Source organism: Oncorhynchus mykiss, chromosome 13 (genome assembly GCF_057628025.1).
Source record: "Oncorhynchus mykiss isolate SJ-2025 chromosome 13, ASM5762802v1, whole genome shotgun sequence".
Classification (NCBI taxonomy): Eukaryota; Metazoa; Chordata; class Actinopteri; order Salmoniformes; family Salmonidae; genus Oncorhynchus; species Oncorhynchus mykiss.
Window position 1 is genome coordinate 36,315,324 of NC_143034.1, and position 72,089 is coordinate 36,387,412.

At 41.1% G+C, this 72,089-nt stretch overlaps 3 protein-coding genes and 1 long non-coding RNA gene across 6 annotated transcripts; 2 read left to right on the forward strand and 2 right to left on the reverse strand.

Annotated features, from left to right (window-relative positions):
* Positions 1 to 6,413: 6,413 nt before the first annotated feature.
* LOC149978860 (uncharacterized) lies at positions 6,414 to 7,174 on the reverse strand. Its single transcript, XR_016485869.1, has 2 exons — positions 6,842 to 7,174; positions 6,414 to 6,728 (listed from the first exon to the last, which is right to left on the reverse strand). It is a non-coding gene; the product is annotated as an uncharacterized LOC149978860 (long non-coding RNA).
* Positions 7,175 to 9,275: 2,101 nt separating this feature from the next.
* On the forward strand, positions 9,276 to 18,346 carry LOC110487359 (uncharacterized). Its single transcript, XM_021559287.3, has 2 exons — positions 9,276 to 9,846; positions 15,243 to 18,346. Exons 1-2 carry the CDS (start codon positions 9,519 to 9,521, stop codon positions 16,451 to 16,453), a joined length of 1,539 nt encoding a protein of 512 aa, XP_021414962.3. The 5' UTR covers positions 9,276 to 9,518; the 3' UTR covers positions 16,454 to 18,346.
* A 6,854-nt stretch (positions 18,347 to 25,200) lies between these two features.
* Positions 25,201 to 38,949, reverse strand: LOC118947147 (uncharacterized). Of its 3 annotated transcripts, XR_016485857.1 has the most exons (5): positions 38,770 to 38,949; positions 36,809 to 38,677; positions 36,017 to 36,088; positions 27,729 to 28,007; positions 25,201 to 26,446 (listed from the first exon to the last, which is right to left on the reverse strand). XR_016485857.1 is itself a non-coding variant. In XM_090196123.1 (4 exons), exons 1-3 carry the CDS (start codon positions 37,460 to 37,462, stop codon positions 27,787 to 27,789), a joined length of 456 nt encoding a protein of 151 aa, XP_090052249.1. In that variant the 5' UTR covers positions 37,463 to 37,632; the 3' UTR covers positions 25,201 to 26,446; positions 27,729 to 27,786. The 3 variants fall into 3 exon arrangements, 1 of the variants encoding a protein (XP_090052249.1); XM_090196123.1 differs by lacking the exon at positions 38,770 to 38,949 and having other exon boundaries at positions 37,300 to 37,632; XR_016485858.1 differs by lacking the exons at positions 36,017 to 36,088; positions 36,809 to 38,677; positions 38,770 to 38,949 and adding an exon at positions 30,135 to 35,586.
* A 24,659-nt stretch (positions 38,950 to 63,608) lies between these two features.
* LOC110487388 (uncharacterized) lies at positions 63,609 to 68,733 on the forward strand. Its single transcript, XM_036942390.2, has 2 exons — positions 63,609 to 65,319; positions 66,609 to 68,733. The coding sequence occupies exons 1-2, from the start codon at positions 64,989 to 64,991 to the stop codon at positions 67,643 to 67,645; spliced, it is 1,368 nt and encodes a 455-aa protein (XP_036798285.2). The 5' UTR covers positions 63,609 to 64,988; the 3' UTR covers positions 67,646 to 68,733.
* Positions 68,734 to 72,089: the final 3,356 nt, after the last annotated feature.

The following is a 72,089-nucleotide window of genomic DNA, read 5'->3' on the forward strand; positions in this document are numbered from 1 at the left end:
AGGAAATACCAGCTAGTTATACTGTCTCTATTATATTATGACAAACATGCTAGATCTACTGTCTCTACTATATATTATGACAGACCAGCTACATCTACTGTATTTATTATATTACGACATACCAGCTATATCTATTGTCTATATTATATTATGACACATCAGCTATGTCTACTGTCTCAATTATATTATGACACATCAGCTATATCTACTGTCTTAATTATATTATGACAGACCAGAAATATATACTGTCTCAATTATATTATTACAGACCAGCTACATCTACAGTCTCTAATATATTATGACAGACCAGCTAGATCTACAGTCTCAATTATATTATGGCAGATCAGCTACATCTACTCTCTCAATTAAACTACGAAAGACCGGCTAGAGACAGTAGTCTCTACTGGCTTTATTATATTACAACAGACCAGCTATATCTACTGTCTCTATTATGTTATGACTGACCAGCTATATCTACTGTCTCTTTTATATTATGGCAGACCAGCTAGAATTAATGTCTCTATTATATTATGACAGACCAGCTAGAATTACCGTCTCTGCTATTTTTTGACAGAACAGCTAGATCTACTGTCTAATCTATATTATGACAGACCAGTTAGATATTATCTCTATTATATTATGACAGTCCAGCTACATCTACTGTCTTTAATATTTTACAACAGAGCAGTTAGATCTACTGTCTCTTCTATATTATGACAGACCAGCTAGATCTACTGTCTCAATTATATTATGACATACCAGCTAGATGTACTGTCTCAGTTATATTATGACAGTAGATTTAGCTGGTCTGTCATAATGTAATAGAGATAATAGATCTAGCTGGTCTGTCATAATATAGTAGAAACATTAGATCTAGCTGGTCTGCCATAATATAATAGAGACAGCAGATCTAGCTGGTCTGTCATAATGTAAAAGAGGCAGTAGATATAGCTGGTCTGTTGTAATACAATAAAGACAGATGTAGCTGGTCTGGCATAATATAAGAGAGACATTAGATCCAGCTTGTATGTCATAATATAAAATAGACAGTAGATCTAGCTGGTCTGTTATAATATAATTAAGACAGTAGATCTAGCTTTTCTGTCGTAATATAATAGAGATAATAGATATAGCTGGTCTGTTGTAAAATAAAAGACAGTAGATGTAGCTGGTCTGTCATAATATAGAAGAGATAATAGATCTAGCTGGCCTGTCATAATATAGAAGAGGCATTAGATCTAGCAGGTCTGTCATAATATAATTAAGACAGTAGATCTAGCAGGTCTGTCATAATATAATAGAGACAGTAGATCTAGCTGGTCTTTCGTAATATAACTGAGATAGACCAGCTAAATCTACTGTCTTTATTACATTTACAACAGACCAGCTAAAACTATTGTCTCAATTATATTACGAAAGACCAGCTAGATTTACTCTCTAGTATATTATGACAGACCTGCTAGATCTACTGTCTCATTTATATTATGACAGACCAGCTAGATCTACTGTCTCTATTATAGTTTGACAGACCAGCTAGATCAACTGTCTCTACTATATTATGACAGAGCAGCTAGATCTACTGTCTCTATTATATTATGACAGACCAGCTAGATCTTGTGTCTTTATTATATTATGACAGACCAGCTCGATCTACTGTTTCTATTATATTTTGACAGACCAGATTGATCTATTGTCTCTATTATATTATGACAGACCAGCTAGATCTACCTTCTCTACTATATTATGACAGACCAGCTAGATCAACTATCTCTATTACATTATGACACACCAGCTACATCTACTGTCTCTATTATGTTATTACAGAGCAGGTAGTTCTGTCTCTACTATATTATGACAGACAATCTGGATCTATTATCTCTATTAAATTACGACAGACCAGCTATATCTACTGTCTTTATTATATTTACAACTGACCAGCTAAAACTATTGTCTCAATTATATTACGAAAGACCAGCTAGATTTACTCTCTCTAGTATATTATGAAAGACCAAATAGATCTACTGTCTCATTTATATTATGACAGACCAGCTATATCTACTGTCTCAATAATATTATGACAGACCCGCTACATCTACTGTCGCTATTATATTATGACAGACCAGCTAAATCTACTGTCGCTATTATATTATGACAGACCAGCTAGATCTACTGTCTCTATTATATTATGACAGACCAGCTAGATCTAGTGTCTCTATTATATTACGACAGACCAGCTAGATCTTGTGTCTTTATTATATTATGACAGACCAGCTCGATCTACTGTTTCTATTATATTTTGACAGACGAGATTGATCTATTGTCTCTATTATATTATGACAGACCAGCTAGATCTACCTTCTCTACTATATTATGACAGACCAGCTAAATCTACTGTCGCTATTATATTATGACACACCAGCTAGATCTACTGTCTCTATTATGTTATTACAGAGCAGGTAGTTCTACTGTCTCTACTATATTATGACAGACAAGCTAGAGCTACTGTCTCTATTATATTACTACAGCCCAGCTACATCGACTGTCTTTATTATATTACAACAGACCAGCTAAATCTACTGTCGCTATTATATTATGACAGACCAGCTAAATCTACTGTCGCTATTATATTATGACAGACCAGCTAAATCTACTGTCGCTATTATATTACAACAGACCAGCTAAAACTATTGTCTCAATTATATTACGAAAGACCAGCTAGATTTACTCTCTCTAGTATATTATGAAAGACCAGCTAGATCTACTGTCTCATTTATATTATGAGACCAGCTATATCTACTGTCTCAATAATATGACAGACCCGCTACATCTGTCGCTATTATATTATGACAGACCAGCTAAATCTACTGTCGCTATTATATTATGACAGACCAGCTAGATCTACTGCATATATTATATTATGACATATAGGCTAGACCAGCTAGATAGCAGACCAGCTAGATCTTCTGTATTTTTTATATAATATGACAGACCAGCTAGATCTACTGTCTCTATTATGTTATTACAGAGCAGGTAGTTCTACTGTCTCTACTATATTATGACAGACCAGCTAAATCTACTGTCGCTATTATATTATGACAGACCAGCTAGATCTATTATATCTATTATATGATGACATACCAGCTAGATCTACTGCATATATTATGACATACAGGCTAGATTAAATGTCTCTATTTTATGACAGACCAGCTAGATCTTCTGTTTTTTATATAATATGACAGACCAGCTGGATCTACTTTCTTTATTATATTATGTCAGACCAGCCAGATCTTCCTTATCTATTATATTATGACAGACCAGCTAGATCTGTCTAATTCTGGTTGTTTTAGGGACTCCTGAAATAAACAGCAAACCAGGCTGTCATTTTGTGATACAGTGGATGTATAGAATCTAGCTAGCTGAAGAATTTTCTGCATATTGAATGTGCAATTTTGTAAGCTTTCCTTTCTGATATTTGCCATGCAGATAGATTACATAACATAGCTAGCTATGGCCTTGCTTATTGTGCAGTGGATGATCAAATACCTGTATGCCCATGGATGTGTAGCTAGCTATTAAGCCGATCTGTGTATGGACCCAACCGTTTGGTATACATATTAGTTCAGAACCTAGCTATGAACCTCAGCTATCATAACCAGTTGTATCAACTTCAAAAGAGCCTGAATGACATTAATTGATTGAGTAGAATATAATATCATGATGTACCAAGGATGCAAGTTTTATATACATGTAGTTACTACCATGCATGAGATCCCCACATTGTAGTCTGTACATTTAATATATTCACTGATCATGTACTCTATCTTGGTAAATAAAGGTACTTTAGGTATGAATGTATTTTTTTTTCCGTTCACAACTTGCAGACTTGTTTACGTGTTGCTGTGCGTTTTGTTGCCAACCTACTTTGCTACCTGACAACTTTACGGTTTTTACTTTTTAATTACCGTTTATATTTTTGTTTTTTCCCCTCAACTTTTTCACTCCGGACGCTTTATATGGACATGGTTCGTCAGGACCTCCAACAGCCGAAGCTAAGTAGTAACATTAACATGATGCCTTCTAATTGCAGTCGCTGTACTCATAATATACAGGAGAACGATCGCCTTACGGCGAGGATAGCTGTGCTACAAGCCCAGCTTCAGACGCAATCGTTAGGCAATGGTAATTTCAGTGTAGGGAAGGATGAAACAGCGTCTGTACCACCAGTAAGTACAGATAGAAACGTTAGTATAAATCCCCTCGCACGGTCCCCGCAGCCGGACAACTTTCTCACGGTTTCTGGAAGGAAATGCTGTAGGAATGCTCAACCGGTGTCGCTCATTCAGCCGGCAGAAACTTTCAACCGGTTTTCCCCATTAAGCAGCGAGTCGGAGTCAGAGGCCGAGCCTTCTCTGGTCTCTACTCCTCCCGTTACGGGGTCTGAGACGCCGTAGCTTCCCACCATTAGCTCTGACAAATTGAAAACTCTAGTCATTGGCGACTCCATTACCCGCAGTATTAGACTTAAAACGAATCATCCAGCGATCATACACTGTTTACCAGGGGGCAGGGCTACCGACGTTAAGGCTAATCTGAAGATGGTGCTGGCTAAAGCTAAAACTGGCGAGTGTAGAGAGTATAGAGATATTGTTATCCACGTCGGCACCAACGATGTTCGGATGAAACAGTCAGAGATCACCAAGCGCAACATAGCTTCAGCGTGTAAATCAGCTAGAAAGATGTGTCGGCATCGAGTAATTGTCTCTGCCCCCCTCCCAGTTAGGGGGAGTGATAAGCTCTACAGCAGAGTCTCACAACTCAATCGCTGGTTGAAAACTTTTCTGCCCCTCCCAAAAGATAGAATTTGTAGATAATTGGCCCTCTTTCTGGGACTCACCCACAAACAGGACCAAGCCTGACCTGCTGAGGAGCGACAGACTCCATCCTAGCTGGAGGGGTGCTCTCATCTTATCTACCAACATAGACATGGCTCTAACTCCACAATGAAATAGGGAGCAGGCCAGGCAGCAGGCTATTAGCCAGCCTGCCAGCATAGTGGAGTCTGCCACTAGCACAGTCAGTGTAGTCAGCTCAGCTATCCCCATTGAGACCGTGTCTGTGCCTCGTCCTAGGTTGGGCCAAACTAAACATGGCGGTGTTCGCCTTAGCAATCTCACTAGGATAAAGACCTCCTCCATTCCTGTCATTATTGAAAGAGATCATGATACCTCACATCTCAAAATAGGGCTACTTAATGTTAGATCCCTTACTTCAAAGGAAATTATAGTCAATGAACTAATCACTGATCATAATCTTGATGTGATTGGCCTGACTGAAACATGGCTTAAGCCTGATGAATTTACTGTGTTAAATGAGGCCTCACCTCCCGGCTACACTAGTGACCATATCCCCCCGTGCATCCCGCAAAGGCGGAGGTGTTGCTAACATTTACGATAGCAAATTTCAATTTACAAAAAAATAAAATAATAATAAAATAAAAAACACACTACGTTTTCGTCTTTTGAGCTTCTAGTCATGAAATCTATGCAGCCTACTCAATCACTTTTTATAGCTACTGTTTTACAGGCCTCCTGGGCCATATACAGCATTCCTCATTGAGTTCCCTGAATTCCTATCAGACCTTGTAGTCATAGCAGATAATATTCTAATCTTTGGTGACTAATATTCACAGACCCACTCCAAAAGGCTTTCGGAGCCATCATCGACTCAGTGGGTTTTGTCCAACATGTCTCTGGACCCACTCACTGTCACAGTCATACTCTGGACCTAGTTTTGTCCCATGGAATAAATGTTGTGGATCTTAATGTTTTCCCTCATAATCCTGGACTATCGGACCACCATTTTATTACGTTTGCAATTGCAACAAATAACCTGCTCAGACCTCAACCAAGGAACATCAAAAGTCGTGCTATAAATTCACAGACAACACAACGATTCCTTGATGTCCTTCCAGATTCCCTCTGTCTACCCAAGGACGCCAGAGGACAAAAATCAGTTAACCACCTAACTGAGGAACTCAATTCAACCTTGCGCAATACCCTAGATGCAGTTGCACCCCTAAAAACTAAAAACATTTCTCATAAGAAACTAGCTCCCTGGTACACAGAAAATACCCGAGCTCTGAAGCAAGCTTCCAGAAAATTGGAACGGAAATGGCGCCACACCAAACCAAAAGGTTGCAAGTTCAAATCCCCAAGCTGACAAGGTACAAATCTGCCATTCTGCCCCTGAAAAGGCAGTTAACCCACTGTTCCTAGGCTGTCATTGAAAATAAAAATGTGTTCTTAACTGACTTGCCTGGTTAAATAAAGTTAATGACCTTTATCTGCATTGATCTGATAAACACAGGATAGGTGTAGTATTTAATCAAATTAGACTTCATCTCAACCAGTAGAGAATGTGAAATGCTTTATTGAAAAGCTCATTATCCAAGTGTTATAAATACAAGTTCAATCTGTACTTCAATGCACAGATGTTGTGCATTATAAAGAAAGAGGTAGCGGGAGAGGTGTAAAAGTCAGAAAGGGAAAGAGGTAAGCACATAGGAGCAGGGAAGGCAGCACTGTGGCTCTCACAGTGCTACCTAAATATTCTCTCAGTTCATCACAATTACATAACCTTTGGGCCAACTAGAGACACTGCTATCTTAAAAGCAGGTGAGGTGGCGATGATGGGACTGGGGGTTGGCATCCTCTCACATCAAAACAGATCTGCAGACGAGAGACAGATGAGAGAGAGAGAGAGAGCATGTTTAAGCCTTGTATTTTTATTTTTCATTCTAACATTGTTAGTCATCAATCAGGAGGTGAAATGTAAAACTGACCTTGGATCATTAACTCTGGGACTACTGCATCTATCTGTATTTCAATGTAAAGCATCTCTTTAATAATTGTGACGTAGAAGTCCGTCACTGGTCGCGGGCAGCATTTGGTTCTTTAACGCACGCACACATTCATTACACCTCCCTGCTCCGTTATAAGATAAGTTAACAATGTGGGTCGACACACAAGTTAACTTCTGTCTTAGTGCATACATTTCACACTTGAAAATGTTCATATTTAATATAAGTAATATGTATTATACTTATCTATGTCGTGGATGAGCGCGTTGTTTGTTTGTTCTGTTCCTCTCTCTCCTTATCTCTGTAGCTTCCGGGTATGCTGGATAAGGACCCAAGCAAAGGAAATTGGGCTGACTTTGTAGTGCCTGTCCCAAATGGCTCAATAATGTAAATGTGCATATTGAAAGACACTGTCTGTAGTGATGTCATTTTGTAAATGTTATGTGGAAATGTGGTTTAAAAACGTGTTGCAATGTATATCCTTTAGTATGTTTAGTTTATGGAAAATGTAGGTTTTTATAGTAGGTAAAATGTAGGTAATTGCTTAATTAATTAGTGTTAATTGTTCTGAGGGGATGGGCTAGCCCTACAAAATGGTTAGAGCTGTGAATGGGGCAACATTGTTTTTAGCGGTCCCATAAGGTAATGTTGTTTTTAGCGGTCCCATAAGGTATACCTATGATGGCAGTACTGTTGTTTTTGTTCCGGAATCACTATGTAAATAAACACCCTTGCACAGAAGAACTTTTGCGACTCCGACATCTTTTTATTTTGATAGAGGTTAGGTTTTACAGTATAGCCTTCTGGCCTACTCTACTTGACAATAATACTTCCTGTATAATATAAACTGACCTGGGATCATTAACTCTGGGACTACTGCATCTCTATCTGTATTTCAATGTAAAGCATCTCTTTAATAATAGTTACTGTTGACCTGACCAAGTGACCTCTCACATCTGATCATGCTGTGCCCTCGATGTAGCCAGTTCAGATGCAGGAGGGGTTCACCGACACAGCTGACATAACCTAGAGGATTTAGGGAGAAGGGGAGAGAGGGATGAAGTGAAGGAGACTGTTATTGACAAACTAAGGTAGTTAAAGTGACAGTGTTCAACAGGAATCTGTGTGTGTCCTCACCTGGTGTCCACACCACACTAAGTGGCTGCAGAGTACTTTATGCTGAAAAACATGAACGGACACTGTCGTGGAGAATTGCCTCAGAAATATAATACTCTTACAAAAACTTGTGAATTCAATAAAGACTTTAATACAAGTAGCACAACTGAGCCCTTCCATGGAAGGACCCTATCACAAACATAACAGGGCCGAGCCCCCCCATGGAAAGAGACTAAATTCTCATATTACAGAGTCCTGCCTTTATAGGATTCTGTCTTTGCATAACGTATAGAGTCCCCTCCCTCTATATGAAAATAGCTTCCCTTGACCTTTCTCCATTATTTTATTTTCATCTCCGAGCTTGCTTGGTCACGCCCACTAACGCTCATATCTGCTTTTGGTTAGGTTATAATGATGGTAGAACCCTTTTCACTTCCTAAAAATAATGTATGCATTGCATGCTTACGTTTCGCATGTTATTCATCAGTTATCTTGCTTACATTCTTCTTCCTGTATCCTTCTGACCATAGTACGTCCAGCTGTCATAAATGTACGTATGGTCTTGGTTAATGTACTCTTTCAAAAATAGAGTATAGCCTGAGTGTCATATGGCCTGGGTGAACTTGACATTGGTGTCTGTCTTTAAGCGGAATCTAGTCCATCTGCTGACTGGACGCAGTTGAGTAAATAATAAAGACAGACACCAATGTCAAATTCAATAGCCTTGTTTGTGCATTGTACAAATCCCTACACGTGGAGTCCGGGGAACAGTCCGGCTAGTCAAATAGCTATCAACTACACTCCGTAACAAAAACCCACATGGAAAACTGAGATTCGGCAAATAACATATAAAGAGTGACTTGTTTGACACCAAACCAACAACAGTAGTTACTAAAACATAAATTGCTAATGTAGGATGTAAAAGGTGGATTTTATGATGTAATGTCAACTTTATACTTTTCTATCCCGGGACCATTCAATTTTCAACTCACCCACAGCAATTCTCCATAAATCTGCTGTGGATTACCCAGAATCCCGAAATAAATTAATACATATGTTACAATTCAAAAACATATCTGTTTGTGCTTATAGGGAACCAGATCTTCAATTCAACTAAGTTACTATGTCTTTAACTACACTGTGTTGTTACACTGGTGAGTAAAAACTCAGGCGTCCTGCACCTTAACTTGTTATCTGAAAACAAAATACATTTTTTACTCAACTGCGTTACCCACTCCAGTCAGCTGAGGGCGGTCTGGGAATTTAAGGTTATGCTGCTGGTGTGACGTATAATCTAGTGGACGGAACGCTTCTTTCAGCAGCAGCAACAACAGTTAGTCAGCCACCTCGGCAGCCTGCTAGACAAAATAGCCGAACCAATAAAGCTCTTTAGACTCTTTCGTGTATATTAGCCACTGTGTTTTAAACCCACTTCTGTCGTCTACTTAGTTATCCGATTTAATTACATATTTACGGTGTTGTTATTATTCAGCTAGCGGGCTGGTTAAGTTAGCATTAGCTTAGCTAGCTAACATCCCCGACCATGCGGTCACTAAGCTTCTCTCCTTCTAAAGAGGAGGAAGATATCACAGTAAAACAAGAAGTAGAGGGCGAGGCCGTTACTGTGAAAGAAGAGGAAGACGCGTTCAGTGTGAAAGAGGAGGAGGATGTTACAGTAAAAGGAGAGGAAGATGCAGTTTATGGCGTGAAAGTGGAGGAGGAGATGACTGTTACACCGAAAAAGGAGGAAGAAGAGGAGGAAACTGGATATCTGGGCCCGGTTTCCCAAACGCGTCATAAGGCATCCAATGGTTCTGACGATGAATTTAGCCATAAGATGGTTTTGAGAAACCGCTCACTGATTAACACTAGTAAGTACTGTCTTAAAAACAGAGGCACAAACTCTGCAGTTGTTGAACTGATGTTTGGTGTTAAAGTGGAAATCTGCAATTGCTACATCCATATTGTGACTTTTAAATTATTTATAGCCATTGATTCTTGAAGAATATAACACATGCCTCATGAGCTTAGTTCAACTGTTTTACTCCGTCAGTTCCCCAAATAAGCTTTTTTTACTCTAATGTTTAGAAACAATGTAAATCAACACTGTATAGCCTCAACATGGTTAAAACTATCATGTTTATATTTTGGATGGTCAGTCCTTGCATCCATAGGTCTGTCTGTAGTTACATTTCTCCAACCCCATAATCTTCTTATTACCAAAACAGTGGCGGAATGACAGATTTGTTATTGTTTGAACTGCAGATTGCTGGGTTGTGTGGGTTTTTTAAACAGCAACAAAATGACTGCCCAGAGACTTGGTTTGGTGAACAGCTGAGGGATAGGGGAAGGAGAAGTGTAACCACTCTCAAATTCAAAGAGAAAGCTATTGTAGCAACCGTAACCCAACACCTAGCGACCATGTCAAGAAGTTCAGAGATCTTGGCGTAACAGTTATAAGGTGTTGGCTTGACAGTCACTGGACCCAGGTTTGAGTTCAGCAAAGGGCAACCCCCTGAATTCACTACACTATGAATACAAGGACTGGTCATCCATGATGTCATAATGATTGTTTTAACCAGGTTTCTAGGCTATATAGTATATTCTAGAATTCATCCATAATTAGAGGTCGACTGATTATGATTTTTCGATACCGATTATTGGAGGACCAAAAAGGCCGATACCGATTAATTGGTCAATTTAAAAATAAATGTTGTAATAATGACAATCACAACAATACTGAATGAACACTTATTTTAACTTAATATAATACATCAATAAAATCAATTTAGCCTAAAATAAATTATGAAATATGTTCAATTTGGTTTAAATAGTGCAAAAACAATGTGTTGGAGAAGAAGGTAAAAGTGCAACATGCATAACATGAAAGCTGGTGGTTCCTTTTAACATGAGTCTTCAATATTCCCCTGGTAAGAAGTTTTAGGTTGTAGTTATTATAGGAATTATATGACCATTTCCCTCTACCATTCGTCTTTCATTAACTTCTTGACGCTTACCCATCCCTTTAGCGGGATAATTGTCATCAACAACCACTGAATTGCAGAGCGCCACATTCAAATAATATTAATACAAATATTTATATTCATGAAATCACAAGTGCAATATTGCAAAACACATCTTAGCATTTTGTTAATCCACCTGTGGTGTCAGATTTTGAAAATATGCTTTACGGCGAAAGCAATCCAAGCGTTTGTGTAAGTTTATCGATCACTATACAAAACATTATGAACACCTAGCATCAAAGTAGCTTGGTCACGAAAATCAGAAGAGCAATAAAATGAATCGCTTACCTTTGATCTTCGGATGGTTTCACTCACGAGATTCCCGGTTACAGAATAAATGTTCCTTTTGTTCCATAAAGAGTATTTTTATGGCGCTTTATGTTCAGAAATCCCCAGGCTCGAGCGGTCACGACAACGCAGATGAAAATTACAAATAGTATCCGTAATGTCCACAGAAACATGTCAAAGTTTTTTATAATCAAGCCTCAGGTTGTTTTTAAAATATATAATTGATAATATATCAACCGGCACTGTCTTTTTCGGTAGGAGCGGGAGAGACGATGGCTGCCCAAGCTCTGTTGCGCAAGCAAAACTCATGCGAACACCTGACGCGATGTTATCTTTCTCGCTCATTTTTCAAAATAAAAGCCTAAAACTATGTCTAAGGACTGTTGACACCTTGAGGAAGCCGTAGGAAAAGGAATCTGGTTGATATCTCTTTAAATGGAGCGAAGGCAGGCTTGCAGAATAGAAGCCACTTCCTGGTTTGATTTTCCTTGCGTTTTCGCCTGCAATATCAGTTCTGTTATACTCACAGACAATATTTTGACAGTTTTGGAACCTTTAGAGTGTTTTCTATCCTAATCTGTCAATTATATGCACATTCTAGAATCTGTGCCTGAGAAATAGCCCGTTTACTTTGGGAACGTTATTTTTCCAAACATAAAAATAGTGCCCCCTAGCTGAAAGAGGTTAACCTTTGATAATTGGATGTTCTTATAGGCACTTTAGTATTGCCAGTGTAACAGTATAGCTTCCGTCCCTCTCCTCGCTCCTCCCTGGGCTCGATCCAGGAACACAACGACAACAGCCACCCTCGAAGCAGCGTTACCCATGCAGAGCAAGGGGAACAACTACTCTAAGGCTGTGATGTTTGAAACGCTATTAGCGCGCGCTAACTAGCTAGCCATTTCACTTTGGTTACACCAGCCTCATCTCGGGAGTTGATAGGCTTGAAGTCATAAACAGCGCAATGCTTGACGCACAACGAAGAGCTGCTGGCAAAACGCACGAAAGTGCTGTTTGAATGAATGTTTACGCGCCTGCTTCTGCCTACCACCGCTCAGTCAGATACTTAGATACTCGTATACTTGTATGCTCAGTCAGATTATATGCATCGCAGGACACGCTAGATAAATCTAGTAATATCATCAACCATGTGTAGTTAACTAGTGATTATGATTGATTGTTTTTTATAAGATAAGTTTAATGCTAGCTAGCTACTTACCTTGGCTTACTGCATTCACAGTGGAGTGCAACGAGAGAGAGGCAGGTCATTATTGCGTTGGACTAGTTAAATGTAACGTTGCAAGATTGAATCCCCCGAGCTGACAAGGCGAAAATCTGTTGTTCTGCCCCTGAACGAGGCAGTTAACCTACCGTTCCTAGGCCGTCATTGAAAATAAGAATGTGTTCTTAACTGACTTGCCTAGTTAAATAAAGATTAAATAAAGATGTAAAAAAAAAATATATATATATATATATATATTTAATCGGCAAAATCGCTGTCTAAAAATACAGATTTCCGATTGTTATGAAAACTTGATATCGGCTCCAATTAATCGGCCATTCCGATTAATCGGTCGATCTCTAGTCATAATGATAGTTTAACCAGGTTTCTAGGCTATATAGTATATTCTAGAATTGCCTGTGAAGATTTCCTGTGGGGGCAAATTATTAGAGCTGTTGATAAGTCATTGTATAATATTCAGCCAATTTATTTTCATGACCTTACATTAAAGGCAGGACATACCTAGATTCAATTACATTCATAAATTGGTTTGAAACCTTTGTTTTAAACCCTTCTCAAAGTTGGTGCCTTGACAGATTTGTAAAAATTGTTTGTCATGAAACACTTATTTTATTTTAAATGTAACCTTTATTTAACTAGGCAAGTCAGTTAAGAACAAATTCTTAATTACAATGACTGCCTAACCTGGACGACGCTGGGCCAATTGTGCGCCGCCCTATGGGACTCCCAATCACGGCCGGTTGTGATACAGCCTGGATTTGAACCAGGGTGTCTGTAGTGACACCTCAAGCACTGAGATGCAGTGTCTGCTGCGCCACTCGGGAGCCCCAGAATCATGTTCCAGTGCTGTCCCCAACTAAAATAACTCTTGGTCAACCAGGAGTCATCTGTTCTTTCTACCAATCGCCCCATGTTTTTTTATAAAATCTATATGTACTGAACTTGTCTGATGCTTTAAGCACGCTGTTTGATTAATTAAATAAGACACACAACCCTGGTTGGTAGGTGATCAAATACTTATGTCATGCAATAAAATGCAAATTAATTACTTAAAAATCATACAATGTGATTTTCTGGATTTTAGATTCTGTCTCTCACAGTTGAAGTGTACCTATGATAAAAATTACAGACCTCTACATGCTTTATAAGTAGGAAAACCTGCTAAATCAGCAGTGTGTCAAATACTTGTTCTCCCCACTGTATCTCCCTCACTAACTTTAAGCATCAGGTATCTGAGCAGCTTACCAATCGCTGCAGCTGTACACAGCCCATCTGTAAATAGCCCACCCAACTGCCTATCTCATCCCCATGTTTTAATTTACTTTTTTTGCTCTTTTGCACACCAGTATTTCTACTTGCACATCTATCACTCCAGTGTTAAATTGTTATTACTTCCTTACTATGGCCTATTTATTGCCGTACTCCATTTGCACGCACTGTATATAGATATTTCTATTGTGTTATTGACTGTACTTTTGTTTATCCCGTGTGTAACTCTGTTGTTGTTTTTGTCACACTGCTTTGCTTTATCTTGGCCAGGTTGCAGTTGAGAACTTGTTCTCATCTAGCCTACCTGGTTAAATAAATGTGAAATATATATATTTTTTAAATCTTAGCTTTATTGACAACACTCAAATGGATACTGTCATTAACGCGGTTCTTCAATAATTACACATCATTCTTAATACTGTAGCTGTTTAGTTACAGTCACATGTTCAACTATCTTCAGCTGATCCAGGAAATCATTTTCTGAATGCCAGTCAAATGACAAATATCACGACATGCAACAACAACCAAAGTGCTTCTTCATTCTTCACTCTGGTCAAGACAGTTATGCCGTGCTCCACGTTGGATCCAACATCCCTAACAAATTGATGTTTATAATGTTATTGTCTGCTTGATTTATAGTAGGGTCTCGTGTCCAAACAGACTAACAGAGATACTTAGCTCATAATGTGTAGAGAACTGTTCCTAGATGGATAGGCTGATGTACAACACACAGAGCAGTTTTCCTATATTTGTTGTTAGGTGAAGTTATGAGTCCTACAGTAGGTCTATGTTATTGTTAGGTATAGTTATGGGTCCTACAGTAGGTGTATGGTATAGTTAGGTGGAACAACTTAGCAAACAGTGTACAAACTCTCATTGTCAGGCTGATGAAAAAGCCAAGAAGCATTTTACTGGTTGGTGTTTTTTATGTACAAAGCGGTTGATTTGCGATGATGACACAAACATTATATTAAGCAGGACATTCAAATGAGCCTTACAGTTATAATCCAAAGTAGTGTGAAATGCAGTCATTAGCAACCTGGAAATGGAGGTTACTCCCCTGAGTTTCCCCATTCAGAATACATTGTGAAAAACTACACATTTTGCTCACCATTTTTGCTCCAGGCAGATATACTACATACAATTTTAGCAAACACAGAAAGGGGCCTATATTGGAGACCAAAAGTCATCTGGCACACTGCTAAGAGTTTCAACAACACAAATAACTTATTTCTAGTCTACAATCTTAGATGTTAATACTAATGTGAAAACAAGACTATGACTATTCTTGCTCATTTTAAGACAAATGTCAAATAATCATTACATTCATTACATACGTCAATTGTTGTACAACATCATGGCTACGCTGTTGGCATCACCTTTTACAGTGGAGTTCTGCTGTTGTGGGCCTTTAACCATCTGTATGGCTTTGTCATTCACACAGGAGAGAGACGTGACTATCGTGGACCCTCTGGGGAGCCTCAACAACCTCATGATGCTGACGAGGCAGAGAAGAGTCTCTCCAGATCAGAACTCCTCAAGAAACACCAGCAGAGACCCACAGGGAAGATAAATCATCGCTCTGACTATGGGAAGAGATTCACCTCATCAGCAGGCATTAAAATGCATCAGAGAATCCACACAGTAGAGAAACGTTATTGCTGTACTCAATGTGGGAAGAGTGTTGATACATCTAGCCATCTTATTGTACACCAAAGAACACACACAGGAGAGAAACCTTATAGCTGTGATCAATGTGGGAAGAGTTTTATTCAGCTAAGCAACCTGATATCACACCAGAGAATACACACGGGAGAGAAACCGTATAGCTGTGATGAATGTGGGAAGAGTTTTACTCACATAGGCACCCTGATATCACACAGGAGAATACACACGGGAGAGAAACCGTATAGCTGTGATGAATGTGGGAAGAGTTTTGCTTTTTCGAATAATCTGACTCTTCACCAGAGAACACACACAGGAGAGAAACCTTATAGCTGTACTCAATGTGGGAAGAGTTATACTCATTCAACCAGCCTGATATCACACCAAAGAACACACACAGGAGAGAAACCATATATCTGTGATCAATGTGGAAAGAGTTTTACTCAGCTAAGAAGCCTGGTAACACACCAGAGAACACACACCGGAGAGAGACCGTATAGCTGTGATGAATGTGGGAAGAATTTTGCTAGTTCCCGCAATCTGACTCTTCACCAGAGAACACACACAGGAGAGAAACCCTATAGCTGTACTCAATGTGGGAAGGTTTTTTTTACATCTAGCCTTCTGAAGACACACCAGAGAAGACACACAGGAGAGAAATCTTATAGTTGTACTGTATGTGGGAAGAGTTTTGTTCAATCTGGGGAACTGAAGATTCACCGGAGAACACACACAGGAGAGAAACCGTATAGCTGTAGTCAATGTGGGAAGAGTTTTACTCAGCTAAATGGCCTGATATCGCACCAGAGAACACACACAGGAGAGAAACCTTATAGCTGTGATCAATGTGGGAAGAGTTTTGTTCAGTCTAGCTCTCTGAAGATACACCAGAGAACACACACAGGAGAGAAACCTCATAGCTGTGATCAGTGTGACCAGAGATACTCTGAAAAAAGATCTCTGATCAAACATCAGAAAATACATACATGAAAGATTTGTTTCATGTTATCAATGAAATGATTTCACAATGTAGAATGTTTTAACATTGTAGAATTAGCATTTTAATAATGTCACAATGTAGTACCCTAAACCTTTGCCCCCTTATCATTTGATTTCACCATGATATGGATATTAGCCTCGAGGAAATCCAGGCTCTGAATTTGAAGAGTACTATTTATGTGACTAACACAAAAAGAGCTGAGTTACACTTACCATGTTGGTGACCCACTTGAATCAAAATGCAACACTTCAAAATGTAGCTAGCTGTTTTCTACAAATGGTCCTCTAACCAGGGATGTACACATTATTCCCAGATTCCGTGTGGTTTTTGAGCTGTTAGTTTTAACAGGACGTGCAACCTCATCTCCCTCTCGGCACAATTGATTTCAACATGATATTGATGAGTTATAACAAATAAGTGTTGCGTTCCTTTGTTTAGCGACCCGTACATTTAAATGCATCTCTCCAAAATATAGCTGAATGTCTTCTGCGGGTTGTCCTCTAACCAGTGAGCTAAAAAATATCTCCCATTTCCATGTGTTTTTTTAGATGTTAGTTTCAACAGCAAGTACAATCTGATCTCCCCCCTAATTGATATCAGTGATTTATTGCTACTTGTCAAAACAACATAATTTATGGTGCTTGTGTCCATGGTGAGGATAACTTAGTTTCTGATTGCCTCAAGATTGGGCAGTCAAAAAGATTTGTGTTTTGTATTTAGCCAGTGCGGTCCATGAATCACAAATTATTTTGACTTTCAGTATTAGAGATGAGTTATGTTCCAAGGGGACGAGAGTTCTAGAAGCAAGTGAGTTTCAGGATGGGAAAAAATACACGTTTTTTCTTGTTTTTAATTGTTGCCTGCCAGTAGACACCATGTTAATATTGTAGAAGGTGAAGCATTGTTGTTGATTATAGTGTGAAATGGAAGTTGTTTTCTGTTGGTGGTGCGCATTCTTTTAAGGTGTTACAGTCTTTGGTTTTTCCATTTATGTTTTGAGTTTGGAATTTAGCGTGTATAGCTCGTTAGCACGTAGGACGCATTGATTGGTGTCACCTCGTTAGTCAGTATGTGTTACACCTGTGCTGGCTTGTCCATCTCGTTCGTGGGAAGGTGTTTCACATGAGCTGGTCCAGGTTCTATTTAAGAGTGTCTGGCCCAGTGCTCCAGTTGTCTTGATAAATGTGGAGAGTCAACACCTTTAGTTGCTCCACCTTTGTTTTGGTTTGGGTTTTTCTTTTGTTTGCCTCTTCTTGGGCAGATTTAGTGGGTCTTATGGTGGGTGACTTTTGTGTCCCAGTTGTTGTTACTAGTCAACTTTCAGTGGACACTGAGAGCAAAACTGCAACATTATGTTATAATACTTTTATTGGCTCAAATGGTTGTTTTATGCAACAGAATAGAGGGTTCTTAGAACTATTGTGTCTGTGTTCTACTGATGATTGGCCTCTGGGAGATAACTGACAGGAGATTTACAATGTATTTTGGGTGATAAAACCTAAAGAGACTGCATTCCAGAGCATGAGTTAATGTTTCTGTTCTATATGGTACCAGGGAGAGATGACCCCAGGGCCAGACCCTGGTCTCTACACAAAAAGTAGTGTTTTTACAGCAGATACTTATAATTCTCAGCAGAGAGTATCTTTCATACAAAGCTTAACCTTGTGACACTTTCTACGTGTCTATTGTTGGTCATGTAGGTTGTATCTTGGCTATAAAATACCTTTGTACTTTTGTGTCGTGGCTCTCAACGAATCATCTGGGGGTGATTTGTTGACCCACCATCATTATCGTAGAGACTCAATTGATTCACTTTATATGTGTGCGTTGTATTGACCTGCTCCCTTATTATTAAATGAATAAAGATTTAGTTTAAGAATAAATCTGACTTGTGTCATAAGTTTGTCTCATTTGATATTAAAGAAATTAACCACATTTGGGGATGTGAATCTTCACTTGGTGATGCTCCTGACGACCTGGGTAAATGGTACACAAGGGATCCCTCAAACTTGGAATCTCAGGAGACCACACTTTGGGAATGGAGCAGATGGACCCACCTTTGATCTGAGAGGCAGCGAGCCGAGTGGATACCACATCTCAAACGTAGTTTTAAAAAAAAAGAAAAAGGTGAGCGAAACAAGTGAAGTTTCTAGAAAAGGCTCGTAGGCTCTGAGTGTGTATTCCTGTGTGAGGGGGGCACCTTGGAGGCGTAAACAGGGCAGAGGCAATAGGCGCTCTGTGTGTATTCCTGAGTGAGGGGGGCACCTTGGATGGGGTAAACAGGGCCGAGGCAGCTATCTGTGTGAACTGGATGAATACTAGAATCTGTGGTTACTAGTGAAGAAGTGTATAAGATAGTAAGGTGCACCTGTAATTGTTTAAAACCTGTAATTATTTTAAACCTGGATCCCATTTTAGAAGTATTGAAAGATGTAAATGTATGAGTTACATTATCCTAGGAACTAACCATGACATAAAAATGTGAAAATATTCCTGTAGGTTAAAATATTGTTGAAAAACAACTAATTGATTAGGTATGTTTGGGAATGGAATTGTGTGACTGTGATATGAGACTTGTGTGATTGAGTCTTAATCTGAAGTTTGGATTGTAACTGAGATCTATAGTTTTGTTTATTTTTTGTTCTGCTGGGAGTATGTTTGGAGAGCTGCTTCATGGCTATGGAGAGTCCTTGAAAAAGCAAATGGAATTGTTGTCGTGAGTACCTGAGAATTTCTTACGTTTTATATGGGTTCTGTGAATATATGAAAATACGATAAATTGTATGTGTGTATAATCTATAAAGTAATACTGGGAATATAATTAGATACAATTTAAACAACCCATATGTAGACAAAGTAGGTTTTGAGTTGGTTTATTTAATGGATCATTTGATAAAGATGAGGTTTAAGCATTATTACAGTCTACAAAGTCTGGGCAGTTGTCTCAGAAACTGATGGGAGTGTGTCCACTTTAGGGTAAGTTAACCTAACGATGTAACTATAAAACGTTTATTGGATTGTCGCTGTCCGGGTACAACATTTGAAATAAAACTGCCCTTAAGGCCTAGGAGGGTTCTTCCCAGTATGAGAGGAGTTGCTCGATTCATTGAACAAAACTTTTTCCATAAAGTTAGATTGAACCAAGGTGGCTGACTAGCTGTTGATGTTGAAGAAGCGTCCCGCCTACCTGATTATACGTTATAGTGGCAGAATCACCTGAAAGATGCACATCGCCATCTGCTGACTGGAGTTGGCATCACAGTTGAGAAAATACTTTCAGACAAAAAGCTAAAAAGCGACTGCCCCTAAAAACCAACGACTCCCTTTGAAAACGGGCGATGTGGCATCAGAAACATTTATTATATTGTAAAAATGTACTACGAAGTGTAGCTAAATAGAATAACTTTGGTCATACCCAGTCAGCACGTGACGTCCAAGGACATCGAAATATGGGCGATATCAGGTCTGTCTGTTGTGGCCGCTACTTCACCCCAAAATAGTCATCCCAAATTGGGTTGTGTATAACTGTGTAAATGTCTCTCGGACAAGGTGACTTTTATTCATATACACTCTAAAAAATAAAGGTTCCTGGAGTATCCTTTAGGGGTTCTTCAAATTGAAACTGGGGGAACCCCTAAAAGTTATTTGAAGAACCTTTTGTGGTTCCTCAAAGAACCTTTTGGGGTTCATTTTTTAAATACTTCCTTCCCACCCTCCATTATAAAAACATATTTTAATAATAATAATAACAATATTGATTTAAATAATTAATTGTTTATTTAGTGGCACCACAAACGTGAATTAATATTTACAAAACAATTGACCAATCAAAACACATTACAAAATTGCAACATTTCTGCAAACATGTCAGACCATAATAAATAATACATTTACTTTGTATAGAGCTTTTCATGACATTTAAAAAATAAATAATGGGGTACAATAAAAACATTATAAATGAATCATAGGTAAACTAACAATATTGTTGACTTGATGCTAAATACAATTTTTTTAGCTTTAGTGTGTATATCATATTCACTTAGTTGTGTTAGGAAGTTTGCCATCTTTATGACCGGCCCTGGTAACTTCACCCCAACTTCTCTTCTCCCCAGAACACAGTAACTTAATTAACAACATAAGTGTTTTTCTGACATTTGGGGGAAATTTAAGGGAAAATAAAAAATACAGCCCTAGCAGAGCCCCAAGTCCCATGGGGACGTCCTCGAGGGCATGGATGTTCTCCCCATCAAAGGCCAGCGGGATTTCACTCTCATGGTGAAATGGATTTCCGCCGATGTGCAGTAAAGGAGTGAAGAGCGGTGAAATCTGTGTCCACAAAAGTAAGAAAAGATGAATTCACATACAATTAACAAAGAACATAACAAATGTTCAGCTGTAGTTTTATATAAGCATTAGTAAATTAAATAATAAATCATAAATAGTAAAGTAAAGCAATGATCTTTCTACACTTGCTGATTTTATTACAAAATACATTCGAGAAGGAATAAGAGCAAATCCCTCTTCTGTATAGTCCCTCAGGGACAGTCAAAATAGCAGGATGATGTCCTCACCCCTGCCTCGCCTCTCTACCTCTGATAGTCCTTGAATTGTCTTTTTGTCTTTATCCATTCCATGGACTTGATTAATTTCTGAGAAGATCTGAAAAGATCATTTGCACACATTTGTATGCTAATAGATTTCAGTTTGTATTGACTGCTATGTAGGTTAAATGTTCACTTCAAATGCAGCTGTCCTACAACAGATATGTACCTTCTTCTTGATCCCAATTGAATGCAAAATAGAAGAACAAATTTGAGAAAGCACTAGTCAATACAGTACTGCCATACAGTAACAGAAGTGCCATTCAGGCCTAATATCACATTTCAACATATCTTTGTACACAAATTGTTCAATATTTTAAGATATTAATTTCCCTCCACAAGGGGGAGTACATGTAACGTTTCCAAAATCGAATAGTATTGTCCATCAAAACGTTATGCCCCCTTGTGAGTTAATAGTATTGCATGCTGTAGCAGGGTATATAAAGAGGAAGACCTCCATTGACGATTCAGTTCGTTGTAACATCTCGCCTGGACAGGTCACCGTCCTTAGTGAGTTAGTTAGTTCATTATCACAAAAGTGAGAACTGCTCTAGATTGGAAAATGAACGTTAATGAGTGTAAAGCCATGTTGGCTTTATGGAAACGATATACAATATATGGGAAAGAATATAGTCGAGGGAAATAATCCAAACCTAGTTGTGCCTAGTTAGGACATAACGTTATCTAGCTAGATAACGGTACTGTACTGTAGCTCATACAACGCCGACGGTAAAACCCGGCTTTCTAATATTTAAGGTAATTAACTATAGTAACGTTATGGAAGATATTCACAGAAAATCATCATTGTCTTCGTTATTCATTTTTAGTATGTTATATTATTATATATAAATTATTTCGAGACATATTCAGAGGCAAACATCAACCCAACTGAACCTTTTTAACTGAACCAAACTTGTCACCATCGTTTTCAGTTGTAATTGCGAAGTTCCCGGAAGAAGTCCAGCAACAACGGAGGTTCCTCGATGAATCCACCTTCTAACAAGTTCTTTGAAGAACCTTTTGGGGCTGTTTTTCATTGACCAAGAACCCTACGGTTCTTAGGGGATCTGAGAACAACTCCAGTTGAACCCTTCATTTTTAGAGTTGTGGTCGGATCCATTTACTCTCAGATTCAAAACATGATGATTAGCATCAACGATCAAGTCAGCTGCTGCTGTTCCAATACAGTATGAGGTGAGACGGTGAACTGACCTTGAACTGGGCAGTCAGCTGCTGCTGCTCCAATACAGTATGAGGTGAGACGGTGAACTGACCTTGAACTGGGCAGTCAGCTGCTGCTGCTCCAATACAGTATGAGGTGAGACGGTGAACTGATGTTGAATCATAATGATTAAGTTAATTAAAATTAATTAGTGAAACTGTTAACATATTGTTGATTTCAACATTTTTCATTTAAAAAAATGGACTGGGTTTGTTGAAAAGTGATAAACATACATACCATAGTGGAAGATATACTGAATTTAAACTAAGATGTGTTGCTTTGGCAGATATTTGTTCATAAGTTTAGCAAGACTCTTTTGATTGGTCAGTCATTGGATTAATTTGTTTTGCAATATGTTCAAATCAAACTTTATTTATACAGCACATTTTTATTAATTTTACCTTTATTTAAGAATACATTCTTATTTTCAATGACAGCCTAGGAACAGCCTTGTTCAAATACACCTCTGCTGTTTCAATTAGGATCAACAGAACTGCACATTGTCAGCTCGGGGTTTCAACTTGCAACCTTTCAGTTACTAGTCCAATGCTCTAACCACTAGGCTGCTGCCCAATGTCAGACATGGATGCAACACAATGGCTTCACAGGGAAAAAAATTAAAATTCAACAGAAATATTGAGGATAAAAAACAAAGAATAACAACTGAAAGACAAATTGTAGGGAAATGCCATTGATTCAAATATTAACAATATGCTGCTATATCCAACCCAAAATATAACTTGTTTTTTAGGAGGGGTTCTGAAGACACTGGGGGCATCGACTGAAAATTTCAAATTGACTGGTAACAACAGCTGGGACCTAAAAGACACCCACCATGAGACCCACTAAATCTGCCCAAGAGGCAAAGACAGGAAGCAAACCAAAAAGGTGGAGCAACTAAAGGTGTTGACTCTCCACATCTATCAAGACAACTGGAGCACTGGGCCAGACACTCTTAAATACAACCTGGACCAGCTCAGGTGAAACACCTTCCCACTAACGAGATGGACAAGCCAGCACAGGAACCCCAAAATAAACTCAAATCACATGTGCTGAATACAACAGGTAGACCTTACAGTGAAATGCTGACTTACGAGCCCCTCACCAACAGTGCCGTTTCAACAAAATACAGAAAAGAATAAGAGATACAACTCATCTACAACACAGACAAACGTGTCAAAATAAATTGTGATCCATGGTAACGCACTGGCTAAATGCAAAACACAAATCTTTTTGACTTCCCACCCTTGAAACAATCAGCAACCAAGTTGTCCTTACCACGGACATGTCTGATTTCAAGAGGAAACTAATGAAATATCCGTAGTAACTTTCCACCTCACTGCGGAGCTTCTCTCTCTTTTCAGGATTCACTCGATAGTCATGTTGTTGGATCAGGGCCCAGTCCCCAATGTCATGCTCTAGTACATTTGGTTTGGCACATCTGAGAATGAACCCTGATATTCTAAAAGCAGGGCAACAGTGATGCATTTAAATGTAGGGGTCGCTAAACAAAGGAACGCAACACTTATTTGTCATCACTCATGTTGAAATCAATTGTGCCGAGAGGAGGGAGATAAGGTTTCACGTACTGTTAAAACTAACAGCTCAAAAACCACACGGAATCTGGGAATAATGTGTACATCCCTGATTAGAAGACAATTTGTAGAAAACAGCTACATTTTGAAGTGTTGCATTATGATTCCAGTTCTCTACACATTATGAGCTAAGTATCTCTGTGTCCAAACAGACTAACGAGAACCTACTGTAAATCAAGCAGACAATAACATTATAAACACCAATTTGTTAGGGATGTTGGATCCAACGTGGAGCACGGCATAACTGTCTTTACCAGAGTAATGAATGAAGAAGCACTTTGGTTGTTGTTGCATTTCGTGATGTTTGTCATGTGACTGTCATTCAGAAAATTATTTCCTGGATCAGTAGATGATAGTTGACCATGTGACTAAATAGCTACAGTATTAAAAATGTATATTTATTGAAGAACCGCGTAAATGACAGTATTCATTTGGGTGTTGTCAGTAAAGTTAAGGTGACTCTCGGTTAGAACCATTGGATTTAGCTAACTCTGAAATTATTTAGTATTTCTGTGCCCATGAAAACTGTTTTCCCAGCGTAACATAGGGACACACTAAATGTTACGTAGTTAGAGTGCATTTCAGAGATCTGAATACAAAAAAACTGTCCAACAGCAAGATCCAGTATTTAAGTTGATGTTCATCATATGACAAGCTTAACGTTATGACTATAACTACTGTTCCCTGAAGGAGGGAAAGTAGGTGCAACATATTATTAAATCCACGCCTCACTGGAAGCCCCGCCTTCCACAGGTGATGAGCTTGAGGCTCGGATTTATTCCTTAAATTTAATTCCGCTCTTCACCGACCCAGGAAGTGGCGGGGCCAAACAGGTGTTGTAACTCGTTCATAATTGGCACAAAGATCGGTAGAAATGGTCAGATAAATTGGCACTCCAAATGGAAATGGAAAAAGTTTGCCGATTTTACCGGAAACTTCATGAGCATAACATCAGAATTTATGAAGGCCAGCAGCAGGTCGGTTGGCTATTTTCTTCTGGTTATACTGATCTCTGGCTTCCTCAAGTCATTTGTGTTAATTATTTAATCAAACGCTTGAAGCATCAGTTCAGTTCAAGTTCTGCACATACAGACGATGCAATGACCATCGCACTGCCCATCTGGACAAGAGGAATACCTATGTAAGAATGCTGTTCATTGACTATAGCTCAGCATTCAACCCCCCCCCCCCCCCCCCACACTATTTCCATTGATTGTTAGTACTGTATTGACCTCTCGTCCTCTGTCTCTGTCTTGTGTATTTATCTTCAAAATATTCTTATAGTCCCAATTTAGAATCAAATAGACTTCCCAAAGATAATATGGCATTTACTTTATTTCACCTTTATTTAATCAGATATGTCAACTGAGAACCAATTCACATTTACAATGACAATCTGAATGAAGAAATACTAATATCAATCTATTTAATAATTAACATGTTTGAAATATCACAGTTATATAGTGAACAACATGTAGGGGTTTACACTTGCATTCAATCAATCTTAAATTCACAATCAAAACATAATTTAAAAAAAACTATTTTAATCTGATTTTCGACATGATCATGTCTTGAGCTGAACAAAAAAAGTACCTATTTTTCAGTATGATTCCATTCATACAATATGATTTAATGTAGCATGAACAAAAACACAATTTCTCAATCAAAAACATAAGTCAGAACACAGCCTCACTATTCTCTCGTGTGATTTCAGGTCCTCTTACTGGAAAAATGTATTTTCACAATGAGAGCAGTGTTATGTCTTCTCCTCCTGTGTCTTAGTATGTTGGAAAAGCTTTTCTCCTGTGTGTATTCTCTCGTGCCTTTTCAAGCTCCCTAACCAGGTAAAACTATTTTCACACTGGGAACATTGGTAAGGTTTTTCTCCTGAGTGTATTCTCTCATGCACCTTCAGGCTCCCTTGATGGGTAAAACTCTTTTCACAATTGGAACAGTGGTAAGGCTTTTCTCCTGTGTGTATTCTCTCATGCTCCTTCAGGCTTGCATACCACCTAAGATTCCTTCCACAGTGGGAACAGTGATAAGGCTTCTCTCCAGTGTGTCCCCTCTCATGTGTTTTCAGGCTTCCTAACTGAGTAAAACTCTTTACACAGTGGGAACAGTGGTAAGGCTTCTCTCCAGAGTGTATTCTCATGTATTTTCAGGTTCCCTGACCCAATAAATATCTTTCCACACTGAGAGCAGTGGTAGGTCTTCCTATCTTCTTTGTGTATTTCTTCGTGTTGTTTCAGGTACCGTAACTGGGTAAACCTCTTTCCACACTGGGAACATTGGAAACACTTTTTTCTTGTGTGTCCTCTCATGCTCTTTTAGGTTCCCTAACTTGGTAAAACTCTTTCCACAGTGGGAGCAATCATAAGGGTTTTCTCCTGTATGCGTTCTCTCATATACATTCAGGTTCCTTAATTAACCCCTTAAAACTCTTTCCACACTGGGATCAGTGGTGTCGTCTCGCTGGTTTGGGCCTCTCTGGTTTGGGCCTCTCTGGGTCTGGTTCCCCTGAATGACTATTCCCGCTGTCAGAGTGAGAGTCTGGTCCCTCTCCTACCAAATACAAACAGAGTATTTAGTTAAATACTAAACAGAGAACGGAATTAAACCTCCATAAAATAAAACTGTCTTCCTGTGAGGCTAGATTCCTCAAAAACCTGAAGTCAGTTTTCAGAATTTAATAAAAAACATAATAATAATAATAATGTAGAACATAAAATCTAATCTTTCTCTCATGTTTATAGCAGAGCTCTATAATAGGGAAAGGGGGTAAAATTAGATAATGTCATGTATAGGCTGAGCAGAGCTCTATATTAATAGATAATGTCATGTTTATAGGCTGAACAGAGCATAATAATAGATAATGTCATGTTTTAGGCTGAGCAGAGCTCTAAAATAATAGATCATGTAATGCTTTAGGCTGAGCAGAGCTCTAAAATAATAGATCATGTCATGCTTTAGGCTGAGCAGAGGTCTATAATAATATATATTACTATTTCAGTCAATGTTTTAGGCTGCATTTGATCCAATGTTAACGTTTTGTTGGTGGCCCACTTCATCTCTAAAGTAATAATTACTATCTTTTCTAAATTATAATTATTTAGTTCAGCCTTTCCTTGAAACGGCTATTTTGGCCATGTTTTTTTGTTGACTTACAAACTTTTGCTAATATGATCAGTCTCCCCAAAACACGTGTCCATTTCACGTCAATAACGCTTCTTATTTTATATATTTCCCCAACATTATTTAGAAATCTGCTTTTTGCATGTATACACACTCCATGCAAGGTCTACAATAGACACACGTCAAATGTTTCAATTGTAACTTGTTTGCCACTCTGTGAGACAATTAAGTTGTGATTTTGTGGTGGTGGGGGTGACTCTGATGGTATACACATGTCACAGTTATTAAGCAATACGACCCGAGGAAGTGTGGTATATGGCCAATATAGCATGGTTAAAGACTGTCCTTAAGCACAACACAACGCAGAGTGCCTGGATACAGCCCTTAGCCGTGGTATATTGGCCATATATCACAAACCCGAGGTGGCTTATTGCAACTATGAACTGGTTACCAACGTAATCAGAACAGTAAAAATACATGCTTTGTCATACCCATGGTATACGGCCTCATATACCACGGCTGTCAGCCAATCAGCATTCAGGGCTTTAACCACCCATTTTAAAACGTAGCTTTAACATTATATTATAACATCAATTCCTATAGTACAGAACAACATTTTCAAGTATATAATTTCAGTAGCATGCTGCTTTATAACCACACATTCGTTCAAAAACTTTGGACAGTTAGTGTCCTTTTTAAAGACAGTACTTACTGGTGGTAATCAGATCTCCTTCTCTGTCAATACGACAGTTCTCTCTCCCTCTTTCTCCTCATTCAAAAACTACATCCTCCTCTTCTTTTACTGTAACATCCTCCTCCTCTTTCACTCTGAAACGTCTTTCTTTTCTTCTTTCACTGTAACAGCCTTGACCTCTACTTGTTTTTTTAACTGAGACATCCTCTTCTTTCTTCTCATCTTTCACGACAATGTTCAGCCCCAGAGCTTTTCTTCCGTCCAGCAGACCTTCTTTCTCCGTCCAGCAGACCTCTTCTTTATCAGGAGGAGAGTAGTTTAGTGAACTCATGGTCGGGGATGTTAGCTAGCTAGCTAGTTAGCAGGCTAACTTATCAAGCCAGCTAGTTGACTAACAATGTACATAACATTTAAATGGGGGCAATTAACTAGATGTCAGAAGTATATTTAAAGCACAGATGCAAATATGCACAGAAACAGTCTAAATGTTTTGGCTGTTGGCTACAAAGGTGGCTGACTCGTTGTTGTTGATGTTGCAGTGTTCCGTCCACTAGATTATACATCGCGCTAGCAGCATCGCCTGAAAGACGCACATCGCCGTCTGCTGACTGGAGTGGGTAACGCAGTTAAGATACATTTGTTTATTTTTCATTCCTTTCACTAAATAATAATATTATATTGAGAAGTTCAAATAGAGCAGTGCATATTTTGAGTGAGAATATAAAACATACTGTCCTTCACATCTGTATTTAAGGCAGTTTCATATTCATTCATTTAAAAGAAACCCACTGGTCACACTGGTTGAATTATCTGTCAAACTAGGAATGCTCTGCAGCCTAGTTTAACAGTGATCTATGTTGTATGAAAGCAGCTGGGAGCAAACTGGAGAGTAGCTAGAGGAAAACAAAGCTAACTGCATCCCCAGTCCTTGGTATATCATCAGACTGCAAACAAACCTAACTGCGTCCCCTTTCCCTGATATATCATCAGACTGCATACAAACCTAACTGCATCCCCAGTCCCTGGTATATCACCAGACTGCATACAAACCTAACTGCATGCATAGTCCCTGGTATATCATCAGACTGCTGTGACAACCCTCCCACTCTGTCTGCCGAATTCTTTCTCTTTATTCTTGTTTTCCTTAATAGGATGTCGGTGGGTGGAACCGGGAGGGTAATCAGTGAAATGGGACACACCTGAGCTCGGGTGTGTCCCAGGATAAATGCACCTCTTCCCCATTCATTGAGGAGACTCTCTCCATGCAGACACAGACAGATTTTGGCTGTTTGCGTTGACACCTTTCAACACCCCTCATTATCACATGTATACATGTGACCACTCACTTACACTACTGACTAAACACACACCATTGTTAGTTGTATTTACTTTACTTCAGTTAATAAATATATTTTGTTATTCTTTATCTCCACGTTGTCTCACTTTTTGTCACAGTCTTCGAGCCGGTTCGTGACACTATGGTCAGCGAGCTGGAGCCCAACTATTGGAGACCAATTAGAACCTGATTAACAAAACCCAACTAAAACATGACTGCAGATCAGAAGAGCAGAGACATACAGAATGATGGCAGGGAAAATCCCCAAAATCCCAAATAGATAAGATTCCATGATGGTGAAACTAAGCTTCCTGAAGCATTGACGCTTTATAGCCAACAGTCTCAAAAATAGGTTCATTACTCAAGGCTTTGAGCAACACAGAATTTCGAACAGCCAAATTATTTTAGGTGACATCCCACACCGTAGCACGTAGCAGCATAGCCTTTATGTCATTATTATAGATGACATCCCACACCGTAGCAGCATAGCCTTTATGTCATTATTATAGATGACATCCCACACCGAAGCACATAGCAGCATAGCCTTTATGTCATTATTATAGATGACATCCCACACCGTAGCACGTAGCAGTATAGCTTTTGTGTCATTATTATAGATGACATCCCACACCACAGCACATAGCAGCATAGCTTTTATGTCATTTACTAAACCACTGGCCGTGTTCGAGAGCATCAAATCCATGCTGCATTGTGGGTAAATGGTGACTGGCTGACTGATTTATAAATAATAATGAGTAGTTATTTATGATGTATAGTGATTTTTTGTTCAGTCAGTCGCCTGCGGTGTCGAACAAGCCCAATACCAAACCAATCAGGTGGTTGTTCAACCAAATTAAGCTTCAGATGTCTTTGATCATGTGCTGCTGATAAAGTGATACAGGCATCAGCACACTGCTTAGAAGTTTACTGCTTAGCGATTTGGACGCATGCCTCGTAGCTCTGGCATCAAACGTAACATCCCTACCGAAAAGTTGACAAAACAAAAAGGATCAAGCAGGTATGATTTTCAAAACTCATGCTTCCTACACTTCAACTTGTCTGAAAATTAAATATACATTTTACTCAACTGCATTACCCACTCCTGTCAGCAGATGGCGAAGTGAGACAATGCTGCTGGTGTGACGTATAATCTAGTGGACGGAACGCTTCTTTCAACAGCAGCAACAGTTAGTCAGGCACCTCGGTAGCTTGCTAGACAAAATAGACAAACCAATAAAGCTCTTTAGATGCTTTCGTGTATATTAGCCACTGTGTTTTAAACCCACTTCTGTCGTCTACTTAGTTATCCGATTTAATTTCATATTTACGGTTTTGTAAATTCAGCTAGCGGGCTGGTTAAATTAGCATTAGCCTAGCTAACATCCCCGACCATGCGGTCACTAAGCTACTCTCCTTCTAAAGAGGAGGAAGATATCACAGTAAAACAAGAAGTAGAGGGTGAGGCCGTCACTGTGAAAGAAGAGGAAGACTTGTTCAGCGTGAAAGAGGAGGAGGATGTTACAGTAAAAGAAGAGGAGGATGCAGTTTATAGCGTGAAAGAGGAGGAGGAGATGACTGTTACATCGAAAAAGGAGGAGGAAGAAGAGGTGGAAACTGGATATCTGGACCCGGTTTCCCAAACGCATCTTAAAACCTGTTATGGCAAGGCGTTCCCCTAGGGGAACTCCCCTCCCCATTCAGCTGAAAAGGTGGCGCGGGGAATTCAAAAATATTATTTAGAAATATTTATCTTTCACACATTAACAAGTCCAATACAGCGAATGAAAGATAAACATCTTGTTAATCTACCCATCATGTCCGATTTTTTAAATGTTTTACAGCGAAAACACAACATATATTTATGTTAGACCACCACCAAATAAATAAAAAACACAGCCATTTTTCCCAGCCAAAGATAGTCACAAAAGCAGAATTAGAGATAAAATGAATCACTAACCTTTTGATAATCTTCATCAGATGACACTCATATGACATGTTACACAATACATTTTTGTTTTGTTCGATAATATGCAAATTTATATCCACAAATCTCGTTGGAGTTGGAGACTTTTATCTCCCTCACCAACTTCAAACATCTGCTATCTGAGCAGCTAACTGATCTCTGCAGCTGTACATAGTCTATCGGTAAATAGCCCACCCAATTTACCTACCTCATCCCCATACTGTGTATATTTATTTACTTTTCTGCTCTTTTGCACAGCAGTATCTCTACCTGTACATGACCATCTGATCATTTATCACTCCAGTGTTAATCTGCAAAATTGTAATTATTCGCCTACCTCCTCATGCCTTTTGCACACAATGTATATAGACCCTCTTTTTTATATTTTTTTATACTGTGTTATTGACTTGTTAATTGTTTACTCCATGTGTAACTCTGTCTGTTCACACTCTGTTCACACTGCTATGCTTTATCTTGGCCAGGTCGCAGTTGTAAATGAGAACTTGTTCTCAACTAGCCTACCTGGTTAAATAAAGGTGAAATAAAAAAATAAAAAAAATAAATTAAGTTTATCAGAGAATCCACACTTTAGAGAAACATTATTGCTGTTCTCAATGTGGGACGAGTTTTGATACATCAAGCCATCTTATTGTATACCAAAGAACACACACAGGAGAGAAACCTTATAGCTGTGATCAATGTGGGAAGAGTTTTACTCACGTAAGCACCCTGATATCACACTGGAGAATACACACAGGAGAGAAATTGTACAGCTGTGATTGAAAACAGCAGAGGTGTATTTGGAGGGCAAGTTGGTCAGGATAATATCTATGAGGGTGCCCATGTTTACAGATTTAGGGCTTTACCTGGTGGGTTCCTTGATAATTTGTGTGAGATTGAGGGCATCTAGCTTGGATTGTAGGATGGCCAGGGTGTTAACCTCACTAGGGTAGGGGGCACTATTTTCACCTCTGGATGAGGTGAACTTGGTAGATTTGGATAGAAAACACAGTTTACAAAACTGTTAAAATAATGTCTGTGAGTATAACAGAACTTATATGAACGGCGAAAACATGAAAAAAATCCATCCAGGAAGTGGGATTATTATATTTTTGTAGTTTTCCATTGACTGCCTATACAGATTCCATTGACTTAGGACTCAAATTGCACTTCCTATGGCATCCACTAGATGTCAGTCTTTAGAAATGGTTTCAGGCTTGTATTCTGAAAACTTAGAGTGTAAGACCACTCTGAATGAGTGGACCATTCAGTGTCCCAGAGATTTTTCATGTGCGAGACCGAGAGAGCGCCTTTCTTGTTTACCTTTTATATTAACGACGTTATTGTCCGGTTTAAATATTATCTATTATTTAGGCTAAAAACAACATGAGGATTGATTATAAACATCGTTTCACATGTTTCTACGAACTTCAATGATACTTTTCTGATTTTTTGTCTGGCTGTTGCGATTGCTTTTGAGCCTGTGGATTACTGGACAAAACACGTGAACCAAACAGAGGTTTTTGGATATAAAGATACTTTATCGAACAAAACTACCATTTATTGAGCAAATGGGAGTCTTGTGAGTGCAACGATATGAAGATCATCAAAGATAAGTGATTAATTGTATTGCTATTTCTCACTTGTGTAACTCCTCTGCTGGGCGCTGATCTCAGATAATTGCATGGTATGCTTTCGCCTTAAGCCTTTTTGAAATCTGACACCGTGGTTGGATTAACAAGAAGTTAATCTTTAAACCGATGTATAACACTTGTATGTTTCATGAATTTTTATAACGAGTATTTCTGTTTTTGAATTTGGCGCACTGCAATTTCACTGGATGTTGGCTATGTGGGATGGTAGCGTCCCACACCCCCTAGAGAGGTTAAGCATATCCCAGTTTCGGTCACCAAACAGAAAAAACTCTGAAGATAGATGGGGGGCAATAAATTCACATATGGTGTCCAGGGCACAGCTGGGAGCTGAGGGGGGTCTGTAACAGACGGCAACAGTGAGAGACTTATTTATGGAGAGATTCATTTTTTTAATTAGAAGCTCGAACTGTTTGGGCATGGACCTGGAAAGTATGATACAACTTTGCAGGCCATCTCCGCAGTAGATTGCAACTCCTCCCCCTTTGGCAGTTCTATCTTGACGGAAAATGTTGTAGATGGGGATGGAAATTTCAGAATTTTTGGTGGCCTTCCAAAGCCAGGATTCAGACACAGCAAGGACATCAAGGTTGGCGGAGTGTGCTAAAGCAGTGAGTAAAACAAACTTAGGGAGGGAGCATCTGATGTTAACATGCATGAAACCAGGGCTTTTATGGTTACAGAAGTCAACAAATGAGAGAGCCTGGGGACACACAGGGCCTGGGTTAACCTCTACATCACCCGAGGAACAGAGGAGTAGGATGAGGGTACGGCTAAAGCCTATCAGAACTGGTCGTCTAGTGCATTGTGAACAGAGAATAAAAGGAGCAGATTTCTGGGCGTGGTAGGATAGATTCAAGGCATAATGTACAGAGAGGGATATGGTAGGGTGCCGGTACAGTACAGGTAAACCTAGGCATTGAGTGACGATAAGAGGTTGCATCTACTGGAGGCACCAGTTATGCTAGGTGAGGTCACCGCATGTGTGGGAGGTGGGACAAAAGAGTTCTCTGAGGCATGTTGAGTGGGACTAGGGGCTACGCAGTAAAACAAAACAATGATAACTACCCTAAACAACAGTACACAACGCATATTGATTGATATTGATATTAGAGAGACATAAAACGAGGCATAAAGATATCACGTGTTGATTGGGAGAGCTAGCTAAGACAACGGGTAAGACAACAGTTAATCAGCTAAGACAACAACAACAACAGGTAAAATGGCGATGAATGGGCAGAGAGGGTCAGTTATCTACATACAGGGCCTGAGTTCGAGGCAGGGGCCGACAGTTAAACAAAATGGAGTACTGTGATTAATGAACAGTCTAGCAGGCATCAGCTATGTAGCCAAGTGATCTTAAGGGCCAGTGAACAGCAATATATGAACCAGGGAAGCCGTTCGGTAGTCATTACTACGCTAGCAGGTAGATGCACCTGGATTGAGGCTAACTGGTGCTAGCTTCGGGACAAGGGCGTCACCGACGTCTGGCAAAGGCCGGTTGAGGGCACATCGGAAGGAATTGTGTCGGCTGACCAGTCGTGATGGATCGGCGGGGCTCAGTGTCAACAAAGGGTCCAGGCCAATTGGCAAGAGGTATTGTAGCTGGAGTAATTTTGTTTGCTAGCCGGGAGATGCACCTGGCTCGAGGCTAACTGGTGCTAGCTTCAGGACAAGGGCGTTAGCCACTATAGCAAATGCATATATAGCAAATGAAACTGTAACGGCCTCACCCTCTACTTCTTGTTTTACTGTGATATCCTCATTTTCTTTAGCAGAAGGAGAGTAGCTTAGTGACCGCATGGTCGGGGATGTTAGCTAGGCTAATGCTAACTTAACCAGACCGCTAGCTGAATAATAACAACAACACCGTAAATATGAAATTAAATCGGATAACTAACCAAGATGACAGAAGTGGGTTTAAAACACAGTGGCTAATATACACTAAAGCGTCTAAAGAGCTATACTGGTTCGGCTATTTTGTCTAGCAAGCTACCGAGGTGACTGACTAACTATTGTTGCTGTTGAAAGAAGATTTCCGTCCACTAGATTATAGGTCACACTAGCAGCATAACCTTAAATTCCCACACCGCCATCTGCTGACTGGAGTGGGTAACGCAGTTGAGTAAAATGTATATTTTATTATCAAACAAAAAGTTAAAGGGTAGGAATCAGGGACGTCGCTAGAACTAAAATATTAATAAGCTCCCCCTAAATAAATCAATATCAGTCAATATATTTTTTCTGTGATTTCTTTTTTTCGTCAACTGCATCGCATCTTAAACGTTCTACCGGTTCGGCACTAGGACCGGTAGAACACTACTGCACCAGAGACTGTTAGACTTTCATCAGCAAAGATGGGGCACAGAAATACTAGGAGAGAGGGGTACCCCTACACAGAAATGGACAGAAATGTAAAGGATTATAACGTCAGTAAAAAACATGTACAGTTGACAGGAATGTTAGTTAATGTAGAGACAAACGATGATGCATTTTCTTTTTATCATAGTTCATTTGCGAAAATCGTGATTTAGCAGTTAGCTTCACGTTAAGCTGGCTAACTTTATGGGTGTTGTGACATTAGTATGAAATTGTAATTCTGGTTGTTTTAGTGACTCCTGAAACAACCAGCAAACCAGGTGGTCGTTTTGTGAAACAGTGGATGTATAGAATCTAGCTGAAGAATTTACTGCAAATTGAATGCAACATTTTGTAAGCTTTCCTTGCTGATATTTGCCATTGCAGATAGAGGAGGGGATCTAGCTATTGCCGTGGAAATATTTTTTGTAAATAAAAATATTTATTTTCAAAACAGCCTGAATGACATTAATGAAGCCTATGGATTGAGTAGAATATAATATAATGTTGTACCAAGGATACAAGTCATATATACATGTAGTTATTACCATGCATGAGATCCCCACATTGTAGCCTGTACATTTAATGTATTCACTGATCATGTACTCTACCTTGGCAAATAAAGGTGCAGTTTAGGTATGAATGTCTTTGAGATTATTTTTCAGTCATATCCAGTACCAGGAGTATCAAATTCCAGTCTTTGAATGATGCTGTGTCTGCATGTATGTATTACAATTATACACTTCAACAGTGTTTACCAATCTTGGTCCTGGGACATCAATGGTTACACATTGTAGCTAATAGACTAGAAACAGGATTTAACTCATATATACAGAAATATAATGTTAAAAAACACTACACTACACTTCCTGTGCATCATGTAAATACTCTAACACCGGTTCATCTCAATATCTAATGCCCTTCACCTGCATTGATCTGGTAAACACAGGATAGGAGGAGTATTTCATCACATTACATTGACCAAGTGACCTCTCACCTCTGATCATGCTGTGTCCTCTATGTAGCCAGTTCAGATGCAGGAGGGGTTCACCGACACAGCTGATGTAACCTAGAGGATTTAGGGAGAAGGGGAGAGAGGGATGAAGTGAAGGAGAGAGACTGTTATTGAGAAAATAAGGTAGTTAAAGCGACAGTGTTGTGGGGTTTTGAGTTTTTACTAATCCTGTTACCATAGCATAACATGTTTTGTGTGCATTTAATTACTGGATGTTGTCCCTTGAGGGACGGGTGTGTATAACATAGTGTGACAGCTGCACGAAAGAAGAGATTAGGCAGGATGTGGGAACTGCGTGTCACAAGACCACAGTTGGAAATAGATTGTGCTGAAACTACAGAAAAACAAGAACTAAGTAACTGTTGCAACTAGGGCACGGGGCACAGACAGTGTCAACACATCACAACAAGATAACAAACAGAAGATGGATCACAGGGAGCGACACGAGACAGGGACCTGTCTGTGTGCCTACGATAGGCTGAGTAAGTTTAAACCACGCTCAGCCTCTACTCTGACAGGCCAGCTCAGAAGCGGGAACTAACACTGTCAGAGTATTTAAGAAGACACTGTTGGGGTGTTGGCCAGTTCCCTGTTCTCCCCTGTGTGGTATTACAGTGAGCCCCTATATACGAAAGTTGCATTTGCCATTTATTGCTTAGCTAATAAAAGTACATAGAGTAAAATCAGTGACTCAGTGTTATAACTTGTTCTGATACCAGATTCGAATTTACGCAACCCTAACAGTGTTCAACAGGAATCTGTGTGTGGCCTCACCTGGTGTCCACCACACTACGTGGCTGCAGAGTACTTTATGCTGAAAAACATGAATGGGCAAACAATATAGCGTAGTTATAGAAATAATGAAGTGTCTTACTATTCTCCATGGTTGGCCCTCTTGCCTATTCTTTGAAGGTGGAAGGAGCCACAGTTATACACCTGAACCTGCTTACTGCATAACACCATCCATCAATCAGATTGATGCATGAGTGTGTAGGTGTGGGTTATAGAGTGTCTAATTGTTCTACATTTTTTCAATATGGGTGATTTAAAATAGCCTGTTTTGTTTTAAAACAGACACCACACCCTTACCTAAACATTAATTTCACATGAGAAGTAGAAATCAAAGCGAGAGAAACTGTGAATTTAATATCTGCAGTTGATATAGCTAAGTAAATGGAAGAATACTCTTATTGCAATGTGAATGGCTCTTAAAATAGCCTTTGGTTGTGCATAGTGTAGTCTATGGTGTTGCCAGGGAACAGCACCCTCTTTGAAGAAGTAGGAGGTGAAGATATCCTGCGCAGTGATTGCCTCTCTTGCTGCATTGTTGAACCCCATCCTTGAAACATCCTGCAGAGCAGCAGACTCCTCCTCTGGCACACGGCGGCGAGCTGCAGATCCCCTCCTGGTCCTCGTGTCCATCCTCATGAAGTTACGCAGGACACGGGTAGCCTTCACACACCTGAATCCCTCCAGGAGGCAGTCCCAGATGACCCTGGTCACCCAGCCTTGCAGTGCCCTACACAGGAACTGTAGGAAATCGATTTGAAGGTATCTGTAGGAATATGGAAGACAATGTAAATATTAGACTGTTACATCACCAGGTCATTGTGGATTACTAAAGTATAATGTTCCTGATAACAAATTATGATAACATTGGATTGATAGATGCATGGACACACAAATGTGGATCATATCAAGGATAGCATCACAAATGAATACATAAATACTACTTGAAGCTTAATGATGAGTTGATCATTTGAATCAGCTGTGCAGTGCTGAGGAAAAAACAACAATGTGCCCCTCTTGGAGTCCCCAGGACTGAGAACCACTGCTCTTCATTGGGACCTCTTCATATGTAGACTGGCTTTCATAGAGCTTTTTATCCGAGGACAGAAAACCTCACAAGAAACACACTTCATTATAGTCAAATTACACCACACTGAATATTATGTTACTATTAGCTCCATCCTCACATCTAGGGACAGGAACAACACAAAAGTACCTGCCCTTTCCAGAATAGCCTGCTCTCGCACTGACAGTTGGTGCTGCTATCCTTTCACCCTTCTCCATGGCTGTTAGCTAGCTACCTACAAATGCATTTGGAGTTTGTTTTTAACAGTGATAAATAGATAGCTAGCTAATATGAAGTTAGGTAGTTGCTGATATTTAATTTACTTAGCTAGCTATCTATCTATACAGTATTTGAAGTTGGCTAGATAGCTCATTTAGCAGCTCATTTGAGTTAGCCTGCACTGTAACTAGTTAGTTAATAATACATCGTTTTTTTTTACATTTTAAAAATCTATTTACTTACTTACTTGAATAGGTTCTCCCAGCCATGTGGACAACTGGAAACAGGGCAGCAAAGTTCATCACCAGAGGGTGTTACAGGATATTACTATTGAACTATGAACCCATTTTATAACCAGACCTTCATACAAACTTGCTCTGCTGAATTCTTGACGGAGTCACAACGGGCGGCCTAAAGTCCATCTGCTGACTGGACGCAGTTCAATAAAATGTATATTTTATTTTCAGTCAAAAAGTTAAAGGGTAGGAAGCATGAGTTTTTACTCACCAGTGTAACAACACAGTGTGGTTAAAGACTTAGTAACTGAGTTGCATCCATGATCTGGTTACCTACGAGTACAAACAATTATGTTTTTGTTTTAAATTTACAAAATTAAAATGACTAATTTACATTTTAAATGTTTTCTTTACTCAAGTATTACAATTGTTTTTTAGGGGTGTAGGGTGGAAGCTGTCTCCGCTTAACAGGGAATTCCTCTCCGTCTGCTTCCTGTATAGGTCTGTGCTAAAGCCACCCCCTCCCTCTTAATCGAAATGTCCAGATAACTTGTTTCATACACATCCAAGGTGAGGGTGAATTTCAGATGTTCACTGCTTGTATTGATGGAGTGGAATCGATGAAGTTCCTCTGTTGTCCCCTGGAATAGAAGGAACATGTCATCAATGAAGCCATTTACAGAGCCTGATGAGGTGCTTTAATGGATTGTTATGGCTGTCAATCACATTCTTCTCTAACAACCCCACATACAGATTGGCATAATTAGATGCTATTTGTTAAACTACAATGACCATAATGCACTGCCTGCCTACTTGTCTTGTCTGTTTATTTTACACCTGCTATGTAAAAGAGACAGCATTGACCATCATGCATTCTTCTATCTGGGATTCTTGGGACATCCCTACCCTAAACCCTAACCTTAACCCCTACCTTAACCATTTTAAATGTCAACTTCAATGAGCTAGGGACGTCCCAAAGATGTATCTCTACCTGAAAATACATTATCTAAGTGATTGATAGTTGGTATTCAGCAGTCATAAAGCCTTATTTACTTTATTGAACTACTAAAATAGTGATTTTGTCAGACAGCAGCTTTACACTTTATTGACTGACTGATCCATTCATCCTTCCATCCCTCCTCAGCCTTCCTCTCCTCTGAAGACCCAGTTCGCATATGGAACGTAACTGCGCCTATACTGTACTTAGCTACAAAAATAACAAACGTGTGTTTTCCGAGCCAATTCTGACACCATGTTTCAGTATGATATTGTAATGAAACAGCAGGGAGCAGGTCTCGTGCCCTCGACTTTCGAGCCCGAGGTCCGGCGCCCTATAGACTGTGCCGCAAAAGCATGCTCGAGCGGCAGGGTCGATTTACGCGTTTTTAAACCCAGGGTCATTACAATATGTTGGATAAAGGAATAAAGACAGACACCAATGTCAAGTTCAATAGCCTTGTTTGTGCATTGTACAAATCCCTACACGTGGAGTTCAGGGAACAGTCCGGTTAGTCGAATACCTATCAACTAGACTCCGTAACAGAAACCCACATGAAAAACTGAGATTCGGCAAATAACATATAAAGAGGCTTATTTGACACCAAATCAACAACAGAAGTTACTAAAACATAAATTGCTAATGTTTGATGTAAAAGGTGGATTTTATGATGTAATGTCAACTTTATACTTTTCTATCCAGGGACAATTCTATTTTCAACCCACAGCAATTCTCCATAAATCTACTGTGGATTACCCAGAATCCCAAAATAAATTAATACATATGTGATTCAAAAATTCAAAAACATACATTTTTGTGCTTATAGGGAACCAGATCTTCAATGCAACTAAGTTACTAAGTCTTTAACCACACTGTGTTGTTACACTGGTGAGTAAAAACTCAGGCGTCCTACACTTTAACTTCTTGTCTGAAAACAAAATAAACATTTTACTAAACTGCGTTACCCACTCCAGTCAGCAGAGGGCTGTCTGGAAATTTAAGGTTATGCTGCTGGTGTGACGTATAATCTAGTGGACGGAACGCTTCTTTCAGCAGCACAACAGTTTGTCAGACACCTCGGTAGCTTGCTAGACAAAATAGCCGAACCAATAAAGCTCTTTAGACGCTTTAGTGTATATTAGCCACTGTGTTTTAAACCCACTTCTGTCGTCTACTTAGTTATCCGATTTAATTTAATATTTACGGTGTTGTTGTTATTTTTCAGCTATCAGTCAGCTAGCGGTCTGGTTAAGTTAGCATTAGCCTAGCTAACATCCCCGACCATGCGGTCACTAAGCTACTCTCCTCCTTCTAATGAAGAGGAGGACGATATCACAGTAAAACAAGAAGTAGAGGGTGAGGCCGTTACTGTTAAAGAAGAGGAAGAGGCATTCAGAGTGAAAGAGGAGGAGGATGTTACAGTAAAAGAAGATGAGGATGCAGTTTATAGAGTGAAAGGGGAGGAGGGGGAGATGACTGTTACATCGAAAAAGGAGGAGGAAGAAGAGGAGGAAACTGGATATCTGGGCCCGGTTTCCCAAACGCATCTTAAGGCATCCAATGGTTCTAACGATGAATTTAGCCATAAGATGGTTTTGAGAAACTGTTCCCTGATTAACACTAGTAAGTACTGTCTTAAAAACAGAGCCACAAACTCTGCAGTTGTTGGACTGATGTTTGGTGTTAAAGTGGAAATCTGCAATTGCTACATCCATATTGTGACTTTTAAATGATTTATATATTTATAGCCATTGATTCTTAAACTCTTAAACTCTGTTTAGAAACAATGTAAATCGACACAGCCTCAACATGGTTAAAACTATAATGTTGATATCATGGATGGTCAGTCCTTGCATCCATAGGTCTATCTGTCTGTAGTTACATTTCTCCAACCCCATAATCATTTTATTACCAAAACAGCGGTGGAATGACAGATTTGTTATTGTTTGAACTGCAGATTGCTGGGTTGTGTGGGTTTTTTAAACAGCAACAAAATGGTTGCCCAGAGACTTGGTTTGGTAAACAGCTGAGGGATGGGGGCTGGAGAAATGTAACCACTCTCAAATTCATAGAGAAAGCTATTGTAGCAACCGTAACCCAACACCTCGCGACCTCGTCAAGAAGTTCAGACATCTTTGCGTAACAGTTATAAGGTGTTGGCAGTCACTGGACCCAGGTTTGAGTTCAGCTCAGGGCTACCCCCTGAATTCACTACACTATGAATACAAAGACTGGCCATCCATGAGGTCAACATTATCGTTTTAAACAGATTGAGGCTATTTAGTATATCCTCTTGGAACTACCCATCCCGGATCCGGGAGAATTGTCATCAACTACACTAATTAGCATAGCGCAACGGTAAAAAAAAAAAAATCACTAGAAAATATTCAGATTCATGAAATCACAAGTGAAATAAAGTGAAACACAGCTTAGCCTTTTGTTAATCACCCTGTCATCTCAGATTTTGAAATTATGCTTTACAGCCAAAGCAAGACAAGTGTTTGTGTAAGTTTATCGATAGCCTAGCATAGCATTATGTCCAGCTAGCAGCAGGAAGCTAGGCCCCGAAAATCAGAAAAGCAATCAAATTAACCATTTACCTTTGATGATCTTCGGATGTTTTCACTGACGAGACTCCCAGTTAGACAGCAAATGTTCCTTTTGTTCCATAAAGATTATTTTTATACCCAAAATACCTCCTTTTGTTGGTCACGTTATGTTGAGAAATCCACCGCAAATAGGGTTCACAACAACGCCAATTTCTTTTCTCCAAATTATGTCCATAATATCGACAGAAACATGGCCAACGTTTTTTATAATCAATCCTCAAGGTGTTTTTCAAATATCTATTCGATAATATATCAATCGGGACAATTGGCTTTTCAGTAGGAGCGAGAGGAAAAATGACTACCTGTCTTTTACGCAAGAATCACTTTGAGAGCCCCCAGCTGGCCACTTACGCAATGTAGTCATTTACGCTCATTCTTCAAAATAAAGGCCTGAAACTACGTCTAAAGGCTGTAGACACCTTAGGGAAGCCACAGAAAAGGGAATCTGGTTGATATCCCTTTCAATGGGCAATAGGGATGCATAGAAAGACATGGGTTTCAAAATAAGAGTCACTTCCTGATTGGATTTTTGCACGTTTTTCCGTGTTGGAATTGAGTTGTGTTTGGGCTCGTTCCATGGGGACGAGAGTTCTAGAAGCTAGTGAATTTTAGGAAGGCGGGAGTTCTAGAAGCTAGTGAGTTTTAGGATTCCATAGAGAGAAAAAGGAGAAAAGTTATGATTGTATATTATTATTTAGAAATACGTGTTTTTTTCTTGTTTTTAATTGACAGCCAGTAGACACCATGTTTATATTGTAGTTGATTATAATGAGAAATGGAAGTTGTTTTCTGTTGGTGGTGAGCAAACTTGTCCAACAAAAATATAGGATATATTTGTTGTCTTAAAGGGGAAGGTGTTACAGGCTTTGGTTTTTCCATGTATGTTTTAAGGTTGGACTTTAGCCCGTATAGCTCGCTAGCACGTAGGGCGCACTGATTGGTGTCACACCTGTGCTGGCTTGTCCATCTCGTTATGGTTGAATATTGCATCCAATTGTTAATATTTGAATCAATGACATTTCCTTAGGATGCTCATTAGTTTTTCAGTTGTTAATCTTCTGTTTTTTTATCCTTTTATGTTTGTTGTGTACTAAATATTTCTGTTTATTTTAATTGTTTTTTCCTGTGAAGCCATGTCTGAAATGTGCTGTATAAATAAAGCTTGATTTGAACATATTGCAAAACAAATTAACCTCATGACTGAGAAACAGACTAAATTTTAATTTTATTTAACTAGGCAAGTCAGTTAAGAACCAATTCTTTACAATGATTGCCCACCATGGAACAGTGGGTTAACTGCCTTGTTCATGGGCAGAACAACATTTTTACCTTGTCAGCTCTAACCACTAGGCTACCTGCCACCCTCTTGCAAAACCAATGAGCACATATCTTGGTTCATCTTAGTTTGAAAAACAGTATCAATTCAGTATATCCTCTACTATGTCAAAATAGTTCCTGGTATGTATCACTTCTGAAGTTCTGAAATCAACAATTCGTTAAAGGATTCGACAACTGAAAACTGAAACAAACAATTGGATCAAACAGATCAATCCCATTGGACATTAGGTTTGATTCAGACCCTGCAGGGCTTAGATTAAGCCAGGACTAGTTAAACTACAACATTTAAGTAGCTTTCCTGAACGTGGCTTAAATTTGTCTTAGTTAGTCAGAGACTGGAGTCAGGTAAGTAAGCCTAAATGATAAAACATGGGTTAATCCTGATTAGGTTCAGTATGAACACCTGGGTTAATCCTGATTAGGTTCAGCATGAACACCTGGGTTAATCCTGACTAGGTTCAGTATGAACACCTGGATTAAAACTTGTTGGGGATAGGGGGCAGTATTTTCACTTTGGATGAATTGCGTGCCCATAGTGATTTCATCCTACTCTGTCCTAGATTGCTACTATATGCATATTATTATTACTATTGGATAGAAAACACTCTGAAGTTTCTAAAACTGTTTGAATTATGTCTGAGTATAACAGAACTCATAGGGCAGGCAATCTTCCAAACAGGAAGTGAAATTCTGAATGCGTGTCTAATTTCAAGTAATCGCCTATTCACTTCCAAATAAGATATGGATCTGGTAGCACTTCCTACGCCTTCCACTAGATGTTCTCATTCAGTAGACGTGGAATGGAGCTTCTGGTGTGAACTTTGACCGAATGTGAGGGGAAATAGTCACTGTCTTGGCAGAATGCAATTTCCCTGTGGCGCATTTGTCTGTGGATGTCACCATCGTTCCATTTGGCTGCAGATGAAAACGTATGCTACGGTTGGTACGTTATTGGATATACAGTGCCTTGCGAAAGTATTCGGCCCCCTTGAACTTTGCGACCTTTTGCCACATCTCAGGCTTCAAACATAAAGATATAAAACTGTATTTTTTTTGTGAAGAATCAACAACAAGTGGGACACAATCATGAAGTGGAACGACATTTATTGGATATTTCAAACTTTTTTAACAAATCAAAAACTGAAAAATTGGGCGTGCAAAATTATTCAGCCCTTTACTTTCAGTGCAGCAAACTCTCTCCAGAAGTTCAGTGAGGATCTCTGAATGATCCAATGTTGACCTAAATGACTAATGATGATAAATACAATCCACCTGTGTGTAATCAAGTCTCTGTATAAATGCACCTGCACTGTGATAGTCTCAGAGGTCCGTTAAAAGCGCAGAGAGCATCATGAAGAACAAGGAACACACCAGGCAGGTCCGAGATACTGTTGTGAAGAAGTTTAAAGCTGGATTTGGATACAAAAAGATTTCCCAAGCTTTAAACATCCCAAGGAGCACTGTGCAAGCGATAATATTGAAATTGAAGGAGTATCAGACCACTGCACTCTACCAAGACCTGGCCGTCCCTCTAAACTTTCAGCTCATAGAAGGAGAAGACTGATCAGAGATGCAGCCAAGAGGCCCATGATCACTCTAGATGAACTGCAGAGATCTACAGCTGAGGTGGGAGACTCTGTCCATAGGACAACAATCAGTCGTATATTGCACAAATCTGGCCTTTATGGAAGAGTGGCAAGAAGAAAGCCATTTCTTAAAGATATCCATAAAAAGTGTTGTTTAAAGTCTGCCACAAGCCACCTGGGAGACACACCAAACATGTGGAAGAAGGTGCTCTGGTCAGATGAAACCAAAATTGAACTTTTTGGCAACAATGCAAAACGTTATGTTTGGCGTAAAAGCAACACAGCTGAACACACCATCCCCACTGTCAAACATGGTGGTGGCAGCATCATGGTTTGGGCCTGCTTTTCTTCAGCAGGGACAGGGAAGATGGTTAAAATTGATGGGAAGATGGATGAAGCCAAATACAGGACCATTCTGGAAGAAAACCTGATGGAGTCTGCAAAAGACCTGAGACTGGGATGGAGATTTGTCTTCCAACAAGACAATGATCCAAAACATAAAGCAAAATCTACAATGGAATGGTTCAAAAATAAACATATCCAGGTGTTAGAATGGCCAAGTCAAAGTCCAGACCTGAATCCAATCGAGAATCTGTGGAAAGAACTGAAAACTGCTGTTCACAAATGCTCTCCATCCAACCTCACTGAGCTCGAGCTGTTTTGCAAGGAGGAATGGGAAAAAATTTCAGTCTCTCGATGTGCAAAACCGATAGACCTACCCCAAGCGACTTACAGATGTAATCGCAGCAAAAGATGGCGCTACAAAGTATTAACTTAAGGGGGCTGAATAATTTTGCACGCCCAATTTTTCAGTTTTTGATTTGTTAAAAAAGTTGGAAATATCCAATAAATGTTGTTCCACTTCATGATTGTGTCCCACTTGTTGTTGATTCTTCACAAAAAAATACAGTTTTATATCTTTATGTTTGAAGCCTGAAATGTGGCAAAAGGTCACAAAGTTCAAGGGGGCCGAATACTTTCGCAAGGCACTGTATATGAAAATAACTTCCTGAAGATTGATTCTCTACTTAGTTTGACCAGTTTATTCGACCTGGAATATATATTTTTGAAGTTTTCGTCCGAGTTCTCCTGGACCGGCGTCAGCTTTTTGGGCACGTGAGCTGAAAGTGCTAGCAAATGCAGCTAATTGGACACTAGTATTGGACATTATGGAACAAAACAACGATTTATTGTGGAACTAGGACTCCTTGCACTGCATTCTGATGAAAGATCATCAAAGGTAAGGGAATATTTATGATGTAATTTCGTATTTCTGTTGACTCCAACATGGCGGAGAAATATATTTACGTCTGAGCACTGTCTCAGATTATTGCATGGTATGCTTTTTTCGTAACGTTTTTAAAAAATCTGACACAGCGGTTGCATTAAGAACCAGTGTGTCTTTAATTATATGTAGAACATGTATCTTTAGTCAAAGTTTATGATGAGTATTTCTGTTATCTGGCGTAGCTTTCTATAATTCCTCCGGATATTTTGGAGGCATTTCTGAACATGGCATCAATGTAAACCGAGATTTGTGGATATAAATATGCATATTATCGAACAATACATAAATGTATTGTGTAACATGTCATGAGTGTCATCTGATGAAGATTTTCAAAAGGTTAGTGATTCATTTTATCTCTAATCCTGCTTTTGTGACTATCTTTGGCTGGGAAAAAAGGCTGTTTTTTGGGGGGATTTGGTGGTGGTCTAACATAAATACATGTTGTGTTTTCGCTGTAAAACATTTTTTTTTTTAAATCGGACAGGATGGGTAGATAAACATCTTGTTCATCTTTCATTTCCTGTATTGGACTTGTTAATGTGTGAAAGATAAATATTTTGAAAGAATATTTTTGAATTCCCCGCGCCACCTTTTCAGCTGGCAAACAAACAGGCAAACAAATCACTGACCATTTTGAATTTCACCGTACCTTCTCCGCTGTGCAATCCAGTTTCCGAGCTGGTCACGGGTGCACCTCAGTCACGCTCAAGGTACTAAACGATATCATAACCGCTATCGATAAAAGACAGTACTGTGCAGCCGTTTTCATCAACCTGGCCAAGGCTTTTGACTCTGTCAATCACCGTATTCTCAGACTCAACAGCCTTCTCTTCTCAAATGACTGACTCGCCTGGTTCACCAACTTCTTCTCAGACAGAGTTCAGTGTGTCAAATCAGAGGGCCTGTTGTCCGGACCTCTGGCAGTCTCTATGGAGGTACCACAGTGTTCAATTCTCACACCGACTCTTTTCTCTGTATATACCAACAATGTTGCTCTTGCTGCGGGTGATTCCTTGATCCAACTCTACGCAGACGACACCCTTCTGTATACATCTGGCCCTTCTTTGTACATTGTGTTAACATACCTCCAAATGAGCTTCAATGCCATACAACACTCCTTCCGTGACCTCCAACTGCTCTTAAACGCTAGTAAAACTAAATATGTGCTCTTCAACCTATCGCTGCCCGCACCTGCCCATCCAGCACCACTACTCTGGATGGTTCTGACTTGAATATGTGGACAACTATTAATACCTAGGTGTCTGTGTAACAGTACTCTTCTTGCGTTGTGTACAATCAGTCATCGACACGGAACTCCAACGTGTAGCACCAGTCATGTAGATTTATTCTGATAAGAACGACACAAAATTGCACGTCATGCAATGCACGTCTCACCATCCAACTCTGCACTCACGCACTGTACAAAATATATGAACTCCCCCCATCAGACACAGTAAGTTGCTAGCTAGTACTGAAGGGAATTCTCTACAACAAAATGCACAACAAATATTCTCCAAAAACCGCTGCATCTTATGTGTGATGTTCGAATAACATTTACAAACAATTTGATATAAATTGTACATTTAAATCATCACAAGAGAGTATAAAAAACACTTTTGATGTACAGTGCTTTGCAACCAACAACTTACCGCTGGTTTGGTGCTTGTTCACTGGGACGATTCTAACTGGAACATCCCCCCTCGTAAGCAAGCTACGCAATCCAGCCAATAAGATGCCATGTTGAGTAGGTGAAGGCAAAACAAACTCAAACCAAAAACCCATTGGCTCATCAATAAAGTGGCAAGGGGAATCACCAATATAACCCTGTTACATCTGGCTAGACTGTAAATTCTCCTTCCAGACTCACATTAAGCATCTCCAATCCAAAATTAAATCTAGAATCGTCTTTCTATTTCGCATCAAAGCTACCTTCACTCACGCTGCCAAACATACCCTCGTAAAACTGACTATCCTACCAATCCTTGACTTCGGTAATCTCATTTTCAAAATAGCCTCAACACTCTATTCAGCAAACTGGATGCAGTCTATCACAGTGCCATCCGTTTAGTCACCAAAGCCCCACATACCACCCACCACTGCGACCTGTATGCTCTCGTCGGCTGGCCCTTCGCTAAATATTAGTCTCCAAACCCACTGTCTCCAGGTCATCTATAAGTCTTTGCTAGGCCGCCTTAACTCAGCTCACTGGTCACCATAGCATCACTCACCCATAGCACGCGCTCCAGGAGGCATATCTCATTGGTCATCCCCAAACACCTACTTTGGCCACATTTCGTTCCAGTTCTCTGCTGTCAATGACTGGAATGAATTGCAAAAATTGCTGAAGTTGGAGACTTATATCTTCCTCACTAACTTTAAGCATCAGCTATCTGAGCAGCTTACTGATCACTGCAGCTGTACACAGCCCATCTGTAAATAGTCCATCCATCTACCTACCTCATCCCATGTTTTTTACTTTTTTTGCACACCAGTATTTCTAGTGCATATCATTTGCACATCTATCACTCCAGTGTTAATTTGTTACATTTTAATTACGTCGCTACTATGGCCTATTTATTGCCTTACCTCTGTACTCCATTTGCACACACTGTATATAGATTTTTCTATTATGTTATTGACTGTACGTTTGTTCAGTTGTAAATGATGGATAGACTATTGAACAACACACACAGCTATTTTCCTATATTTGTTCTTAGGTGAAGTTATGGGTCCTACAGTAGGTCTATGTTATTGTAAGGTGAAGTTATGGGTCCTACAGTAGGTCTATGTTGTTGTTAGGTGAAGTTATGGGTCCTACAGTAGGTCTATGTTGTTGTAAGGTGAAGTTATGGGTCCTACAGTGGGTCTATGTTGTTATGGGTCCTAGAGTACACTATGTATGTCATGCAACAACAACCGAAGTGCTTCTTCGTTCATTACAGGTACTGTGCTGCCATCCTCTTAGAAGGTAACAGATTATTTTATTACAACGGTTAAAATGTATTTTCATTGTGTTCCATGGTGTTATTTGCCCCCTAGTGGAGCTTTCTGGAACTTAGAAAGACTACGCAAACAGGAAGTAGAGAATTTGTTCTGCACGCATAGAAGCAGCTAAAAACAACGCTACGGTGCAGGTCTTTCAGTGTAGTTATTTCTCGTCACGCTTCAGCCTTGGAAAATATTTGTTTGTAAGTTCGATTCAAGTATTTAGCTAATGATGATAATCTTGCTATTGATGGTTGCTTACATATCAATGTTGGTTGCATTTACTCACACAAATTGCAATGCCTTTCATGTTTATTTATTTTTTTATTTCACCTTTATTTAACCAGGCAGGCTAGTTGAGAACAAGTTCTCATTTGCAACTGCGACCTGGCCAAGATAAGGCATAGCAGTGTGAACAGACAACACAGAGTTACACATGGAGTAAACAATTAACAAGTCAATAACACAGTAGAAAAAAGGGGAGTCTATATATACATTGTGTGCAAAAGGCATGAGAAGGTAGGCAAATAATTACAATTATGCAGATTAACACTGGAGTGATAAATGATCAGATGGTTATGTACAGGTAGAGATATTGGTGTGCAAAAGAGCAGAAAAATAAATAAATAAAAACAGTATGGGGATGAGGTAGGTGAAAATGGGTGGGCTATTTACCAATAGACTATGTACAGCTGCAGCGATCGGTTAGCTGCTCAGATAGCAGATGTTTGAAGTTGGTGAGGGAGATAAAAGTCTCCAACTTCAGCGATTTTTGCAATTCGTTCCAGTCACAGGCAGCAGAGAACTGGAACGAAAGGCGGCCAAATGAGGTGTTGGCTTTAGGGATGATCAGTGAGATACACCTGCTGGAGCGCGTGCTACGGATGGGTGTTGCCATCGTAACCAGTGAACTGAGATAAGGCGGAGCTTTACCTAGCATGGACTTGTAGATGACCTGGAGCCAGTGGGTCTGGCGACGAATATGTAGCGAGGGCCAGCCGACTAGAGCATACAAGTCGCAGTGGTGGGTGGTATAAGGTGCTTTAGTGACAAAACGGATGGCACTGTGATAAACTGCATCCAGTTTGCTGAGTAGAGTGTTGGAAGCAATTTTGTAGATGACATCGCCGAAGTCGAGGATCGGTAGGATAGTCAGTTTTACTAGGGTAAGTTTGGCGGCGTGAGTGAAGGAGGCTTTGTTGCGGAATAGAAAGCCGACTCTTGATTTGATTTTCGATTGGAGATGTTTGATATGGGTCTGGAAGGAGAGTTTAGAGTCTAGCCAGACACCTAGGTACTTATAGATGTCCACATATTCAAGGTCGGAACCATCCAGGGTGGTGATGCTGGTCAGGCGTGCGGGTGCAGGCAGCGAACGGTTGAAAAGCATGCATTTGGTTTTACTAGCGTTTAAGAGCAGTTGGAGGCCACGGAAGGAGTGCTGTATGGCATTGAAGCTCGTTTGGAGGTTAGATAGCACAGTGTCCAAGGACGGGCCGGAAGTATATAGAATGGTGTCGTCTGCGTAGAGGTGGATCAGGGAATCGCCCGCAGCATGAGAAACATCATTGATATATACAGAGAAAAGAGTCGGCCCGAGAATTGAACCCTGTGGCACCCCCATAGAGACTGCCAGAGGACCGGACAGCATGCCCTCCGATTTGACACACTGAACTCTGTCTGCAAAGTAATTGGTGAACCAGGCAAGGCAGTCATCCGAAAAACCGAGGCTACTGAGTCTGCCGATAAGAATACGGTGATTGACAGAGTCGAAAGCCTTGGCAAGGTCTATGAAGACGGCTGCACAGTACTGTCTTTTATCGATGGCGGTTATGATATCGTTTAGTACCTTGAGCGTGGCTGAGGTACACCCGTGACCGGCTCGGAAACCAGATTGCACAGCGGAGAAGGTACGGTGGGATTCAAGATGGTCAGTGACCTGTTTGTTGACTTGGCTTTCGAAGACCTTAGATAGGCAGGGCAGGATGGATATAGGTCTGTAACAGTTTGGGTCCAGGGTGTCGCCCCCTTTGAAGAGGGGGATGACTGCGGCAGCTTTCCAATCCTTGGGGATCTCAGACGATATGAAAGAGAGGTTGAACAGGCTGGTAATAGGGGTTGCGACAATGGCGGCCGATAGTTTCAGGAATAGAGGGTCCAGATTGTCAAGCCCAGCTGATTTGTACGGGTCCAGGTTTTGCAGCTCTTTCAGAACATCTGCTATCTGGATTTGGGTAAAGGAGAACCTGGAGAGGCTTGGGCGAGTAGCTGCGGGGGGGGGGAGCTGTTGGCCGAGGTTGGAGTAGCCAGGCGGAAGGCATGGCCAGCCGTTGAGAAATGCTTGTTGAAGTTTTCGATAATCATGGATTTATCGGTGGTGAACGTGTTACCTAGCCTCAGTGCAGTGGGCAGCTGGGAGGAGGTGCTCTTGTTCTCCATGGACTTCACAGTGTCCCAGAACGTTTTGGAGTTGGAGCTACAGGATGCAAACTTCTGCCTGAAGAAGTTGGCTTTAGCTTTCCTGACTGACTGTGTGTATTGGTTCCTGACTTCCCTGAACAGTTGCATATCGCGGGGACTATTCGATGTTAGTGCAGTCCGCCACAGGATGTTTTTGTGCTGGTCGAGGGCAGTCAGGTCTGGAGTGAACCAGGGGCTATATCTGTTCTTAGTTCTGCATTTTTTGAACGGAGCATGCTTATCTGAAATGGTGAGGAAGTTACTTTTAAAGAAAGACCAGGCATCCTCAACTGACGGGATGAGGTCAATGTCCTTCCAGGATACCCGGGCCAGGTCGATTAGAAAGGCCTGCTCACAGAAGTGTTTTAGGGAGCGTTTGACAGTGATGAGGGGTGGTCGTTTGACTGCGGCTCCGTAGCGGATACAGGCAATGAGGCAGTGATCGCTGAGATCCTGGTTGTAGACAGCGGAGGTGTATTTGGAGGGCCAGTTGGTCAGGATGACGTCAATGAGGGTGCCCTTGTTTACAGAGTTAGGGTTGTACCTGGTGGGTTCCTTGATGATTTGAGTGAGATTGAGGGCATCTAGCTTAGATTGTGGGACTGCCGGGGTGTTAAGCATATCCCAGTTTAGGTCACCTAACAGAACAAACTCTGAAGCTAGATGGGGGGCGATCAATTCACAAATGGTGTCCAGGGCACAGCTGGGAGCTGAGGGGGGTCGGTAGCAGGCGGCAACAGTGAGAGACTTATTTCTGGAGAGAGTAATTTTCAAAATTAGTAGTTCGAACTGTTTGGGTATGGACCTGGAAAGTATGACATTACTTTGCAGGCTATCTCTGCAGTAGACTGCAACTCCTCCCCCTTTGGCAGTTCTATCTTGACGGAAGATGTTATAGTTGGGTATGGAAATCTCAGAATTTTTGGTGGCCTTCCTGAGCCAGGATTGGTGGCCTTCCTGAGCCAGGATTCAGACACGGCAAGGACATCAGGGTTAGCAGAGTGTGCTGTATGTCGTTAGCTGTATTACTTTACTCGTGCGTCAATGCAAACGAATTGTAAAATATACAATACTGTAGTTTTGTTACTGTTTCTATTGTATTATGCTTTGTTATTCTACATAGATGGTTGTACATTATTAGAGTAATGAAAGGAGTTAACCAATTACCATATGAGTAACAATTAGCTATATGGTTTGGCATCATGCCAAATGCATGGTACCTTAGCACATGCTTTGTATTTATGCAACTTCAAATGTATAATGTACAGCTACAGGATGTCGGTGTGAATTGAATACTAAAGTATATTCTTTTCTGTATTTTGCAGTTTCACAACAAACGTTTTCAATATATTCATTCAAGAAAAGTCACGCCTTGGGAGTTTTATTGAAGACTTAGTTGTTAGCTATCTGTCTAGTTTTGCATGAGAACGCAACTCAAGGGCAGAATAGGTATATTTGTTGTTAGGCGAAGTAATGGGCCAAACCGTGTACAAACCCTCATTGTCATGTTGATGGAAAAGCTAGACAAAGAGCCTTTTACTGGTTGAAGTGTTTTTTAAATACAAAGCGGTTGATTTGCGATGACAAACATTATATTAAGCAGGACATTCAATTGAGCCTTACAATTATAATCCAAAGTAGTGTGAAATGCACTCATAAGCAACCTGGAAATGGAGGTTACTCCCCTGAGTTTTCCCCCATTCACATTCAGAATACATTGTGAAAAACTATAATCTTTGCTCACCATTTTTGCTCCTGGCAGATATACTACATCCATAACTAGTGGTTTCCTCATTACCAGATAAACATCCATAACTAGTGGTTTCGTCATTAGCATGGAGGAGTTTCTGCAATCAAATTGCCCTCGTGCCGCAATTTTATTAAACACTGAAAGGGGCCTGTATTGGAGACCAAACGTCTTCTAGCACACTGCTTAGAGTTTCAACAACATGAATAACGTTTTTCTAGTCTACAACCTTAGATGTTACTACTAATGTGAAAACAAGACAAAATATGACTTCTTGCTCATTTTAAGACAATTGTCAAATAATTTTAACATTCATTGAGGTTGGACTTTAGCACGTCTAGCTCGTTAGAACGTAGGACGCACTGATTGGTGTCACCTCGTTAGTCAGTATATGTTACACCTGTGCTGGCTTGTCCATCTCGTTAGTGGGAAGGTGTTTTACCTGAGCTGGTCCAGGTTCTATTTAAGAGCGTCTGGCCCAGTGCTCCAGTTGTCTTGATAGATGTGGAGAGTCAACACCTTTAGTTGCTTCACCTTTTTGGTTTAAGATGTTTTCATTTCAGGTTGCGGCTTCTTTCTGAAGAGAGCTTTTTTTTGAAGAAGAAAAATGAATACAAACAAGCAAACCTGGTCGGTTCCGGGGATTGGTATAGCAAATACCGTAAGATTTTCATGGACTGAAAAGGAGATGGAACCTTGGGGCAGGGAAACTTTTGGAAGGACCATATTGATGGGATGCCTCAGGATACTGGAACGAATTGCTGGAACGAATTGCAAAAATCGCTGAAGTTGGAGACTTTTATCTCCCTCACCAACTTCAAACATCAGCTATCTGAGCAGCTAACCGATCGCTGCAGCTGTACATAGTCTATTGGTAAATAGCCCACCCATTTTCACCTACCTCATCCCCATACTGTTTTTATTTATTTATTTTTCTGCTCTTTTGCACACCAATATCTCTACCTGTACATGACCATCTGATCATTTATCACTCCAGTGTTAACCTGCAAAATTGTAATTATTCGCCTACCTCATGCCTTTTGCACACATTGTATATAGACTCCCCCTTTGTTTTCTACTGTGTTATTGACTTGTTAATTGTTTACTCCATGTGTAACTCTGTGTTGTCTGCTCATACTGCTATGCTTTATCTTGGCCAGGTCGCAGTTGCAAATGAGAACTTGTTCTCAACTAGCCTACCTGGTTAAATAAAGGTGAAATAAAAAAAATTAAAAAAAATAGAGGTGAAGGAAGTACTCTGCCTTCAAGGCAACCCAAATGAAAAGGGTTTTGATGTGACGTTTCACAAGCAAGAGAAACATGATGATGTATTGAAGATGGCAAAGGAAGCGGAAAGAAAAGGACCCCTGTGCCATTATGCGGTGACCAGCCTGGCAAAGAACAACTTCAGGGTGGTCACCGTAAACATGTACAATCCGCACGTGAAGGATGAAGAAGTGAGGGCCTTTCTGGGGAGATACATGGACAATGTCTCCTCAGCGAGGTACCTCAGGGACTCCCTGGGTTTCTGGAACGGGAGGAGAGGGTTCCAGGCGTTACTCAGGGAGTCCCCGAAGAGTGTGGATGGCTACCTCCATCCTTCGGCGATGTTCTCCCTGGGGGCTGACAGGGGAACACTCTACTATGCACGTCAGCCCCCGTTCTGCAGGCGTTGTATGGCCTACGGCCATATCCTGGCCTCGTGCAGCGCCAAGAAATGTTGTTTTTGTGGGTCGGAAGAGCACGAGGCCAAGGAGTGTGACGAGCCCAAGGCTTGCCACGGGTGTGGCTCGAAAGTACACCTGTGGCGTGATTGCCCGGCTCGTCACAGGTCATACGCGTCTGCAGCTGGGGGGGAGCGGGGGATGGGGGGAGGAAAGAAAGGACGCGTGCGGATTGCATGGATGGCACAGGGGAAAAGACGGCGCAGGAAGAAGATGGGAAGAAGGATGAGGTGGGAAGAAAGAGGCGAGGAGAAGAAAAGAATGGAACAGAAGGAGAGAAGAAAAAGGGGACGGAAGAAGGTGGAGGAGCTGAGAAGAGGGAGAAGGGGACAGTGGTACGAGAAGGAGTGGAAGAGGGAACGGGGACAGTGACGGAGAAGGAGGGAGGAGTGGAGGTGGGAGGGGGGAGAGATGGGGGGAAGGAGTGGGGGGACAGCCTGCCAGGCTTCCTCGAGGTCGAAATGAGGGATTTGGTGGAGGAGTTAGCGGGGATGGGACGTTGTGTCTCCCCGCTACCTCCTTCACCAAAGAAGAAAGGGATAAAGAGGGGGAGCTTGGCAGGAAGTGAGAGGGAGGGGGGTGTGGAGGGGGAGGGGGGGGTAATTTGTCCTCCCGGTTTGCCTCAGCCCCTTGCATTTTAGTGGATGACTCCAGTGAGGGGTCGGTGGGTTGTTTGCTAGAGGGATCCCAGCTCCTGTTTGGGGAGATGGGGTCCCCTACATGCAGCCCCGAGGCAAACAGGGAGGGGGGGATGGTGGGTGGGGAGGGAGGACCCAACACACTGCCTGGATCATGGGTTGGGATGGAGGACGGGGGGGCGTCAGGAGAGGAGAGGACGTCCCCGCCGGTGGAGATGGACCAGGGGAGCATCGGGTGAGTCTCCTGGTTTTTCTTTGGGTTTTGGGGTTTTTATTTGTTGTAAATAATTAAATGAATAGTTCTGTTTCTTTTTTTAGTCTAAATGTTAGGGGGTTAAGAGATAATGTTAAAAGGAGGGCGGTTTTTTGTTATTTAGAGGGTGTGGGGTTTGATTTCTGTTTTTTACAGGAGGTTCACCTGAGGGATGGTGGGGATGTGTGTAGATTTAAGAGGGAGTGGGATAAGGGGGAATCTTTTTGGGGCATAGGAGGGGTGCACTCAACAGGAGTAGGGATTTTGTGTGGGCATACAGAGGTTAAAATAGAGAACACTTTTGTAATAATGCAGGGTAGAGTTTTGGGGATAGATGTTAAGTTTAGAGAAGCTAGATATAGGTTAATTGGGGTGTATGGGCCACAGGTGGCGGCAGACAGGAGGGAGATGGTGGACTGTATGGCGCCCCTGTGTGTTACAAACAGGCACTTGGTGATAGGAGGAGACTTTAATATAGATTTAGGGGTAGGCGGTGATAGCAGTGCAGGTGCCATCTCTGGGCTAATGGCTTGCCATGGTCTGGTTGATGGTGGCCTGCACACTACTCCGGCAATGGTCGGTCCTACATGGCGCAACTCCAGGGGGGTTGCGAGGAGGCTCGACTACATTTTTGTATCCAGGTCTTTGGGTCACTTGTCTGGGCGGCTGTTGCCTGTTTTCTTCACGGATCACGACGGGGTGTTCCTGCAGGTGGGGTCGCCAGTCTGCCTCTTCGGTAGGGGGTACTGGAAGTTAGATCGGGATATACTGGAGGAGCAGGCTTTCGTTGATGCATTTTTTTGTTTCTTTCGGAGGCTTGACGGCCTCCGGTCCATGTGCGAGGGGGTGTTAGAGTGGTGGGATTTAGTCAAGGGGAGGATAAGGGCTTTTATAATAGGATATTGTAGAAGGAAAAAAAGGGAGGAAAGGAGGGAGGTGGATCGTATCCAAAGGTTAATTGAACTCGAGTACGAGGCAGGCAACCTCGGCGGGTCGATTGACTGGGAGAGATTCGCAGCCCTAAAGGCTGCAGGAGCAGAAGGCTCGAGCTTTCCTGGAGCGTGCGCATAGTGGCTTTCTAGAACATAATGAGACTTGTTCTGCTATGTTCTTTAAGTTGGTTAGGGCCAGACAGAGTAGGAAGGTAATGCAGGGAGTTAGGGAAGAAAATGGTAGTATAGTAAGTAAACCAGAGGAAATGGTCAGGGTGACAACTGATCATTTCCAAGGTTTATTTAAGGAAAGGGAAATAGATGTAGAGCAGGGAAACGTGTTTTTAGAACACTTGTCCCGGCGGTTGCCAGAGGACATTAGAGACGTGATGGAGGCCCAGATCTCACTAGAAGAGGTTGAGAGCTCTCTTAGGAGGATGGGAAAAGGGAAGGTGCCTGGGATGGATGGGCTGCCGGCTGAGTTTTACCTCAAGTTTTGGGGTATACTTGGACCAGTGGTTCTCGAAGTCTTGAAGGCCATCCTTGAGACGGGGGTCCCGGGGGGGTCAATGGCTGTTGGTGTGCTGTCACTTCTTTATAAGAAGGGGGAAGCAACTGACCTTGGCAACTGGCGGCCATTGACCATGCTGTGCGTAGATTACAAGATTCTTGCAAAGGTTTTAGCAGACCGGTTGCACACAGCCCTTCCCTACGTCGTCCACGAGGATCAGACGTGCGGGGTAGAGGGCCGCTCTATAAGATGGAACCTACAGTTGATCAGGGATTCCATCGCTTGGGTTGAAGATAGAGGGCTGCCTTTAATGGTAGCAGCGCTAGATCAGGCGAAAGCTTTTGATCGCGTGAATAGATATTTTCTATTCAGGGTGTTAGGTAGATTAGGATTTGGGGAGAAGTTTATAGGATGGATCCGTACTTTATATGTCGGAGCGGGGTGTCGAGTTAGTGTAAATAGTCACTTAGGTGACGTTTTTGACCTCTCGTCTGGGGTCAGGCAGGGATGCCCACTCTCGGCTCTCCTCTTCGTTCTGTACATGGAGCCTCTGGGGGCTGCTATTAGGGCAGACACAGGGGTGGAAGGCTTGTTGATCCCTGGAAGCGGTGGGCTGCGTGTTAAGATGACGCAGTACGCCGACGACACTTCCTTGCTGTTGTGAAAGGACTCGTGCCTGACAAGGTCCCTTGCCATCTTTGGGAATTTCACCCGAGCGTCGGGAGCGGTTCTGAACCATGCAAAGTCTTCCGTCAAGTTTTTCGGAAGATGGCGCGGTAGAACGGATGTGCCTGGGGGGTTATCTCTCTGTGAAGGGGCCCTGAGGATTCTCGGGGTTCATTTTGAGACCTCCGGCTCAGCGACGCTAAACTGGAACATGCGTATCGCAGTGGTACAGAGGAAGCTAGCAATGTGGAAGGCTAGGTATTTGTCTTTTATGGGCAAAGTCCTGGTCCTAAAGGTGGATGTGTTGCCGTCTCTTTTGTATGTGGCATACATCTATCCATTGCCGGCTTGTCTGAGGAGGCCTCTAGTGAGGCTTGTGTTTCAGTTTATGTGGAGTGGCAGGTGCGAGTGGGTCGCCAGGGCACGCATGATCTGTCCCATCGGGGAGGGAGGTAGGGGGGTACCACATTTCCCCCTCAAGCTGGACGGCATTTTTGTTTCTTTCTTGTTGACGGAGCTTGCTCGTCCGGTTATACACCCGTCCGGTTACCTCCTGCAGGTTTTCTTCTAGTATAAGGCGAGAAGTGTAATGGTGTGGTCTAACACGGGTCCTCGGGCGGAACAGCTGCCGTGGCATTTTGGCCATGCGGCCAAGTGGCTGCGTGCACACCCCGAGGTTGAAGTTGCCCGAGTAGGTTTAGACCACAGGCACCTGTACGAGGAGGTCATGCAGTCAGGGAGTCCTGCGCCTGTAGCGGGCATCTCGTCAGTGGTCTGGGAGGGAGTGCAGGCGCGGGGCCTGGACAACAGGCTCAAGGACCTGAATTGGTTGGGCCTCCATAAGTGCTTGCCGGTACGTGCCATCTTGTACCGGTATAGTTTGGTGCAATCCCCCACCTGTCCAAGATCCTCTTGTGGCAGGGAGGAGACTGTGCGCCATGCCTTCTGGGACTGTGCCTTTGCCGGACTAGTCTGGGCTAGGGCACGGGTAATGCTAGGTGTGGTTAGGAGTGATTTTGTTTTGACATGGGCTAGGCTAGAGAGAGGCGTAGGGAGAGCAAAGGGAACGGATAGAGACAGGTTTCTGCTGTGGCTTCTCATGAGTCTCTTTAAAAAGGGACTGTGGGAAGCCAGGCAGAATTTAGTCAAGACAGGGAGAGATTGGGGGGGTGGAAGGGATAGTGAGAAGGGTGGAAGGTGATTTGAGGGGGAAGATGAAGAGGGAGGAGAGGAAGTGGGGGAAGCATGCGGCACGGGAGAGGTGGAAAGGGGGTTTAGGGCTGGGAGTGTTAGAGTGAGTTTGGTAAGGGGATAGATTAGGGAAGGGGAGATAGGGAAAGGGTTAGGTATTGGTTAGGTATGACGGGGAGGGACGATGCTCCCCTGAGGTTTGTTTTTGTTTGATGTTTTTGTAAATTGAATTAATTAAGAATGAATGAGAAATATGATTTTGTAATAGTATGAATGGTATTGATTGTAATAAATTATTTTAACCACCTTTTTGGTTTGCTTCCTGTCTTTACGTTTGGTGTGGGTTTTTCTTTTGTTTGTCGCTTCTTGGGCGGAGTTGATGGGTCTCATGGTGGGTGTCTTTTATGTCCCAGTGTTTGTTACTAGTCAACTTTCAATGGACACCCCCATTGTGTCTTTAAGAGCCCCTCCTATAAAACAAGCTTATATTTTGGGTTGGATATTGCATCCAATTATTCATATTTTAATCAATGGCATTTCCATAGGGTGCTCATTAGTCTTTCAGTTGTTATTCTTCTGTTTTTTTAATCCTCTTATGTTTGTTGTGTACTAAATAGTTGTTTATTTATATATTTTTTTTGCTGTGAAGCCATTGTGTTGCATCCATGTCTGAAATGTGCTGTATAAATAAAGCTTGATTTGACTTGAACATATTGCAAAACAAATTAACCCAAGGACTGACCAATCAACAGACTCTTGGTCCCTTTTATTATCCCCCTTGTCCCTTTGAACTAGACCAGGTACTGTGATACAGCTGCTCTCTCCTCCTCAATGCCATGAATTAGACCAGGTACTGTGTTACAGCTGCTCTCTCCTCCTCAATGCCATGAACTAGACCAGGTACTGTGTTACAGCTGCTAAACTCACTGAGATGAGGTCCAAAGCCCCCTCCTCCACGGTTTCCCTAACCTAAACTCACTGAGATGAGGTCCAAAGCCCCCTCCTCCTTGGTTTCCCCAACCTAAACTCACTGAGATGAGGTCCAAAGCCCTCTCCTCCACGGTTTCCCCAACCTAAACTCACTGAGATGAGGTCCAAAGAGGTGACGTCTAATAGAGGTGGTTTGATGAGTAACTTTGCCTGAAGACTTGTTAGGTTCCCAAGCACTTTAATTTGTTGTCCATGTTTAATGGAAAGAGACAGCAAAGTTAAGCCCAGTGTGTAGCAGGTGGACATTGGGTTTGATCTAGACCCTGTCAGTGTGCCAGGTGGACATTGGGTTTGATCCAGACCCTGTCAGTGTGCCAGGTGGACAGTGGGTTTGATTCAGACCCTGCCAGTGTGCCAGGGGGACATTGGGTTTGATTCAGACCCTGCCAGCATGGCCAGAAATGTATTCCAAGGTCAGTAACTTAACCACAGAACCACCCCAGACCTTTCATGCATGACTAAAAACACCTAAGTATTAGATTTACTGCCATGGTCTAGTATGTCACTGCCTCAGACACCATTCACAATGCTGGCTGAGGTACGAGTAAAGCATGACATATTATTTCCTAATTGTAAAAAATGGCAAGGCTTTAGCTAAGTGGGCTTTTCCATTGTTGATGAAAGCAGGGGAAGTGTTGTGAGTAACAGAACTGCCTGAGATGTGAGGGATGGGAAACTGCTCACTGATTGGCTGTAGTGACATGGGTCCCTCCAAAAATCTATCATTATTCCAACTGACATGTCAAATTCTCCCCCAAATCTACCACTAATAGGCCAAGCCTCTGCAGACCCTGTCTTGTACTGACAAACAGAACAAATCATTTGACATTCAAATATGTCATTTTAAATAGTTCAATTCAATCCAGCTGAGCCTTTTTAACACAGACAGTTGTTCCTGCTGTAGATGTTATGTCTTTGTACAGATCTAGGATCAGTTCGTTTTATATGCTCTCTAACATAGACAGTTGTTCCTGCTGTCGATGTTATGCCTTCACACAGATCTAGGATCAGTTTGTTTTATATGCTCTCTAACACAGACAGTTGTTCCTGCTATAGATGGTATGTCTTTGTACAGATCTAGGATCAGTTCTCCTCCACAATGCATACACAGTACCAGTAAATTGTTTGGACACACCTACAAATTCAATGTATTTTCTTTATTTTAACTATTGTCTACGTTGTAGAATAATAGTGAAGACAACACAACTATGAAATAACTCATATGGATTCATGTAGAAACCCAAAAAGTGTTGAACAAATCAAAATATATTTTATATTTGAAATTCTTCAAAGTAGCCACCCTTTGCCTTGATGACAGCTTTGCATACTCTTTGCATTCTCTCAACCAGCTTCACCTGGAATGCTTTTCCAACAGTCTTGAAGAAGTTCCCACATATGCTGAGCACTTGTTGCCCGCATTTCCTTCCGTTCCGATTCATCCCAAACCATCTCATAGGCTTAGTTGTGTTGTCTTCACAGTTAACTCTAATTAACTTTTTTTCTGCAGCAGAGGTAACTCTGGGTCTTCCTTTCCTGTGGCAATCCTCATGAGAGCCAACTTCATCATAGCGATTGACGGTTTTTGCAACTGCACTTGAAGAATCTTTCAAAGTTCTTGAAAGTTTCCGCATTGACTGACCTTCATGTGTTAAAGTAATGATGGACTGTCATTTCTTTTTGCTTATTTGAGCTGTTCTTGACATAATATAGACTTGGTCTTTCAGCAAATAGGGTTATCTTCTGTATACCACCCCTACCTTGTCACAACACAACTGATTGGCTCAAATGCATTAAGAAAGAAAGAAATTCCGCAAATTAACATTTAACAAGGCACACCTGTAAATTGAAATGCATTCCAGGTGACTACCTCATGATAGATAGATGATAGGAGATATAATTATGGTCAACAGATAAAAGTCAAAATAAAACATAATAAAAAGTACATTTGAATGACACTAAGTGGCAGTCTTTTTACAACTAATGCCGGTTTGCCTGAGGCTGGTGCCGTGCAGGTGTTGGTACACATGCATATACATACACTCACTCACTCACTCACTCACTCACTCACTCACTCACTCACTCACTCACTCACTCACTCAAATAAACACATTCAAGAACACACATATACATGTAATAGTGCCAGACATGCACACAAACATATACAGTTGGCATTGCTGTTATGATTTTAGTTGTCATTGATGTCCTTTGTTTTAAATGTATTTTTTGCATTGTTGTTTGCTGTTTTCTTCTGTCTTTTCCTTTTTTCTCTTTAGTTCATTATTTTGGTTGTTGGTACATTGGGGGGTTCTTGGGGGTGGGGAATGGAATGAATTGTTTTGTCTTCCTGAGGGGGGACAGTGGGAGGGGTCTCGAATGGTTGAGGGACAGCTATTGGGGAACTGTGGGGGGATCTTGGAGGGTTCGGTTTCACGTTTTTTGGCCTGGTGGTAGATCGGTGAGCAGGGCATTGACCCTGGATGCTTCTGTGTGTTGCTCTGAATGGGAGTCTGTTGGGTGACTGGTGTGATGTAGTTGTTGAGTGGCTTCACTGCAAGTATATTGTATGTTAATAATATTCCATTTTAAAAAATTAAATCGAAAAAAAACAACTTTTGCAAGCTTGAGCTAGATATCGAGCTAGTGTGACCTTCCTGGTCCCGTTTCTCAAGTCAGTGAGTCAACACAGGAAGGAGCAATGGATGGATAGTTAATTTATGTCCAAAGCTGCAATGATGGGACACACACAGTATGGATGAATGATCAGTGGTGACGGGATGTAAATAGCACTCCCACAGCAATTCTCCATAAATATGCCCTATAATATACTAACAAAAAAACAGTTGAAATGTCGATCAAAGTTATTGTGATCTTATAGTGGATTTAACAATTCCTACTAATTCATAATTTACTATATTAAATGAATCAATTGTTTCCATGTGTCTCATATGCACTACATCAGAATAAACTGTCATCCATTTTAGTGTCAAAATATATCAAATTAACCTGGAAAATTACCCAATGTCCGAAGAAGTATAATACACCTAAACTAACAAAACCGGGCTAATAAACTGGCTGGTGTTCATGTTTTATTTATTTATTTCACCTTTATTTAACCAGGTAGGCTAGTTGAGAACAAGTTCTCATTTACAACTGCGACCTGGCCAAGATAAAGCATAGCAGTGTGAACAGACAACAACACAGAGTTACACATGGAGTAAACGATAAACAAATCAATAACACAGTAGAAAAAAAGAAAGAGTCTATATACATTGTGTGCAAAAGGCATGAGGAGGTAGACGAATAATTACAATTTAGCAGATTAACACGGGAGTGATAAATGATCAGATGGTCATGTGCAGGTAGAGATACTGGTGTGCAAAAGAGCAGAAAAGTAAATAAATAAAAACAGTATGGGGATGAGGTAGTTAAACTGGGTGGGCTATTTACCAATTGACTATGTACATCTGCTGCGATCGGTTAGCTGCTCAGATAGCAGATGTTTAAAGTTGGTGAGGGAGATAAAACATATACTTTATACATTTGTCATAAATTACCAGCATTGACGGGACACAGTGTGGATGAATGATCAGTGGTCGACAGGGTAAAAATAGCACTCCTAAAGAATATGCATTTTCCGTTAGATACCAATTTGAAAGAGGGATCTTTAGCATAAAACCCACATGGAAAACTGAGATTTGGCAAACAGCTTACTTGACACCAAACCAACATCAGTAGTTACTAAAACATAAATTGCTAATGTATGATTTAAAACGTGGATTTTATGATGTAATGTCAACTTTATACATTTCTATCCCAGGACCACTCAATTTTCAAATTCTCCAAAAATCTGCTGTGGATTACATAGAATCCCTTACCTTTATCACTGAGTGTATTTACACCGAGTGTAACGTTAACACACGAGCAGCGCAGTGGTCTAAGGTTCGGCGTCTCAGTGCAAGAGGCATCACTACAGACCCTGGTTCAAATCCAGGCTGTATCATAACAGGCCCTGATTGTGAGTCCCATCGGACAGAGCACAATTAGCCCAGTATTGATCTGTGTTAAGGTTTGGCCGGGGTAGGACGTCAATGTAAATTAGAATTTGTTCTGAACTAACTTGCCTAGTTAAATATATTTAAAACATGTAGCTTCACTACACCGTTACACTGGCATACAAACTCAGTGGCACAGAGTAGATCATCCATATGACCTTGTCAATAGTGCATTGTGGGTAGTTTAGAAGATTTCCTGAAATAAATTAATAAATATGTAATTACGCAAAAACATAACTGTTTGTCATTATAGGTAACCATAAAGTGACTACAACTAGCTTACTAAGTCTTTACACTTGTGAGTAAAAACTAATGCTTCCTACACTTTAACTTGTTGTTTGAAGATAAAATATACATTTTACTCAACTGCGTTACCCACTCCAGTCAGCAGATGGCGGTCTGGGAATTTAAGGTTGTGCTGTTTTGTGACGTGTAATCTAGTGCACGGAACGCTTCTTTCAGCAGCAGCAACAGTTAGTCAGACACCTCGATAGCTTGCTAGACAAAAAAAGCAGAATCAATAAGATCTTTAGACGCTTTAATGTTTATCAGCCACTGTTTTAAACCCTCTTCTGCCATCTAGTTAGTTATCCGATTTAATTTCATATTTACGGTGTTGTTATTAGTCAGCTAGCGGGCTGGTTAAGGTAGCATTAGCCTAGCTAACATCCCCGACCATGCGGTCACTAAGCTACTCCCCTTCTAAAGAAGAGGTGGATATCACAGTAAAACAAGAAGTAGAGGGTGAGGCTGTTACTGTGAAAGAAGAGGAAGACGCGTTCAGAGTGAAAGAGGAGGAGGATGTTACAGTTAAAGGAGAGGATGGTGCAGTTTATGGAGTGAAAGAGGAGGGAGAGATGACTGTTACATCGAAAAAGGAGGAGGAAGAAGAGGAGGAACCTGGATATCTGGGCCCGGTTTCCCAAACGCATCTTAAGGCATCCAATGGTTCTAACGATGAATTTAGCCATAAGATGGTTTTGAGAAACCGTCCCCTGATCAACACTAGTAAGTACTGTCTTAAAAACAGAGGCACAAACTCTGCAGTTGTTGAACTGATGTTTGGTGTTAAAGCGGAAATCTGCAATTGCTACATCCATATTGTGTATTTTTTATTATTTATTTCTAGCTTGTTTTCTATTTGGAGTGCAAATTATCTTACCTTTTCTACCTATCTGCTTGCCAGTTATGGTTGTCATATGCACATTTTCATGGAACAGTTTAATTTCATTTATAATAGTATCTCAAAATCATTGTCTATGATTAATCTACATTCTATCTAAATCTGAATGAAATCTAAAAGTAACTTTTATTGCCATTGACAACTATGTAAAGAATTCCCTACATAAAGCCTACAAAAAAAACATTGCAAATACATATCCTATAAATCACATGGCCTGTCTATAACGAACTTGAAACATTGTATAAAATATTCTGGGCCCTCAGGTTCCCGCGCCAGTGAGTTTGGGACAGACACAGTTGTCAGCCATTTGTGTAAGGGATAAGAAGTAATCGGGTATTTTCCACTGGATCAGCGCATTACATTTTTCCCTTTCGTGCCGAGTGGTTATCGAAAGGGCGAGAGCTGGAAATGTTTTTCACATACTTTATAGGACTATTCTCATTTGCAATTGATTTTGATTAGACTTTGTTTACTTGCTGTTTGAGGTGAAGAGAAATTAGCTTTGAGAAGCTCCTCAGCTCATTAGTGGTGGTGCGTTAAGACAATCAGAAATACTATCAGAATTCCCCAAATAGGCACATTTATAGGCCTACATTTGCGCTCAGGCCAGGTAGACTAGTCCTACTTCTATATCCCTAGTAGGTCTATGTTGTTAGGTTAGGTTAGGGGTCCTACAGTAGGTCTATGTTATTGTTAGGTGAAGTTATGGGTCCTACAGTAGGTCTATGTTGTTGTTAGGTGAAGTTAGGGGTCCTACCATAGGTGTATGTTGTTGTTAGGGGTCCTACAGTAGGTCTATGTTGTTGTTATAGGTCCTACAGTAGGTCTATGTTGTTGTTTGGGGAAGTTATGGGTCCTACAGTAGGTCTCTGTTAGAGGAAGTTATGGGTCCTACAGTAGGTCTCTGTTAGAGGAAGTTATGGGTCCTACAGTAGGTCTATGTTGTTGTTAGGTGAAGTTTTGTGCCAATTTGGCAAGCACTTAGTGTACAAACCCTCATTAATATTTAACCTTAACCCTAATTAATAATTAACCTTCATAATTTGAATAACTCAATCATCGATGTTACTACTATGGGCCTTTAACCATCTGTCTGAATTTGTTGTTCACACAGGAGAGAGACGTGACTATCGTGGATCTTCTTTGGAGCCTCAACAACCTCATGATGCTGATGAGGCAGAGAAGAGTCTCTCCACATTAGAACACCTCAAGAAACACCAGCGGAGACCCACAGGGAAGAGAACTCACTGCTGCTCTGACTGTGGGAAGAGATTCACCTCATCAGCGGGCATTAAAATGCATCAGAGAATCCACACAGGAGAGAAACCTTTTAGCTGTGATGAATGTGGGAAGAGATTTACTCAATCATCCAGCCTGTCGTCACACCAGAGAACACACACAGGAGAGAAACCGTTTAACTGTGATGAATGTGGGAAAAGTTTTACTCGGTCAACTGGTCTGATATCACACCAGAGAACACACACAGGAGAGAAACCTTATAGCTGTGATGAATGTGGGAAGAGATTTGTTACATCTAACAGTCTGACTAAACACCGGAGAACACACACAGGAGAGAAACCATATAGCTGTGCGCAATGTAGGAAGAGCTTTACTGAGTCTAGCAGTCTGACTAAACATCGGAGAACACACACAGGAGAGAAGCCTTATAGCTGTGATGAATGTGGGAAGAGATTTACTGAGTCTGGTTGTCTGACTAAACACCAGAGAACACACACAGGAGAGAAGCCTTTTAGCTGTAATCAATGTGGGAAGAGTTTTACTCAGTCAACTGGCCTGATATCACACCAGAGAACACACACAGGAGAGAAACCTTATAGCTGTGATGAATGTGGGAAGAGATTTGTTGCATCTAACAGTCTGACTAAACATCAGAGAACACACACAGGAGAGAAGCCTTTTAGCTGTAATCACTGTGGGAAGAGTTTTACTCAGTCAACCAGCCTGAAATCACACCGTAGAACGCACAGAGGAGATAAATCTTATAGCTGTGCTCAATGTGGAAAGAGTTTTACTCAGTCAACCAGCCTGATATCACATCAGAAAAAACACACACAGGAGAGGAATCTTATAGCTCTGCTAAATGGGGGAAGAGTTTTACTCCGTCTAGCAAGCGGACTACACACCATATAACACACACAGGAGAGAAATCTCAGCTGTGAGCAGTGTGACCAGAGATAATCTGATAAAATACCTATGATCAAACATCAGAAAATACATACATGAAGGAGTTGTTTCATGGTATCAATGAAATAATGTCTCAATGTAGAATGTTTTAACATTGTAGTAGGATTATTTTAATAATGTCACAATGTAGAACTCTAATCGTTTGCCCCTTGTTCTATTGATTTCAACATGATCTGGATATTAGCCCCAGGGGGGAAATCCAGGCTCTGAATTGAAAGAGTACAATTTATGTGATGTAACAAAAATTGACTCTCAAAAAAAGAGTTGTGTTACACTTACCGTGTTGGTGACCCACTTGAATCAAAATGCAACACTTCAAAATGTAGCTAGCTGTTTTCTACAAATTGTACTCAGGGATGTACACATTATTCCCAGATTCCGTGTGGTTTTTGAGCTGTTAGTTTTAACAGGACGTGCAACCTCATCTCCCTCCTCTTGCACAAATGATTTTAGCGATGAGTTATGACAAATAGGTGGTGTTCCTTTGTTTAGCGACCCCTACATTTAAATGCATCACTCCAAAATGTAGTTGACTGTCTTCTGCAGGTTGTCCTCTAACCAGGGAGGTAAAAGATATCTCCCATTTCCATGTGTTTTGTTTAGTTGTGTTAGTTTCAACAGCACAAACAACCTGATTTACCCCCTAATCGATATCAGTGGTATATTGCTGCTTGTCAAAACAACAGCGTTTCTGGTGCTTGTTTTAAAAAATACAAGTAATATGAATATTGTGTCAGATGTTTGTGTATGCAGTACATTTTAATTTAGTTTTTAATATATCGCAAACTGTTTCTGCATATTGGTTATTGATTAAACTGTGTACAAACTGTGTTTTATAGCACATTTTATGTTTAGGTTTTTAATATATCACAAACTGTTTCTGCATATTGGTTATTGATAAAACTGTGTACAAACTGTGTTTTATAGCACATTTTATGTTTAGGTTTTGGTTATTGATTTGGACACGTTAAAACTGTGTTTTGACACTGGGCTACCTAGCAAAATGTAATTAAAAATAAGACTATGCAACCAAATATTTCATATTTACATTTCATGTAACATTTAGTAATCATAATTATGTAACCAACTGACAGTTTTTGGGTACAATTATATTGACATTGTTGCCCTGCTTTTAGAATATCCGCATTCATTCTCAGATGTGCCAACCCAAATGTACGAGAGCATGTGGTAAGGACAACTTGGTTGCTGATTGTCTCAAGGGTGAGCAGTCAAAATATTTGTGTTGTGCATTTAACCAGTGTGTTACCATGGATCACAATTTATTTTGACACGTTTTTCCGTGTTGGAGATGAGTTTTATCTCTTATTCTTATCTGTATTTTTTTTAAATTGCACTGTTGGTTAGGGGCTCTTAAGTTAGCATTTCACTGTTAGGTCTACCTGTTGTATTCGGCGCATGTGACTAATATAATTTGATTTGAGTTTTGTTTGAACCAAGTGGACGAGAGTTCTCGAAGCTAGTGAGTTTTCGGAAGACGAGAGTTCTACAAGCTAGTGAGTTTTAGGATTCTATAGAAAGAAAAAGGAGAAAAAATATATACGATTATATATTATTATTTAGAAATATGTGTTGTTTTCTTTTTTTAATTGTTGACAGCCAGTAGACATCATGTTTATATTATAGAAGGTGAAGCATTGTAGTTGATTATAATGTGAAATGGAAGTTGTTTTCTAGTCGGTTGTTCAACTGAAATGTGTCTTGGGCACACTGGTTGGTGTTACCTCGTTAGTCAGTATGTGTTACACCTGTGCTGGCTTGTCCATCTCGTTAGTGGGAAGGTGTTTCACCTGAGCTGGTCCAGGTTCTATTTAAGAGTGTCTGGCCCAGTGCTAAAGTCGTCTTGATAGATGTGGAGAGTCAACACCTTTAGTTGCTCCACCTTTTTGGTTTAAGATGTTTTTATTTCAGGTTGAAGCTTCTTTCTGAAGAGAGCTTTTTTTTGAAGAAGAAGAAAAATGAATACAAACAAGCAATCCTGGTCGGTTCCGGGGATTGGTATAGCAAATACCGTAAGATTTTCATGGACTGAAAAGGAGATGGAACCTTGGAGCAGGGAAACTTTTGGAAGGACCATATTGATGGGATGCCTCAGGATAGAGGTGAAGGAAGTACTCTGCCTTCAAGGCAACCCAAATGAAAAGGGTTTTGATGTGACGTTTCACAAGCAAGAGAAACATGATGATGTATTGAAGATGGCAAAGGAAGCGGAAAGAAAAGGACCCCTGTGCCATTATGCGGTGACCAGCCTGGCAAAGAACAACTTCAGGGTGGTCACCGTAAACATGTACAATCCGCACGTGAAGGATGAAGAAGTGAGGGCCTTTCTGGGGAGATACATGGACAATGTCTCCTCAGCGAGGTACCTCAGGAACTCCCTGGGTTTCTGGAACGGGAGGAGAGGGTTCCAGGCGTTACTCAGGGAGTCCCCGAAGAGTGTGGATGGCTACCTCCATCCTCCGGTGATGTTCTCCCTGGGGGCTGACAGGGGAACATTCTACTATGCACGTCAGTCCCCGTTCTGCAGGCGTTGTATGGCCTACGGCCATATCCTGGCCTCGTGCAGTGCCAAGAGGTGTCGATTTTGTGGGTCGGACGAGCACGAGGCCAAGGAATGTGACGAGCCCAAGGCTTGCCACGGGTGTGGCTCAAGAGCACACCTGTGGCGTGATTGCCCGGCTCGTCACAGGTCATACGCGTCTGCAGCTGGGGGGCGAGCGGGGGATGGGGGGAGGAAAGAAAGGACGCGTGCGGATTGCATGGATGGCACAGGGGAAAGGACGGAGAAGGACGAAGAAGGGAAGAAGGAAGAGGCGAAAAGAAAGAGGAGAGAAGATGGAAAGAAGGAAAAAGAAGGAGAGATTAAAAAGAAGGTGGAAGAACGTGGAGGAGCAGAGAAGAGGGAGAAGGGGACAGTGGTACGAGAAGGAGTGGAAGAGGGAAGGGGGACAGTGACGGAGAAGGAGGGAGGAGTGGATGTGGGGGAGGGGGGGGGGAAGGAGTGGGGGGACAGCCTGCCAGGCTTCCTCGAGGTCGAAATGAGGGATTTGGTGGAGGGGTTAGCGGGGATGGGACGTTGTGTCTCCCCGCTACCTCCTTCACCAAAGAAGAAAGGGTTAAAGAGGGGGAGCTTGGCAGGAAGTGAGAGGGAGGGGGGTGTGGAGGGGGAGGGGGGGGGTTAAGAGAGTGGCAGGGGGGGGAGGGGAGGGTAATTTGTCCTCCCGGTTTGCCTCAGCCCCTTGCATTTTAGTGGATGATTCCAGTGAGGGGTCGGTGGGTTGTTTGCTAGAGGGATCCCAGCTCCTGTTTGGGGAGATGGGGTCCCCTATATGCAGCCCAGAGGCAAACGGGGAGGGGGGGATGGTGGGTGGGGAGGGAGGACCCAACACACTGCCTGGGTCATGGGTTGGGATGGAGGACAGGGGGGCGTCAGGAGAGGAGAGGACGTCCCCGCCGGTGGAGATGGACCAGGGGAGCATCGGGTGAGTCTCCTGGTTTTTCTTTGGGTTTTGGGGTTTTTATTTGTTGTAAATAATTAAATGAATAGTTCTGTTTCTTTTTTTAGTCTAAATGTTAGGGGGTTAAGAGATAATGTTAAAAGGAGGGCGGTTTTTTGTTATTTAGAGGGTGTGGGGTTTGATTTCTGTTTTTTACAGGAGGTTCACCTGAGGGATGGTGGGGATGTGTGTAGATTTAAGAGGGAGTGGGATAAGGGGGAATCTTTTTGGGGCATAGGAGGGGTGCACTCAACAGGAGTAGGGATTTTGTGTGGGCATAGAGAGGTTAAAATAGAGAACACTTTTGTAATAATGCAGGGTAGAGTTTTGGGGATAGATGTTAAGTTTAGAGAAGCTAGATATAGGTTAATTGGGGTGTATGGGCCACAGGTGGCGGCAGACAGGAGGGAGATGGTGGACTGTCTGGCGCCCCTGGGTGTTACAAACAGGCACTTGGTGATAGGAGGAGACTTTAATATAGATTTAGGGGTAGGCGGTGATAGCAGTGCAGGTGCCATCTCTGGGCTAATGGCTTGCCATGGTCTGGTTGATGGTGGCCTGCACACTACTCCGGCAATGGTCGGTTCTACATGGCGCAACTCCAGGGGGGTTGCGCGGAGGCTCGACTACATTTTTGTATCCAGGTCTTTGGGTCAGTTGTCTGGGCGGCTGTTGCCTGTTTTCTTCACGGATCACGACGGGGTGTTCCTGCAGGTGGGGTCGCCAGTCTGCCTCTTCGGTAGGGGGTACTGGAAGTTAGATCGGGATATACTGGAGGAGCAGGCTTTCGTTGATGCATTTTTTTGTTTCTTTCGGAGGCTTGACGGCCTCCGGTCCATGTGCGAGGGGGTGTTAGAGTGGTGGGATTTAGTCAA

Coding starts and splice junctions, on each gene's coding strand:
- LOC110487359 (XM_021559287.3), top strand. CDS start 9,519: ATGCGGTCACTAAGCTTCTCTCCTTCTAAAGAGGAGGAAGATATCACA. Junction 9,847..15,242: donor CCGCTCACTGATTAACACTA/GTAAGTACTGTC, acceptor TCATTCACACAG/GAGAGAGACGTGACTATCGT.
- LOC118947147 (XM_090196123.1), bottom strand. CDS start 37,462: ATGAGGATGGACACGAGGACCAGGAGGGGATCTGCAGCTCGCCGCCGT. Junction 36,089..37,299: donor CTCCTACTTCTTCAAAGAGG/GTGCTGTTCCCT, acceptor TAAATCCTCTAG/GTTACATCAGCTGTGTCGGT. Junction 28,008..36,016: donor AGGACACAGCATGATCAGAG/GTGAGAGGTCAC, acceptor CTCCTGATAAAG/AAGAGGTCTGCTGGACGGAG.
- LOC110487388 (XM_036942390.2), top strand. CDS start 64,989: ATGCGGTCACTAAGCTACTCCCCTTCTAAAGAAGAGGTGGATATCACA. Junction 65,320..66,608: donor CCGTCCCCTGATCAACACTA/GTAAGTACTGTC, acceptor TTGTTCACACAG/GAGAGAGACGTGACTATCGT.